At 47.6% G+C, this 72,089-nt stretch overlaps 1 long non-coding RNA gene across 1 annotated transcript; it reads right to left on the reverse strand.

Moving 5' to 3' along the window:
- Positions 1-3,814: 3,814 nt before the first annotated feature.
- Positions 3,815-41,216, reverse strand: LOC146871949 (uncharacterized). Its single transcript, XR_014981258.1, has 2 exons — positions 41,092-41,216; positions 3,815-6,084 (listed from the first exon to the last, which is right to left on the reverse strand). It is a non-coding gene; the product is annotated as an uncharacterized LOC146871949 (long non-coding RNA).
- Positions 41,217-72,089: the final 30,873 nt, after the last annotated feature.

The following is a 72,089-nucleotide window of genomic DNA, read 5'->3' on the forward strand; positions in this document are numbered from 1 at the left end:
AAGTAATTTTTTCAGCTAAATTTGAGGTTTGCAGGGGATTCTGGGTAAGAAAATGTTGAGGAATCCACACAAGCCATACCTCCCTGTAATTCCCCGGGTGTCTAGTTTTCATAAATGTATAGGTTTGCTAGGTTTCCCTAGGTGTCGGCAGAGCTAGAGTTCAAAATCTACTGCTAGGCACTATGCCAAAAAATGGTCAGTTTTCACTGTGACAATGTGGTGTGTCCACATTGCGTTTTGGGCTGTTTGCTGTCACAGGCACTAGGCCTACCCACACAGGTGAGGTACCATTTTTCTCGGAAGACTTTGGGGAGTGCGGGGTGGGTGGAATTTTGTGGATCCACGCACATTACAGAACTTTCCATCACAGAAATGTAAGGAAAATGTGTTTTTTGGACACATTTTTAGGTTTGCAAGGGATTCTGGGTAACAGAACATGGTGAGAGCCAGTCAAGTCACCCCATCCTGGGTTCCCCTGGGTATCTAGTTTTCAAAAATGTATAGGTTTGCTAGGTTTCCTTAGGTGCTGGCCGAGTTAGGGTTCAAAATCTAGAGCTAGGCACTTTGCAAAAAAAGGGTCAGTTTTCCCTGTGAAAATGTGGTGTGTCCACATTGCGCTTTGGGCCGTTTCCTGTTGCGGGTCCTAGGCCTACCCACACAAGTGAGGTAACATTTTTCCTCGGAAGACTTTGGGGAACGCGGGGTGGGGGGGAATTTTGTGGATCCACGCAGATTCCAGAACTTTCCACCACAGAAATTTGAGGAAAATGTACAACTTTTTAGGTTTGCAAGGAATTCTGGGTAATAGAACCTAGCGAGAGCCAGTCAAGCCACCCCATCCTGGATTCCCCTGGGTGTCTAGTTTTAAAAAATGTAGAGGTTTGCTATTTTCCCTAAGTGCCGGCAGAGCTAGGGTTCAAAATCTACAGCTAGGCACTCTACAAAAAAAGGGTCAGTTTTCACTGTAAAAATAAAGTGTGTCCACGCTGCATTTTGAGCCGTTTCCTGTCGCGGGCACTAGGTTTATCCACACAAGTGAGGTACCATTTTTAATCGGGAGACTTAGGGTAACACAGAATTGTAGAGCAACTGTTATTACTTATTGACTTTTGATGCATTACTGCCTTCCAAATGAAAGACAATGTGTAAAAAAGAAGTCATTTTGAAAAATGACCTATAATTCTCATGCTAGTATGGGTACTCACAATTTCGGAAATGTGCAAATATCTACTGTTTCTAAACTCTATATTTTGTTCCCATTTCAGAAATACATAGGTGTCTTTCATACCGATTTTTCCATGTATATATTTTCCAGAATTGCTTATATCCGGTACATAATAAAAAACCATTGCAAGACGCTGCTCAGTTATTGGCTCTGGGTTCATCGGGTTCTTGGTGAAGCTACAAGTCCTATATATCCCCACAACCAAAAAGATCCAGCGGATGTAACGGTATATTGTTTTCAAACAGTTGCCATAATTAAAAAAAGTTACAGGTGAAAACGTTGACACAAATGGCTGTTTTTTTTCAACTCATTTTCAATTTTTCCTATATTCAACGGTTAGTTTCTATAAAGTAACCTTGAAGGATCTACACAAATGACCCCTCGCTGAATTCAGAATTTTGTCTACGTTTCTAAAATGTATAGGTTTCCAAGATCCATTATTGCTTTTATACCCATTTCTACCATTAACTGGAAATAGGTTGAAAGCACAAAAAATAGAAACAATAGGCTATGTCCCAGAAAAATGCCAAAACTGTGTAAAAATGTTTGGTTTTCTGACCAGTCTGCTTGTCCCTGAAAGCTGGGAAGATGGTGATTTCAGCACCCCAACCCCTTTTTTATACCATTTGCAGGGTAAAAAACAGACGCTTTCATCTGTAGCCCTTTTCTCCCATTTTTCAAAAAAAAAAAAAAAGTAGCTGTATTTTGGCTAATTTCTGGGTCCCTACCAAGGGAATCCACAAACCCTGGGTACCTTTAGAATCCCCATGATGATGGAAAAAAAGGAAGCAAATTTGGTGTGGATACCTTATGTGGTCAAAAAGTTACAGGGGCCTAAGCGTGTACTACCCCAAATTGTAAAAAAAAAAAAGGCTTAGCACAGGGGGAAAAGGCCTAGCAGCGAAGGGGTTAAGACCCAGCACCTACCTAATAATTCTGTATTAGATGGAGATTAGATGGGGTGAAATTCCATACAGCAATTTTGTTCTGCCTTACTCAGAGTCTGGTCATAAAACTATTTATACAACACAAAAGCAGGCCCCACAGGGTGGGTAACTTTAGCTACTACTAGATGTCACCTTAAAGCCAAAGAGGGGCCCTACATCACCTTTGTGACCTGAACCAAACAAAAGCTTCTGACAAACCAGGGCTCATTGGTTCTGCGGGTTTTTCACCAGATGTTAATCACTTTCAGATTAATTATGGGCTTCCATTTTTTTAATACATTTTTGGGGATTACCTTTGATTTCATTTATGAATAGAGGTCTTTGTACCTCTCTACCCTCTCTTAACAGTACCCGCTACCTTTTTAATGGTATATGTGAAGAATGTAATATTGTAATATACTACTAGTTACCATTGTTGAGTGTGGGCAGGGGCCATGATTCACAAGAGGGTAGACTTCATGTGCGCCGTTATGCCAACATCTCACTCAAGAATAAGAAATGGCATCTACCCGATCGGTATGCACTGTTGAGCCTATCCTATGCTATTCTATTTTTTCATGTACAGTTGTGAAAAAAAAGTTGTTAAACCTTAACCAAAACACAGTGGGTTAAATCAGGGCAGTGAGATAAATTACTATTAATTAGGCCACAGTTGTTTCTGCTTCTGGAAGAGAATATGTGAAGTAATAATTATTGTTTTCTGAAATCAGTTTTACTTTATTGTGTTAATTACACTGTTGTACTGAAGTAATACATTTGTAAATCTGTGTTTATTAGTACACTTGTTCCAAATTATTTATTTTAACTGTTATAGGGTAAGTATTTTAATGGCATTGCAGTGAAAATAACGGAGCGCAAAATATCTGGGAGCACGAACACAACCTGACACATGATTCTCAAATCTCATTCAATCAATCCCAAATGCCTTTAAACTGCACCTGACTTACTAAAGGTTTGGCCTGGTGCTCGCCTGACGTAAAGGGACCCAAAGCAGCACAAACAGCAATGAAGGATCATCTTTTATGAAAAAAAAATATATTTTACACAGAAAGCTTACCCTCGTGCTGTGCCAAACCTCTTTGCGCCGACCCCCTGTTAATGTATGCAGGGGGGGGGGGGGGGTCAGTGCAAAAACCATTGGTTTTGGTGTGAAGTAAGAACTACTAAAATAGCATTATCTGATTTTGTCCCAATCCCTAACACCAAGTAGAAGCAGGTGCGAGCAAGAAGCAAAGCGGTAGATCACTTCATACACTTATTTGTTTCGTGCCCTTCACATTAAATTACAAATATTACTTGTCTGATCCCTGCGCTGCTGTCTACATGTAGGAATTTGTACTGGAGGGTGTACCTAGAGTGCATGTTTTGAATGTGGCTTCTCACTAATAAGCCACACCCAATCCCTGCACTCCCACCTGGGAGGCAAATATACTATACCTTTGCACTTCCTAAGGTGGGCAAACTTTCAACACTCCCCCAAAGGCAAGGCAAGAAAACAATAATTTGCGCATCACTTGTGAGGAGTAGCGCCAACTTCCTATAACACAATTACCTGCTAGAAGGGAATTCACCCATCCTTCTACAACAGAATACTTGGCCAAGAAGAGTCCACACCTCCTGCTACAAGGAAAAGACGAATTGGTATATCTGGGATGTATTTATTAGTAAATAGCATCACACAGTAAGCCAAATGCACCTAACATAGCAGACTCTAACATATCAATAATATGATTGAACATATTCAAATATATGTAGCAAACTTATAATCTAAAGGCACGAATCAATAACTGAGCAAACTATAATACTGATTAATAAACAAGCAATAACTGATATAAGATAAGGTACACTGGACGTCCTGCAAGAGATCAGAAAGATATACATATATAGAGAGCAGAGGAGTACTCTGGATGTGCACCTCCCACACCACAAAGAAAACACCTCCAATGATCAAAGAACCACACAACTCAATACATCACCTGGTGCATACACTGCCCACTTCTGACTGGGGGAATTGCAGCCGGGGATCAGAGCTCAGCAAGCCAGGGTTCAATCCGAGATAGACACGTCTGCCCTCGCTCGGAATCCAAACTCCCAGTTTCTCAGCCTGCAACCCTCAGCTATAAACACACTAGAAGATTCGTGAAAGACCTCCTCCCACCGCCAGAGGAATTTTACCAGAACTGGCCAAGTTCCAAGCAAGCATCTCCATGGCAGTAAGGAGCTCTCAAGTCTCTTCCTCCATTCGCACTTCTTCCAGCCTCTGTCTTGACGAAGCTCTCACAAGGCCTTCCACAGTACACTAAACAAAAACAATCGCTCAGGAAAACACCAAGACCTTGAATGTGAATAATCCAAACAACTTGCAAGCACGGCTGTGCACGCAGCAGCAAGGCAGAGTCAGACATGAGGCCCTGTCAAAGGCAATAGTCAGCACCTATAATTCTCATCCACACAACTTACAAACACCACTGTGTACACAGAAAAGTTTGAAGCAAGGTAAAATCAGAAGGCAGAGTGACATTAGACTACGTCGAAGCCAATAGGTCAAAGTCATAATTCACCTAACCCAAATAACATTATACACTTAATCCCTCAGTATACAACATTGAGGACATGTGTGCACCACCACCCACAAGACTGCACCTCAACATCCCATACCTTCTATTCTTGGAAAGACTATTCCACTAAAAGACAGAAGAAAAGCAGGCATATGCAAACCCATCCTACATTAAGGCTAAGGTAACATAACACACTTAAGTCAGTAAAAAATGGTGGTGGTTGAGGGTCATCATAGGGTGTCAGACCACAAAAGTGGCTCATTCACCACATTGCACCCCATGACCCTCGATCATCACCATTCACATATATCAAAAACAAAATCCTCAACTAAAGGCACAAATATGAATGAAGCACTGCATCTCCTAAATGCAAAAATTGAATCATTGCAAAGCAAATAGCAACTGTATATCATAACGAAAAAACACAACTATCACTGAAGCACTGCATATCTCAACTGAAAGCAAAATCATTTAAGACCACATTTCTAAATTGAAAGGCACAATTACTAAAAAGCACATGTTGAAACAGCAACTCGTGTGTTGAAGTGGCTACACAAAAATACATAAGTCAAAACAAATCATGACTAAAAAGCAACTATGATCGAAATGTTCCATTGCAAAACTGAATAATCACTTTAGAGCAAATAAAGTCTGAATACTCTAAATACATGTAGAAGCAATAACTCAGGTGCATCTAGAAATAGCTCATAGATATCTGGATACATGTTTAAATGAATACACAAAATAAATGAATCAAGCTTTTGAATGCTCCTAATGCCTCTAATGATTAAACTGGAAACTCTACTGCCAAACTCATATATTGTAGCAACAGCTACAGGTTATTACTGTTCACTAACTCAAAAAAAAAATATCTACGCCGATCGCAGCAAAGCGTCTCTATAGGTCTTCATTCATAAAAACAAAAACAGTCCTTCTGTGTGAAAAAACACACAGCCGGCTCCCATCGCATCTGAACTTCACGTTGATAAAACAGTTCTGGCAAAGCACATCCTGTAGTTCCTTCTTTTGTTTTGTCTTCACTGTCACACAAGCAGGTACCCTGTGTGAAAGACACACAGCCTTCATGCATGGAAAGTTGGCCTCACGTGAAGGAAACAGTTCCACACTTTGCTTATCCCTCTGTGCTTGGAAAGAAGCAGTCCATCATGCTCTCCGGTATATATCTGATCTCCTTGACAAGGGAGGACCCCATCCATTCTGGTCAGACACAGGCATCAGCCGCCACCGTCTGGTCTGGCGATCACTCCAGGCTTAGGGGGGGAGGGGGGGAGAGGGAGGGCCCCACTCACACGGGAGAAGGGAGTCCCACTCACACGCGGAGAACTGGGCGAATCTGAAAAAAGAAACAAGCATCACTCTTCTTGCAAAAAACATTTTTTCAACAGCTTGCATTTCTACATAGCCCTCCTCTAGCTCTGAGGAATTGTCTAAGAATACTACCAACGCTTTAGCCTCTGAATTCTTGGTAAAATCTCTCTTCTTCTTTACACAGCAAGAAGGGTTGGGGCAGTCTCCTTCTCTCACTTCTCTCACTGCACCCCTCACAGGTGCTGCCCCCCTTCACAAATCTCTGCGGACACCAAATGGCCCCTCAACAAGCAGAGACGTCTCTGCTGTCTCTAGCTCGCACCTTATCTCTTCAAGGTCAACGTGCTCTGAACTCCTGCTGCCAACTTTCGTCTGTACCTATCTATCTGCTCTGCCTACCGGGGAGAGGAGCTGAGATGACCCCTCCCGTAGGAATTCCTCCTCAGCCTTCACAGAAAGCCTGAGCTCTTCTCAGCGTTGCTGGAAGATCTCATTGCAAGCCTCCCAAACATCAATCTGAAAGACGCTTTCAAATGACCCACTCCCAGAACAACTCTTTACATGTCTGAGAGGAAAAACAGCTTTAACCATTCCTTACCTCCAGCAAGACTTCACATTCTTTAATCTGAAAATGCTCCCCCATTCTGTCCAACTAATTCTAGCAAATTCTTAACTGTCATTAGTCTATCACCTCATGAAAAAAAAACTAAGCTGCTCTTGACATATCAAAAAGAAAAAAGCATTGGCAATATCAAAAGTCACATATCAAGTCCCATGCTACTTCTGTAACAATATCTGGGACAGTATCAGTCAAAGAAGGTATATATTTGTTCAGGTAATAATAATCAACTGTAATGCGCCAAGTATTGTCACCACCTCAACCTGTCAAGCCCTGAATGATCTCACTGATCCCTTCACGCCCATCTGGCATTCTGTACTGTTTCAAATTAATTTCCTTTGTAACATGGGGCACCTTCACTTGGAAATCTTGTGTTTCAAACTCCACCTCAGGACTTTCTATCAAATCCTGTGCAAACTGTTTTTCTGTCTGTACATGCCACTTAATAACCATTGCAATCTCCCATAGGCAAACCACATTTTCTCTAACTCTGTTCTGTCCAGTATCTGTTGGTGCGCAAAAGCACAACATTTGTCCAGCATCTGAATTTAAAAATAACCTTTCATTTCCCTGCACTTTCCTGTAACCATTGTACACAATCTGCTGTTCACATCCAAAATCATATTGTTGCATTTCTCTTTCGAAGCAAAATGTATCATTCACTGTAATGTCTAATTTATGTCCGCAACCGGTGATCGTTAAGCCTAAAACATTAGTCTGTTTACTTTCATGCACATTCCTTTCTGAATCATTCTGGCAGGTCAAAGTAAACAGCTTCAGAGCCTGGTACACGTTTAATTCTGTCTTCAAAGATATATTTTCAAACTGGGCATCAACTAGCTCTGTTTTCAACTCACTACGTTCTTTTTGCAAATGCCCACATGTTTGATGCATATTAGCCAACACATTTGAAATAACACCGCTGTCTCTATCTAAAATGTCATAAATCTCCCGCTGATTAACATCCTTCATTGCGACTCCGGAGTCTTTAAACTCGAAGGAGTCCCACGCTTCAGAGTTATGTTCTGACATTTTACATTCACTTTGCAACTGAAAACATTTGATATGCATTTCTTAACAAACACTCTCACAGTGTTTGCTTGCTTCAAGGGGTCGGGTACCCTGGTTATTCGTCCTGTGCAGCTCTGGATGGTCCGGTTGTCCTCTCACTTGGTGGGGGGGGGGGGCAGATCTGACCCTCAGTAGCACAGGTACCTCTTCCTGGCGTGAAATAACCTTTACAATGCTGTCATTACATCGCGATACCTTTACAAAGCGGTTGTTACAACAACCGTGTTTTTAGTACGCAATGCATTTACATCGCAAGTCTTTACAACGACTTCCATTAGGGGATGTCGATGTATTGGAAATTAATTCCAATACCTTCCCTACTGTTTCACAAACTGGAGTAGTATATAATACTATCCCTAAGTCCAACGTGCCCCTCTAGTGGAAGTCGTTGTAAAGACTTGCAATGTAAATGCATTGCGCACTAACAATGCAGTCGTTGTAACAACCGCGTTGTATTAGCTTGAGATGTAATACATCGCGTAGTAAAATGCGATATTCTTTCCTGGGGGTTACGGTGTCAGGCTGACCTGTGAGCGTCAACTGTGAACCAGAATTTGCTTTTCAGTGCCTGCGGACTGCATGGGAGTAGCTCCTCTACTCCATGAGAGATTGCTGGCGATTTGCAAAGGGCTGGCAGTCTTCTGGGGATCTTGGAAGCTTCTCAGCTGCAGGATGAGTTACTGGTCACAGTCAGTCATCTGTTCTCTCTTTTCTTGCAGTTCTTCTTTGTCCTCTCTTCTTGATTCATCTAATCTAAGTTCCTGGTGTCAGGGGGCCACCTAAATACTAAATTTAGGGGCATTAAGGGGAGTGACAGGTAGTCACTCCCCTTAATGCCAATGGGCTATTTATCTTTAGGGTGTAGACCCTCTATATGACCACTTGCTGTGGGAAGTGGGAATGACCCTTACCCAGAAAGCCTAATTCCACCAAAACTAAGATGGTGGAATTCTAAAAGTTGTGTTCACTTCAGGTAGCCCACCTTTGGGGTGGTACTAGCCAGAGAGGGGAACACTCCTGGTGCCAAATAGGGCAGTGGGTGGCATTTCCCCAGTCTGGATAAGCCTTGGGTCACATATCAAAGGCGGCAGAGGCCTTTGAAGCCTCCTGCCTTGATATATTGATCACTTAACCATCCTGCTTGAAGGAGGTGACAACACCTCTGGCAAGAAAAAGGCATTGTTTCTGCCCTCAGAGAGTGTGGGCTCTCACCTGCAGGAGGTAAGAAACCTGTCTGTGGTGGCAGATTGGTCTACACCAGTCAGTCAGCGCACTAGTAGTCAGTAGGTTTTCAGGGGGCATCTCTAAGGTGCCCTCCGGGTGAATGTATTAATAAATACATCACTGGAATTAGTGTGGGTTTATTAATGTGAGATGTTTGATACCAAACATCTCTAGTTTCAGTGAAGTGTCCAGCACATTAAAATGGCTGCTCAGTTCACTGGTAATATCTAGGAATCTACTTAGACATCACAGGAACATATCTGCTCATGATAGTGCACGCTGCCTTAGGGCTCTTAAGGCCTGCTGTAGGGGTGGCTTGCCTATACTGCATGCAGTGTCTGCAGGCATGGCACATGTGTCATCGCTTTTCTCTTCACCATGGCACGCACCCTACAATGGCAGTTTGCATGATGGTGCCGAGGGGTCCCTGATGGTGACACAAAACATGATGCAGCCCTTAGGGACCGTCTTTAGCCTTCTTGCCCTAGGTACCATTTACTAGGGACTTACAGGGGGGCACTAAAAGTATTACCAATTGGGGGGTCAATTGTACAGTTTTAGGGAAAGAAATCTGGCACTGGGGCACTTCTGTAAAAATTGCATCAGATATCTGGCAACAAGTGAGGGTGACCATATTCAAAAAGGTGCACTTTTCTACAGGGTCATTTACAGGTGGGCAGAAATACGGCCTTTGCCAAAAATCATTGATCGCCACATCTGCACTCTGCCTGGTACCCCATTTTAGTTTAGAATTGGAAAAATAGATTACTACAACAGAGCCTCATGAGGTTTCTCTGTAGGAGACTCCTTGTGATAACGCAGCGAGGGCACAAGTCCTAAAAAAAGAAGTGGGGGGACTAACCTATTTAGGCAGTATGCAAGTGACATCAAGGCGCGTGACATCACTGCACAAGACATCACGGCACATGACATTACATGTGGCATCACAGGAATTGACATCATAGGAAGTGGCATCACAAGCCACGACTTTAATATGTACGTGTGATATAAAGTGCTCTGACACTCTGCTTTGGGATGAGTAGCACTTTGCAAGAAAAAATAGTGGTACTTAGATTATTTCAATGCCTCCTCAGGGGTCCTAAGCGCTATATAAATCACATTTATTTTGTGTAAATACTGGGAGAGACCAACACATCTGACGTTCTTACAGTGCATGCATATCTAATAAACAGAGCCTGAACAAAACGAAAAGCTGCCTCTCTTAAGTATGTGTGAAGTGGTAACTTTTGTTTACCCTCTGCTGCATTTGCATCTAGTTGCGAGGCTCCTGACTGCTCCCAGCCAGGAGACTCCAACAAAAGGAGGTCCGATGACCCATCAAATTCGCCCTTTGTTATGGGCCCAGCAGAAGTCTAAAATAAGGAAGGGCCGTCTCCATCTGCACGTTGTTGCTTGTTGCAGATGGAAAGCAAGCAACATGCAGGCGCTGCTGAAAGTGTCCCGGTGTTTGGAAATTACACCAGGACGAGTTCAGCACATTATTCAGTGGGGCCCAACTTCTTGGCAGGGTGGACGGCGTTCACCCTGTGATAATAGTGGGTGGACGCCGTCCACCCGCATGTACCCCAGACTCGTGCCCTGGACGCAGCTACTACAAGACTGACAGTGCTATTTGGTGAGTGGTCCACCATATAGGTTCTTTTAGGCTGTTTTTTTCTCTGTGTGGCTTGGTGGAGGAGTGCTAAATAAAACAAAAGACTGCCAGTCAAGCTGCTATGCCCACGACAGGTCGGCCAGCATTACAGTTCTGTTCCATGGCTTCTGAGCATTTCATCCTTTTCTGGGCGATTTATGATAAAGTCGTGAACAGCCACAAACAGTGGCCTCCATTAAAAAGGCTTGATAAAAAATTTCATACATACAGGTCACTATTATAAGGCTGGTATACGTGTAGACCCGATATCTGCGCACATATATCCACTTAATGAGAGTTAAACCCCACAGATTTGGAGTAGGAATAAGTGTGTGTGCCCGGCTTTACTACGCGTAACATGGCATGAAATGCCCAGTTCTGTGGTGTTTAATGTGAACATTTAGCACTTGCTTTGTGCAAGTGCTAAATGTTTGTGAGACAGCCGATGCAGGGTGAACCGGGGGGGAAGGGGAGGATGGGGCAAGGGAAGGGGGATGTTGCCTGCAGGGAGCTTCAAGTCTTGGTGAAGGGTTAGGTGGGAGTTGCAGCCAATTCTCAATGCGATTTACTGGACTGATTTTTCCGGACAGTAAAACAGGGGGGCATATTCTCAAGAACGTGTGATAACCATCGCAAAAGTAACTTAACGCAACCTCCAACATTGCAGTCGATTGAGGGAAATTTACACTGTGTTAACCAAGTATTCACAACATGGCGGTACCATGCGATAGTCACCAGATGACGCGTCAAATGGCCGTGCTAAAATCAACACCACGCCCCAAAAATGCGGAACACGAACGCCAAAAACGCTGCAATGAGGCCAATCGCGATACAAAAAGCTGCGAAAACCAGCGGCAGGCCTGCAAATCCCACGCATCTGGCGGAAAAATGCATTATAAAAGCAACAAAAACAACACACCAGAAAGAATCCAAAGTGCGTAGCAACATGGATGCGCAGAGGCCAACGCGAACCCCAAAAGCCCCCCAGACCACCAGCAAGGAACAACAGGGAAGGCCAAGGAGAAGAGGGAGAGGAAGACTGGGTGCAGTCCGCAGGAAAACAAGACCAGCGTCACGGAGGTGACAGAACACTACCAGCAACTGACCCACAATCAGACTATCTTGAATGCAGACGGAGTGTCGAGGAGGCCAAGAGGCGCTGGCATGACGTGGAAACCTAAACCAGGCCCAAAGCCGCTGCCAACAGGAAGGCAGCAATGGCGACAGGAGGTGGGTGTCCTGCGCCACAGGAGGAGCTGGAGGAAATGGAGGACAGTCATCAGTGTGGAGACTGTGCAAGGAGTTGGGAGTCCGGACACAGCTCGATAGGACCTGACAACAACAGAGTGATGTTCGAACAGGGACTGGGGGGACGAGGGGAGATGGGCACAATGGCACACATGCACAACCGCAATTACCCAGGGACATGTCCCCAATCCCCGTGACACACCGCAGCGCACACACATAGCAATCACAGCACATCCCATGACAATGTGGCACAAAGTGCAACATCGACACTGCAGAACAGGGGACACAACTGGGTCCGCCCATGTGCAGAAACAGGCCAATCACATTGGCCAGAGCAGGGAACTGTGAGATGCATATGTACGGGTACAACCTCACATCAGTCATGTAGTCCAAATGTCCACTGTCCCAACTCAAATTGCCAGCACCGCCCAAACAGTCACAATGTACATTGTCACACAGTCTGCATGTCTACAAGAACAATGCGCCAACATAAATCTCAACACAATGTCAACATGCATCTCCCCTTCATATTGCAGAGGGACAAACAACACCTCCAGCAGGTCAGACCAGACAACCCATCAGTGATGCCGGAGACGACCACCACACCTTCAACACCGACGCTCTACAACAGCCCATGGACATCCCACGCAACCCACCACCAGGACCAGGGCAGACAAGCTACTTAGAGGAGAACCCAGCTCCTGCAACAGACCACACAGCATGAAGCACCCGCAAGCACAGCTGGCTCACAACACTTCACCGACCCACGCATTGCACCCCAATGCCAGGTGTCAGAACACCAAAAGGAGGCAGCCCAACAAGTGCAGGTGTGGTCCGAGCCCATGGAAGGCGAACTAGAACACATACGTGGGTGTCCATTACCCTTCAGGGACCACCTACACCCCACAAAGGAGACCCACAATGCCATAGAGACACATGCAGATGCACATTCCCAGTACAGAACCACGCCCAGGGGCACGTACATATTAGTCACACACCCACGTTGGCTCTGCGTACGAAGGCCCAGTCCACTTCCCTTACGAATTGAGTGTGTGATGACAAAGCTACATGTCCAAGCTCTAACCCGCTGCCTGCGGTGACATGTTGGCGTCCACTGTACCCAGCACAATGTAATGTCGTAGGGCCCAGGGCACTCATGCATACAACAAGACCACAGGGACACATGCAGATATTATGTTGAACTCACTACGGGCACGTGCGCCCGGTCCCTTTATTGGCAGGGCCACATGTACAGTGACGCCTGTGCTGGATGTGTGTGGGGTGAGTGCAAGCCAGCCCTCAGGGAGTTGTTGGTGCTGGCAACAAATACAACAGTGAGCACTATGAATACGGAAACAGACAACACCAGCATTACAGGGACAACTGCGGAGCATCATGGAGGTAGCCAGAGGTCACACAATGACCAAACAGAAGTGTCCGTTAGTTGCAGTGCGCTGAGTTTGGGGCACCAGAGCTGAGCACGCTCATGTGAAGAAAATGTCTAGAATTGTGTCCCTTCGGGACATTCCTGATGCAGCTGCAGTGGGGAGGTGTCACACCTGCATCATCTTCCTCATCGTCGTCACAGGTCTCCCACACTGCCTGAGCTGACATTGAAGCGTGAACTCTCCATAGAATATACCAAAAACAGTAATGGACAATGATTCATGGTGCTTAGAGCTAGTGGCACCTGGAGTGCTGAACAGGGGACCAGGCAGAAGATGGCATCCACGACAGGTGTGAGCACCTCCGGGAGTCTGCCAGGACAACCATTTCGACACTGGCAGTTGGCGTTGGAGTTGGTCCTGGCGGTGGTGGCGTGTGCCTCCTGCAGTGATGCGATGTCTGGTCAGGACTCGATTTGATGTGTGAGCCCTGGTACGCCGCAGTTGAGGCCAGAGGCAGCGGACAGTGCAGGGCCACAGACACATGGCACTGATGTCCCCAAGGCCATCGCCTCAGAGGCCATCCACTATCTCAGAAGAAGGGGTCCCTGACCTCACCAGCACAGAGTTAGTGGCCCCAGATGGACAGCAGCCGGCACAGGCGCCCCACCACGGGACGGTGACTTGCGGTCCACTGAGGTACGGCCACGCAGACTGAGTGGGTCCTCGTCGATGTCGAGGGTGAATGGGGCGGAGGGTTGCGGGGGACAGTGGAAGGTGTCCTCCAGGGCATGATGCAGAAGGCGGAAGCTATCCGGAAGTAACAAATGGAGTGGAAAGCGACTGCCTCGATGCCACCACCAATTCAGTATCAGCTGCATGAGGATGAAAACTGCCTCCTAGTCCATAGACTCAGACGCCACCAATGTACGAACAGAGTGTGTCCATGAATGTCGGGGAACAGACTTAGTGGCACCGGGGCTGAGAGGGGATGCAGTCTGCGATGATGCCGGTACACTGATATGAACTTTGGCATTGCCAAATCAAGACTCTGACCTACTGGACCGCAGTGTAGGCCGGAGGCAGCGGTCAGCAGTGGGCCACAGCCACGTGTCGTAATCTCACGATGCACAGAATTAGTGACATCAGGGCAGTTGTCGGTAGTGTTCAATCACCTCCGTAACGATGATCCTTTTTTCCTCCCCAATGCAACGCATCACCCTCTTACGCATCTCCTTGCGTGCAAGGATTCTTACGCTGCCTTTGAATAATCGATGTTCAGTTCCAATTCTGTGACCTACTCGAGCGCAGCGTAGGCCGAGAGCAGTAGTCCTCATGGGCCCACATCCACGTGTCGATGGGATGCTATGCACATGGTTGCTGCCACCTAATCGAAGGGAGTACAGTGAGTTACAGGCTGCCATGAATATATGGCCTCGGACATCATGAAATCAAGACTCAGTTCCAAATGTGTGACCTACTTGTCCGTAGTGTAGGCCGAAGGCAGTAGTCAGCAGGGGACAACAGACATGTGTTGTAAGAATGCCACGCACAGAGTTGGTGGCACCACATCGAAGGGAGTACATTGATATAAAATCTGCAATGAACATATGTACTCTGCCATCGTGTAATTAAGACTCAGTTCCAAATGTGTGACCTACTTGACCGTAGTGTAGGCTGTTTGCAGTAGTAGAGTATGTCAACGAGAAAGGAGTAAAGCGGGCCTGTGTCGTGGAGGCCATTATGGTCTGAAGAGGCTGCCAAGGTCGCGGGCCTCGGGCTTGGAGCTTGCGCCGGCACGTGGTGGGCCCTCCTTGACACACGCCGGTGTCGGCAGGTGATCAGTGTGGCCTGGCTGCGCAGAGGTGGGCCTGACGGGTTTGGGGTCCAGCGGCCCCAGGTACGGCAGGCGCACAGGATCGCCGGCAACTCCGCTCACGAGGACGCCGTCAGCCTCGTGACGGGGTGAGAGGCGCCACCCTGGCAGAGACGTTGGGTATTCCGGAAGAGGACCACGCCCAGGGCTACGTCCTTTTATTTGCACCCCTATGCTGGTGTACGCCGGGCCATCCTACTCCGCTCATACTTACGGGACGTAACAGGCAACATTTCCGCGAACGCCCCCACTGGCTGGGGTGACTTGGTTGCGTCCACTGTCCACTACACTCCATACACCAGCAGTGTATGTCGCCATGGATATGGGTGTGTTCTGCATACAGTGCTCTGTCCATCATATCTCCGCCACTCTTGGCATTGTGTATCATGGTTCTCCTTCCTCCTTCACACATGCCTGGTTCCCACCTCTCCCCACATTCTGCTATTGTGTGGCTGAGGTGTCATGCCATTGATGGCTCATGTTCACGGCTTGCCCTGGTTACCATTGTAAGTTGTTCGGTCGTGTCTGGTGGGTGGGCATGTTTTGCATGTTGGTTGTGATTTTGTGATGTGTGCATTGCCAGAGTTGTGAGTTGCATGGTGCTGGAGTTGAGGTGTGTGGGGTGTTCATTTGGAACTTGCCAAGGGGCTGGGCATTTCCCTTGGTGCCATCCTGGGAACGCTGGTTGATGGACTGTCGGAGGATGAAGGAATCATGCACACTGGCTGGGTTTTTGGAGACGACATTGGTGGAGATTCCACGGTGTTCGGATGTTGCCTGCACATTGATGTGAGACGTGTGTTTTCTGTTGCGGTGATTGTGTACTGTGTCACCAAGGGGCACAGGTAGGACATGTGTGCTGTGGATTGCCCCCAACACATGCGTGCATTAAGCTATGGTGTATGGTCCTTGCTTGGTCTCCAGCGGATCCTGCGCATTGTGGTGGACGTATAGATACTGAGGTACCAGGCTGATGAAGGCATCCAGGACAGGTGTGAGGGACTTGGATGTGGCTGGCTGTGAGACTCCTCCGACTCTGGCGGGTGTTGGTTGGGGGGTACCAGAGGCCAACAGGTGCAGCACAGCCAGCAGCTTTGTGTGGGGTGGGATGTTGGTTGTCCGCTGTGTTGGTGCCGTCGGCCTGTTTGGCGATGATGGTCAGGATGCGTAGGATGGTTGTCCTTTTGAGCCTGTAGTGGGCAATGACATTGTCAGGTGTTGGGTCTGTGAGGCTGGTGCTTTTCCTGGGGGTCTGCGGTCTTTGTCAGCACTGCCTCTGTGGTGGTCCGGGGTGGGGGGAGCTCCAAGGGGGGGTGGGGGGGGGGGGGGGGGGAGTTAAGGTCCTGGGGGTGGTGGGTATTGTGGCCCTCATGGGTGTCCAGGCCGCATGATCAGTGGCTCCATGGCATCTGTTGCCCTTCAGGTGTAGCTCTGGGCTGGGCTCCCTTTTGTGGTGCATGCTGTTGTCCGACTTTGCACCAGGTCATAATTTCCTGCTGCTAACGCGCCATATTGCATGTTTTGTTTACTTATCGTCAATCTGGCTGGTCGTTGAGAATATTGAGGAGTGGTGTTGTTGCGGCTTTCTGCATCTCATTAGCGATAGTTGCGGGTATCATCTCTGGCGATGTTTTTGGCGGCTGCTATCGATAAATTGATCTCAACTATGGCTGCGATAAAGTGCCGTTAACTCGGCGATAGTTCCTTGAGAATATGCCCCTGGGTCCTTTATTTTTTCACCTAGATTTCCCAAATGAGTGAGCAGAGCAGAAGTCCACGTGCGCAACGAGCCCGCTCCTGAATTTGACAGTACAATACTGCTTCCTAGTATTCATTGAAATTGTAAACGAGCCGTGAAATACTGAATCATCTTGCATCTTTACTAACATTCAATAAACAGATTGGTATGCACATAAGCTGCTCCCTATTGGGTATACTAACATTACCGTGATCATATGAATTTATGTTAGATTTCATAAAATGAAAATATTTTTTTAATAGAAATATATTTTAAATATGGTAATCAATAATAATAATAACTTATTATGTAAACTTTCTCAGGTTCGGCACCCATGAAGCAGCCTTGTACTATGTTCCCTGGCTCTACCAACGAGATGTGCTATGAATGTCAATCTTTCACCAGCAGGATGTGAGGTCAGTGTCTCACCTCTTGCACACTGAGCTTCCTGGAAAAGGCAAGGGCTGACTAGGCCGTGCCGCCATTATGGCGGTCGCACCAGTCCCCGGCCACCAGAAGCGGAAGGGAGGCCGCGTCAGCAAGTGACGCTGAACCCCCCACCCCCCCCGCAGCAACCAATGATTGAAGCGGTTGTTGTGCGCCGGAGGCACTCCAGTGCTTCCGGCGCAGAAACGTCCAGCTTACGTCCAGACTGACCAGTCTCAGCCGGTCGGCCTGGGCGCCCTCTTTAAAAAGAGGTGGTGGGGAGCAGAACAGTCTCTTGTTCTTGCTCCCCACAGATAGGGTCACCGGGCCGGCTGCGGGCCCGTAATGTCTTCTTTCTTTTGTTTCTGCAGGTCTATACGTTAAGCGGAAGGAGGAAGGTCGTAGCTGCATCGTCAGTGTGAAGATCCAACTAAGGTTTTGGTGCGGTCGCAAGCTGCAACTCGTCGGCGTACCTCGCACGGCGGAGCACCAGGGATTGCAGACAGGTCTGTTTTGCGAGTGGTCGTCGATGCTCTTCCAAAGAAGGCGGTAAGCGCGGCGGTTCGCAGGGGGGGCAGGGGGGGGTGTCGGTCATCGCTGCGAGGCACCTTTGAGTTTGTCCTGTAATTAGCGCGGGAGACAGCGCGTCACCCACACACTTGGAGCAACTCGGTGTTTAAGGATACGGCACAGCATAATTAGCACGAAGACAGCGCGAGCATACGGAGCTTGTATCGGCACCGGGGGAGAGCATTGTGAGTCTGGCCTGCTTGTGATAGAACGTGGAGCAAGAAAGGGTCTTGTGTGTGCCCCTTCCAAATGGACTGGAGCCGCGCTCAGCGTTGGGCGGATAAAATACAGTATTGAGGTTGAATCCGGGGAAAGGTGAGTCTGGCCTGATGCTTAAGGTCTTAGACTCGTACTCTGGTTAGGTGTTCAATCCCTGATCTTGCACTGTTACTGTGTGCTCAGTCTAAAGTGTGGGCAATGGTATTTCCTCTGTAAGGTTGGGGGATATTTAAAAGGCGTCTGTTTTCCAAGTGGCTATTTTATTGAATATTTAGTTATAAACACGTTAAGCACCCTATGTGCAGCGGGTCTCTTCCTTAACTCGCACGGTTGATTGGAGGCACTGTCGTTCTCAGTCCCTTGGTTTCCCAGATTAGAAAGGGGGGGGGAGGGAAGAGGTACCGCATTCAGTAGACATTTTAATCCCTTAAGTTTCAAGGCACTGTTACTCAGTGTGTAAGGTGGGCTGTAGGATTTGTCTGCTGGTAAGAAAAGTTTTAATACTTTGAGATTACCTTTTGCCAGTTTACTAGTTGGACGTGCGCACTCTTAGGGTTGCTTGGGGTCTGGGGCGCAGTACATAGGAGCGCGAACACTAGGGGGAGGTTAACAAACTAGCAGGACTTCGCGCAGCGCAACTGGCTTTATTTGTGTTTCCACAGCTCCAGCATTACGGGGAGGACAAGACGGTACCAAGTTCCAAAGAATTTGCTGGTGGTAATTGAAGGGACACGTTTGGGCGGCACCGGCTAGCCAGCATCTCATTGCTTCTGGGAGCCACAGAGGGTTTGAGCGGGCGGCTCACCTGAGCTTACTGGGTTAGCCAGTAGGTCGTGGCTCTGGTTGCATGCGTGCAAAGGTTGGCTGGTGGCTGCTGCTTCCACAGGTAAGGGGTGACACAGTCACCTATCTGGGGCTACGGTTACGCGAGCAGGCAGGTCCCATATAAGTTTTACATCTGTTAGCCATGGCCCCTCCGGTCCGGCGGCACGAGAAGTGATCGCGCACGGACGTCCTGCTGGAGGCTTTAATGCAGCAAGTCCAGGTCATGGGGCAGACTCTCAACAGGTTGCAGGATAAGGTGGAAGGGCCTGAGGTGCCAGAAGGGAGGGGTAGGCGGCCTATTGTACCACCAAGACACTACTCCCCACCACCGCCAAAGAGGTACAGGCGCAAGCCAGGTGGAAAAGTGTCAGGAGTCCCACCAAGAAGTGAGCCTGCACCCGCGACAAGCCCCCAGGGTGAAGGGGGCGCAGGTGACCAAGTCCCACCAGCAGACACGCCGGGCCCTGTGGGCGAAGGGGGCCCAAGGGATGCTGTGCCAGTGGGACCTATTGTAGAACCCACTCTTCCCCCGGTGGATGGGACGGGCGGAGCAAACCTGGCAGAACCGGACATAGCCGCCAACTTGGCAGTAGTCCTGCCCTGGCCGGAGATGGTAGGGAACTGGTCTCACGCCGCAGGGGCGACAACAGGCAGGGGGGATGCCATTTAAAGGGCAAAGAAATTGATGGCTGAACAAGGAAAGGGGAGGCCAGGCGAGGTGCCGGCAGTACCGGCTGGGGGTGCAGCACCCGTTGCCACAGCACCAGTTCCCGGTGGCGTAGGTTTTCCGGGAGATAAGCAGCGACACGAAGAATACAGACGCGGGCAAGACGGCTGATACAGCAGCACCAGCAGGTAAGAGGGCAACACTACCTCCACTAGGTTTGTGGGAGCTGCGCTCCGGGAGGGAACAGTTGGGGTGGCATCTGTCAAAGGAGACTAAGGAAAGGATCTGAGGGGGGGGGGAATACGTTAGCATGTTTTCCCTCTTGATTGATGAGGCAGACAGAGAAGAGGCGAAAAGGAACAAGGAATGGACACGCTACAAGGAATGGTCCAATATAGTCCTGAAATACAGAGTTGAAGGGAATTTGGCCAATTGGATACAGGGTTTCACTATATTCATGGCTGTCACGTTAGAGCGTTTCCCAGAGGTTGGATCTGAGATGGCGTGTTATCAGAATAGGATCACAGTCGCCCATGCTACACAAGGTGGGGATGGGTGGAACGAGTATGACAAGGAGTTTAGAATGGCAAAAGCGCAGGATCCAAACCTAAGATGGAGCCAGACGGACATGTTTATTCATCTGAGACATTTGGTGCAGGGCGCAGTTGAGAATGGGCGGGGGCAGGTACCTGACGCAGTGCGGTCTCAGCCCTTTAAGACAGGCCCCACCGGTAACACGGGGAGGTTCACGGGAAAGGCAGGGAGCAATGGAAAGAAAGGCGTCTGTTTTGACTTTAACAAACGGACCTGCAGTAGAGCACCAGGCACATGTAGGTTCAAACATTCCTGTGGTTACTGTGGTAATGCATCCCATCCAGAGTCCAGGTGTCACAAAAAGTCCAGGGGCAGAGGGGAAAGAAGCAAGAATAGCAGCCTACTACTAGGGAAGGCTATTTCTCCTATTAACATTACCACTATGATCCCTTGGTTGGAGTCTTACAATTGCCCCGAGGCAGCCAGGACGATCAGAGATGGGTTTGTGGAAGGTTTCAGGATACCAGCCCTGGGTTACAACGGGGTGGCACACTGCCGGAACCAGCTGTCAGTGAGGTCCAATGTAGGCATAGCGACAGCAAAAATCCTTCAGGAAGTGAGCCTGGGTAGGGTGGCCGGGCCTTTTGATGACGTCCCAATGAAGGATTTTGTGTGTTCCCCTCTAGGGGTAGTACCTAAGAAAGCGCTAGGCGAATTCAGACTGATTCACAATCTTTCTGCACCAAGGGGCAGTTCAGTGAACGATGCCATCTCTGACACACTTTGTAGCGTGAAATATGCATCTTTCGACCAAGCTGTAGACATGCTTAGGTCTTTGGGTCAGGGGGCTTTGCTGGCAAAAGCTGACATTGAGTCTGCATTTAGATTGCTACCAGTGAACCCTGCAGATTTTCACTTACTGGGTTTCCAGTTCCAGGGGAAGTAGTATGTCATGCCAATGGGTTGCTCAGTGTCCTGCGCCTATTTTGAGAAATTTAGCTCGTTTTTGGAATGGGCATTCAGAAGGGTGTCAGGGCATCGCTGGGTGCTGCACTACCTAGACGATTTTCTGTCTCTGGGGGCGCCACAATCTGGGGAGTGCAGGTCAGCATTGTCAAAATTCTGTGCATTAATGCAGGAGTTCGGTGTGCCCTTGGCACCTGGCAAAACAGTGGGCCCAAGCACAACAATCGAATTCTTGAGGATTGAATTAGATTCTGTCCAAGGGGTCTCGAGGTTACCCGCTGACAAAGTCAATGATTTCAGGGCGGCTTTGCAACACTGCCCCAAGAAAGAGAAGGTTACATTGCACCAGCTACAGCAGGTGGTAGGGCAATTGAATTTTGCACTACGCATAATCCCAATGGCGCGCCCTTTCTCTCGCTCTATCGCGCATGCAATGTCAGGCCTCAGGGAGAAGCATCACCACACCAGGCTGTCCGGCGAGGTCAGGCAGGACATGTTGATTTGGAAGACATTTTTGCGCGATTTCAATGGGAAAGTGGTGTGGCCCAGCCCACCTAAGTCCAGCCCGGAGTTGGGCCTCATGACTGACGCTGCAGGTAGAGAGGGTTTCGGGGCCATCCTGGGGCGCGAATGGGTAGCTCAGCATTGGCCAGACTGGTGGAGGGAATCTGGAATCACCGCGAACATAAGTTTTAGAGCTTTTTCCAATTCTAGTGGCACTGACTGTGTGGGCGGAAGCTTTAAAAAAATCAGTCTGTGATATTCTGGTCCGACAACATGGCAGTAGTAGACTGCGTGAATAGCCAAACAGCTAAATGTAGCATGATGCTGCGGTTGTTGAAGGAGATTGTGTTGAAGTGCATGAAATTGAATGTCCTTTTTAAAGCTAAACACGTGCCAGGTATTCTGAGACACGCGGCTGACGCATTGTCTCGTTTTAAAATGCAGGCTTTCAGGTCACATATTCCAGAGGCAGCAGTGCACCCATCACCTTTCCCAGAACAGCTCTGGCAGCTTGGTGCCCCCGAGTATCGAACCTCGTGGCAGTGAGCCCAGCACCCAGAACCAGGAGTGCCTACGAAGGGGCGTTTGGGTCTTTTTGCTTGTTCTTGGGGGAACAGTGGGAGCACAAATGGCATGACCATGAATCAGTAGTTAAATACCTGGTGTTCATGAGGGAGCAGGGGCGCACGGTTGAAGGGGCAAGAAGGCATATCTCAGCCATATCATTTTTTGCAAAGATGAAAGGAAAGGGGGATCCCACAAAGAACTTCATAGTACGCCAGGCGCTGAAAGGGTGGCAACGCTTGCAGGGAGGGCAGCCGGATGTCAGAAGGCCCATAGGTTTAGAAACACTAGGGAAGCTATTGGGGGCTCTGCAGCGGGTTTGCACTTCCTCAGACAAAGTGATCTTGTTTCAAGCTGCATTCTGCATTGCATTTTACGGCGCTTTTAGGGTAGGCGAGCTAGTCACAAAGAATAAGGAAGATTGGCTGGGGGGGCCTGCAAATGGGACACGTTAGCATAAAGAAGGATTCAGTGCTGATTTCCATCTGGAAATCAAAAACCAATCAAGAGGGTAAAGAGAGAGCATAGTATTACACAGGGCAGGGAACACACCATGCTGCCCTGTCTACAGGCTTGAGGTTTTTATGGCCCAACAGACACGCACTCAGGGAGGGCCTCTCCTGATACATGGGGACGGGACACCACTCACGGTATTTCAGTTCAGGAAAGTCATGCTCCTAACGTTGAAGAGTGCCGGGCTAGACCCTGCCGACTTCGGGACTCATTCGTTTAGGATAGGAGCTGCCACCGAGGCAGCAGCAAGAGGGCTGGGGGACAAGCGTCTCAAAAGGATCGGTAGGTGGTCCTCTAACTGTTTCAAGAGATATGTGCGGCTGCACATGCTCTAATACGGTGTGACTGTCCAACTTTTGGGTGCACAATGGGGTTTTTGCCCTTTCTCCCTGTTACTCAGGGAAAGGGGTGTTTCAATGTCGCTATCGGATAGGCGCTAGACGCCGTTTTGTGGAATTTTGTGTGTTTCATGCCAGCATGGCAAGGCACTTACCTTTGCCCCCCCTTTTTGTTTCATCGTCATTTGCAGTTTCTTCATCCTGTGACTCAGGAGAGGAGCCTGGACTCTTCCGCACTCACAGAACGCAAGCAGTAGTACGGCGGGCACAGAGTTTCGGACAAACAACAAACATGGTGGCGCAAGTTCACTCTTCGCACCAGGAGGATCAACATGTGTGGATGATAGGGCACTCATATGTTCGCCGTTTGAAGAATTTCTTTTTGGGAGCTACCAAGAATAGGGCCACTCAGCTAGGGATAAACTTATCCTTTTTCGGTCAGGGTGGCTTGTGCGTAGGTCAATTCAGGGAGTTGGTGAACCGAGCTTTGAAAACAAGTACGGGACCACCGGCAATCTGGATCCTGCACTTGGGGGGTAACGACTTGGCCCGATTAGGCAGGAGAGTTCTAGTGGAGGATCTCCTCACAGAAGTTGGGTGGCTAGCAAGGCAGTGTCCCAGTCGATAATAGCGTGGTCACACATGATTCTCAGGTCGCAATGGAGGTGGGGGGGGCGAGTCAGTTAGAGCGTTGAATTACGCGGTAAAGTGGATCAACAACAATTTTGACAAACTATTTAGGCCCCCTAGATCAGGGTCCATAGGACACAGATACATCAAGGGGGAACAATTTTTTCTGCAGGACGGGGTGCACCTCTCACATAAAGGGAATCAGGCTTTCATGGAGGACATCCTAGCTTGGGTTGAGAGCGTAAGGCGCAGTACATGACCTTCCTAGGGAGTGAGGGGGAGACTAGGTAGTCTGGCAACTACGCTGGCCTGTGGCGGTAAGGTCATGATTGGTAAGCATAGTCTTCGGTCCTCAACGGTCAGCACCATATAACTCCAGGGGGTAGTGACAGCCGGTAGGTAGGGTGTCGGGGTGCGGGGGCCGGGGGAGTCATCCTTCCCAGTGGGCCTGGGGCCACCCCCGCACACGCATGCTCATTAAGGCGCCATTATGCAGAAGTCTGCAGCCCCCCGTAATTGAGTGTAAGGCACAGGGTGTAGGGGGGGCCCGGGGGAAGTATCCATCCGATAAGCTGTAACCCCCTGCGCAACCTTATTAGTACACGGGGACCGGGGGAGCTGCCAGTCATTGACTTTGCCATAGGCTCTAGATGGGACACGCAGAAAGTAAATACATGCATTGATAGATTTACGATAGGAGTGTCTTGTGTATTAGACTGTGTTAAGGTTAGCCGTGGAATATCTGACTATCAAAATGTATCTGTACTTTCTGCGTAAAGTTTCTGTATATAATGTTTTAATTTGTTTGTTAATGTTAATAAATACGGCCGGGGGGGTGGTTACTCCCCCCTAATCCAAAAAATTTAAACTGTGTGGTCTCCAAAGTGTTATGCTGAAGGGGAGGGAAATGCCATCCATAACCCCAGGGTCTGTAGTTAGAGTAGGGGACATGGGTAAGTACCAGATCATATGCTTCAGGCCTTGAAGCCAGGGACTTGGCTCGAGTGTGCAGTCTTCCGTCGTTCTAGCTAGAGTTTAATCAGTGTTTTGACTCATTGATACAGCGCCTTTCGTGTGCAAGGAAGTAATGAAGGAGTACAAAAGGCACTCAGGAAGCGAAACGAGAATCTACTATTCACACAACAGGAGTACCGACAAGGAACAGAGGGTAAACGGTATTTCCTGTAACAACCCCGCCCCCCTCGCTGGTGTGTACCAGACGGAATGGGAACTGAAGAAGAAAGGAATGAAAGAGCACTCGGAAAGAAGACACATGAATGGGCCGTCGGTAAAAACAGAGTTACGTCAAATGTAGAACATTACAATAAGTCACGAGGTACAGATGTACTTTGCAAGTGTGAGATATCTTTTCAACGTGTACTTTGTGACACCTTACAACTTGGAAGGTGGAGGGAACTTGAAAGGAACCCCGCCCCCCCTTCATCATTTAATTTGTAAAGCAATGTATCAATTTGTTGTCACGGCAATTACAATCACCAACCAGGGGCGCGCTGCCGACTTGTCAAAGCCAGTTCTACAGATTCGTAAAGTGCATTCTGTCCATGGCGGTCAGCTTCTACTTTGGAATCTCAGCCGACGGCTGCTCTGCCGATGCAACTCAAAGATTATCTCTTTTTCCTTTTGTTTTCACGCCCTTTTGTTTCCAGACTCTGTGGATGGATTAAAAAAGAGGCATTTTGTGAATTCAAGGATTGAGGTCTCCTGTCCTATTTACCAAGAGTCTTTAAAGGAATCCTGTCCCATACATATTAACGAAGGAGACTTTTTTTTTCAGGGGAGGGGCGGGGGCGAACACTCGCTCAACTATTGCAGCCCCCCAGAAGTCAACCCTACATAACCAGTCACTGACGGGGGGTGTGGGGAGGGGGGGGGGCGAGGGGTTTAAGACGGAACATATGTCACAGATACTCAACGTTCAGAGCACAATCCTCACCTACTATACAGATCTATATACCTCCCGGGCCACAGATAGAAGGCAATATCTGGATAAATGGATGAAATAGCTATGGTATGGCTAAGCTCCGCACATCAACAATTCCTCGGAAAACCTTTCACAGTGGAGGAAATAATCCAAGTCATAGAGGCAACGGATGGCATCAAGGTGTCTGGACTTGACAGGTACACTGGCATTTTTTTTAAAACATCCAAACACATTTTCGCCCTACATCTCCTCAAACTATACCGGGAATCACAAGAGTGCAAGATCCTCTCATCCACGCTCTGTGAAGCGGTAAATATACCGCTCCCTAAACCTGGGAAAGACCTGCAATTATGCGTATTATACCACCCACTTTCATTAATAAACTTTGATAATAAAATCCTGGCCAAAATGACTGATGCGGCTTTCGCTCCTGCTGGACCAAATTACATCTCCAGTCCAGTCAGGCTTTATACCGCATAGATCAACTGCCCTGAATCTATGCACACTATTCGCGGTCCCACACAGGATCTCATCCGAAGTGCCTGCAATAGCTGCATTGTTGGATGCTGAGAAAGCATTCAACTCGCTGGAGTGGCCGTTTTTGCTAGCCACGCTACGTAAAATGGGCATACCGTCTGGCTTTGCGTCCCTCATAACCCTGCTATACACTAAACCCACGGCGTGCATCTGTATGAATGGGATGCTGACTGCCCCATTCCCCCTGACACGGGGAACAAGACAGGGCTTGCCTCTACTATTCACAATTGCGTTAGACCCCTGATACGACATTCACAAGAGTGGCATCTCATCAGTCTACGCAGACGACTTTATCCTTTATATTCAACCTTCAAATGTAAATCTGGCACCTATACCTAGGGAGATAACTCAATATAGTGCTTTATCAGGGCTACATATAAACAGGGGCCAATGCAAGGCTTTTTACCCGACGGATGCGGTGGGTAGTATAGACTGAGTTTCCCATCTCATGGTGTAATACCTCTGTCAAATACCTAGGAATTCACATTTACAAAGAAGCAAGGCAGGTAATACGCCTAAACTACGGCCCAGCCCCGGATAAACTAACTGTTAGACTTGGGGGTCTCTAGTTGGCACAGGTATGCACTTGTGACAAATAGGGACCCTCGCCTCTAGTCAGGGTAAGGGGGGTACACTCCTAAAATAACCCCTGCTCACCCCCTTGGTAGCTTGGCACGAGCAGACAGGCTTATCTCAGAGGCAGTGTGTAAAGCATTTGTTAACACATACAGTAACCAAGTGACAACACTACAAATGGACACCACACAGGCTTTATATCAAAAATAAGTATTCGTTATATAGATTTACCACAAGAACTTTAAACGACAAAAACACACAATACTGTTACTTTAGATAGTAGAATTTTGCTTAGTTCTCTTAAGTTCTTAAATGCGACACTTTAAATCAATGTACCTTTTAGATGCGACACGCAGGGCAACAAAAGTGTTGCAACGATGTTGATGCGATGAAGTTTTTGGTGCAAAGAAATAAAGACGTGAAGATCTTCCAGATGCGGCACGCTTCTCCGATGTTGCGAGAAGACGCGACGCTTCAGCTGCAGCGGCGTCACCCTTTACGCGATGCGACAGCAGCCTTGGCAGCGACACTCTTCTCTGACGTTGCGAGATGCTTCCGCTCGATGCGATGCCGCAGCGGCGACACCCCTCTACGCGATGCAACGACAACAGCTCCGATGGCGGCACGCTTCTCTGTGGATGCAAGGCGCTTTTCTTGATGCGGTGCAATGCGTCAGCTACGATGGCTGCGATGGAGACACGCTTCTTCGGCGTTGCGAGACACTTCCTGGATGATGCGAGACGCTTCCGCTCGATGCGATGCTGCAGCGGCGACACTTTACGAGATGCGACGACAACAGCTCCTACGGCGGCGCGCTTCTCCTTCTTGAGTCGCGCTTCCAGCTCCTTGCAACACGCAGTCCCTCAGAAGGCCCAAAACAGCAGCAGGCACTTCCAAAGAACTCTGGGGAGCTGGGGGGTGAAGTCTGTTGTTCCTGAGACTTCAGCAGGAGGCAAGCTCTTTTCCAAGCCCTTGGAGATCCTTCACAAGTTGAGCAAAAGTACACACAAAGTTCCTTTCTCCTCTCTTTGGCAGTAAGGCAACCACTGCAGGCCAATCCCCCAGGTTCAGGGATAGTTTCCTCCTCAGCTTCTTCTGGTTCCTCCCTCAGCAGAGGTTCTTCTTGTTTTCCCAAAGTGATCTAAATTCTTGGGATCAGGGTCCCAATATTTATACCCCGAAATACTTTGTCCTCTGAAGGCAGAGGGGCCTTTGCCCAGTCCAAACCAGTTCCTGAGCACTCTGTTTACCAGACTTCTCCTTTCCTTTCCCAGTGCAGGGCAGACACATTAGACGCCCCACAGGAGGTGGAGCCAGCATGTGGAAGGCAAGTACAGCCCTGGAGCACTTTGTTGACAGGATTCCTTCTCTTCAGTCACTGTGAAGGGCAGAGACATCAGCCGCTCCCCAGTGGGTGGAGCCAGCATTGTGGAAGGCAGGCACAGCCCTATTCAGGTCCCAGGTGCAACTCCTCCCACACATCTAGATGCAGATCTCTATTCACCACTGGGGCACCTCACCCTGTCTCCTGGAATTTCCCAGCCCTGTCACTCAAACTCCAGACAAAGGAATACACACAGCCTAGCAGAGGCAGGTTTGAATGGTTAGACAAGAAAATGCCTACTTTCTAAAAGTGGCATTTTCAAACACAAAATGTTAAAACCAACTTCACTAAAAGATGTATTTTATCATCCTGAGTTCAGGCATACTAAATTCTAATTTCTACCATGTTCTCTGAGTCAGTTAGGATTGTAAGATGTAATAACCAAACTGCCCATTCTGGCCTATGGAGAACAGGTAGCCTTGCAATAGTGAAAAATGAAAATGGCTGTAATTCACTATTAGAACATGCCACACACACCAGGGCATGTTCTACCTTATCCTTACTATGCACCCTGCCCTTGGCCTACTATAGGGGTGTCTGATATGAAGAAAAGGAAAGGTTTAGGGACTGGCAAGTGGGTGCACTTGCCCAGTCAGCATGACAGTACCAGACTGCACGCAGGCTCTGCAATGGCAGACCTTAGACACATGTTTACAGGCTGCTTCTGTGGGTGGCACAACCAGTGCTGCATGCCCACCAGCAGTATTTGGATTACAAGCCCTGGGCACCCCTGGTGCACTGTACTAGGGTCTGACAGGTAACCCAAACCAACCAATCATGGAATCACAAATTATACATCAATTTACAATAGGGAGCACTTGCACTGTGGCACTGGACAGCAGTGGCACAGTGCCCTGAGCAACTAACACCAGCAAAAACGTATGAGGCAACAGCGAAAAATGGAAGGGAGACTCACGCCAATGTGCCAGGTCTAACACTAACCATGCAGATAGAACGATGGTGGAAAACTACAGCTTTCCCTTGCTGGGCGAGTTGCAAGTATTAAAATGGTACTACTGCCCAGATTTCTGTATATGTTTCATAACATCCCTTTCCCGCTTACCAACAATTTATTTACCACACTTCGTGCCTCCCCAACGCGCCTGATCTGGAGAGGCAAGCAACTGTGGATTAGCTGGGAGACAATGACACTTTCATACGAACAGGGCGGGGGGTGGTTTGGAGTCCTTAATTTCCACTTGCACTATCTGGTGGCCCAATGTAGTTTTGCACACCACTGGTACCACCCAATGCCTGATTTCTATACACTAAGCCAGAAGCCAACCTGACCGACCCGACCCCGCTGGCCACAATATTTCCAGTGGCGCTGCCACGAGATCCCCGTGATATCCAAACGGTATCCACAACTAACTGGGCTCGGAAGCGGTTGGTTCGTATGACTGGTGGCCATTTACAGTACTCATTGCCCCCCCCCGGCTGCCAATCCCTGGCTGCCTATCCCTCAGGAAGCACTAGTGCCCCAAATCCTTAGTAAATACTCACTTAACACCATGGGCGAACTTTTATCGGGGGACACGTGTTTGAGAATGGAAGACACTCGCTTCCAAACTGTGCCTTCGAAGGACCAGTTCATCTTACTTCAAATGCAGGGAGCACTTAGGGACCAGAGCTTTACATACCAAGCCTGGCCCTAGTTCCACCCAAGGACATGGGGGTTCGGTTGGCCTGAGAACATGACATCGGACGCCCATTGTCGGCCTCCCAGTTGTACTACTGCTGTGAACAGACACAAAGTATCCCTCAATCAACACAAATGACTCCATTTGAAATTCCTGTGGCGGGTGTGTGCTACACCGGCAAAACGAAATAAAATTGACCCTTCGCGGCCCCACACATGGCCCACATGCCACACACCGCTAGTGGACATTGCACACGTGATAAGATGGGAAGATTCTGGCGGGTCATATTTGTGGAGCTGTCACGAATTACTCATATCACCATCACACCCTCACCAGAACTTGCACTCCGGGGATATGTATGTGATAACCCCAAGTCCTTCCATTGCTTTGTAGAGATCACCCTCATGCTGGCTAAATGAGAAATAGCCATCAAGCGAGGCAGCAAGCACTATCCTTCACAAAAAGCGTTGCTTAACAGCCTAATTAACTGCAACACTTATTAACACAAATTTACAACCCATAGCATTAGACCTCATGACATATGGCAGCCCTTGCGTGAGCATCTCCTCATGGTTGAAAACACCACGAGCTCCCCACAATTGCAAAATCAGTCGCAATCGAAACCTACAGAAGATACGCCAAACACTGAACCAAATGTCGGAAATGCATAGCCCAATTTAATTTAGCGTAATTGCTTTGGAACCAGCTCCATACACGCTTGTTCCAAAGCAATTACCCTCAATAAAAGGGTATGAAAAATAGAGAAGGAAATTGTAGCAGTATTGAAAGTGGACAGAATGTCCCTGAAGTGGTTGTTCTGGTTTCTAGGTCTTTTGTCTGCATATATACAAGCTTTATTTACTACACCATTATATTACAAAGCTCCCTACTGACCAAAGACCCTTCATTTGGGAAGGGGCCTCTCGTACAAAGATACAAGGGAGGAATTGGATCTGTGGCTCTCCCAGATGGAAACATGGAATAGGAACATTTTGGCTGAGCACAATTGACATCATGTTAGAATCGGAGGGCAGCAAGGTACGGAGAAGAAATTAGAGGCGTAAGGCGGCCTCTAAAAAAGTGGCAGTGACATGAATTCTCTTTCCTAAGCAAATAGAAATTACCAGCAGACCATTTCTAGTCTAGGCTTTGTAATAACTCTTCATATGTATTGATCCAAATAGTGTTGTCTGTCAAAGGGTCTCTTAAATCTTCAGGTTTCGTCTCTACTTTAGAAGGGCCTCCCTTGAAAACAGGAGTCGGTTCACAAAGCTTTTTCCATGAGAAAGTGTGACATGCCACAAAAAGTTACACTATAGACACCATTTTCTTTCTGCTTTGACGCCACTTGTAGTACACAACCAAATAATTGCTGTCACTCAGAATCATTTTATGCATGACACCTTCAACCAGTCCTGGCTTTTCAGCCAACAGTGGTCTGTAAATTTGGGGCTGCATGCTTCTGGGTTTTACCTTTGGCCATGCAAGTCCTAGCATGCAAGTTACAGTTAACTAAAAAGCCTGGATATGCTGAGGATGTCACACATGACATAGGGCATTCTGCCAGACATTACTCTCTCTCTCTCAAAAAGGATTTTCGAACACTTGTACCTTAGTCCCTGAACTAGCTCTTTTAATTGCAAAGCTTCCCACCCAAGCCCCCGCTTGAGCGCCTCCTGGCACAAAAGAAACGCGTTGGCACCTCCCCGGCGCTTGGTACTCTGGGGATTGAAATCCCCTGATGGCGGCTGCAGGCGGTTACCACTGGCGGCACTTGCAGCAAACAGATACTGGCTCCCGCGCTGCGGGAGTCCAAGCCCCCTTTTGAACGCCTCTTGGCGCGAAATGAATGTATTGGCACCTCCCCGGTGCTTGGGACTCTGGGGATTGAAGTCCCCTGATTGCGGCTGCAGGCGGTAACCACTGGCGGCACTTGTGGCAAACAGATACCTTTTCATTTGGAGTGGATCATCACAAATCAAAAACAACTGTGGAGTGACTTTATTGAAAATGTATCACCTAGATACCAGGGGAAGCATTGACCGATTAAACAACTGCCTTTTTTTGTCAAGATCTTATAAGCAGAACAAAACAACAGCCTAGACCTGAAGCAAACATGTTTTAGGATGGTAATGAGCACAGAGTTGGTGGTAGTAGCTGCCTTGGATGTGCTGAGAATGGAGCTGGATGACTGCCAGGTCAGAGCTCTGGTTCTTTTCGACCTCTCGACAGCCTTCAACACCATTGACCGCACCCTCACCACCGTCCCCCTTAACTGTTGAGCGACTGCCGGCGGCAGATCATTCTCCCACCTCGCCACCAAGACATGGAACACCCTTCCCATCCGCCTACGGCAGACCGAAGACTTCTCAAGACCTGGCTCTTGGAACTGTAGCAGCTCCCCCCCCCGCCACCCCCCCCCCCCCACTCAGCGCCTTGAGACCCTCACGGATATGTAGTGCGCTTTACAAATGCTATGATTGATTGATTGATTGAACACTACCTCCTGATCTGTCGGCAAGTAGTAGATATCTATCCTCTTAGCAGGTCTACTCCTACACTATACTGAGTCTACATTTACAACCATCTGCAAAAAAGTGGGCAAACAGCAGGGCTCAAACCTTTCAACACTATCATTTAAACTTCATTTGGTCTTCCTGTTGATGCTGCTATGGCAGCATCATATTTACTCAAAAAGGAACATCCTTTGGGAGTAATAAATCTATCTACACAACATTCCACCAAAAGCAGAGTCCTCTTTTAACCCAATCACCAAAAACATTCAACCTGAAGGATCACTGTTAGAACCAACAGTTCATATATTGGCACAGAAACCTACAAATAATACATTGACATAATCAATTTATAAAAAATGTAATACAAGATTAAAAACTTTTTATACAGGACATAAGGAGAAGTTCCATTTTGCCAAAGAATGAAAAAAAGTTAAAAACACAACACGAGAGTTGATAAAGACATTACACTTTGTCATTAGGTACCATGACTCATATTGAAGACTATACAAAATCACCCGAAAGTTTCGTAATTCATTAACATTTAGGGTAGATTAAGAGCGATGAGTTAATGGCAGACAGGCGTCGACGCGCTTCGAAGGAAATATGGTTGAACCTTCTTTTTCAAGACTACAAAACACTGTACTCTCGCTGGTTAAAACATCTATAATACAAACACATATATTGAATAAATACTACAATACAATTATTATATTGATTAAAAACATGATTAAAAACATCAAATATGAAAAAAGCCATTATTACTTTAACTCATAATTACTAAGTCAGAAAGAGAAAACACAGAAAAAACATTTGCTGTTTATGATACCAACACCTTATTCCTCTTGATCCCAACAGTGCCCGATTGCAACCACAACAAATATTCTATCAATCCCTCACAGGTCTCTACATCCATTCATTCATACAATCATCACCATCTTGTACTCACATGGTATTGCCACTATAAAATACAGGGCTTACCTATAATGCATTGTTCCTGAAAATCAGAACACTGTTTGGCCACTGTTACGTAGGTCCAAGTTTTCTTATCTGAAGGAACCAAGGGCTGATTTTGCCCGATTTCACATCCAAAAACAAATGAATGCATCTATTAGGTTAGCGGTCAGCAGAACAGGCTTTTACTCATGCCTCTAGTTCTAACACGGCTGTAGTTATACTCATTGCAATGACCTACTTACTTCTACGCCCTTTTGTTGAACGGGAAGTCTGTTACAGATGTAACTGTAGGGATTCTTAAACCAGTTACAAGGTGCGCTGGGGTGGTCACTACCTGTATCAATCAAAATATTGCACTAATAAAATAATGTGCTTAATCATGGCGCGTTGGTTCTAATTATTGTAACCTCTATCACATGTTTCATTACACCCACCTTGGGTTAACTGGTTAGGTTTGCCACATGGCCGATTCCCCTTCTTGCACAGAGGCGGAATTACCGTAATGAGATCTAAACAGTGCGAATAAAACATAAAGATATAGTCTAACACACTATCATTTTCGAAATCACCCACACCATGAGAACAAACGGTAACTTACTTCTATTTTATGCCCGTTTTTTTAAGGATCCTTATTGTATTGTGGCCCTTTTCTTTGGATAAAAACTAAAAAACAAACAAAGTAGTATTTTTAAAAAATTTGGACAATAATCCTGGGTTCCTGTTTTGAATTAACTACAAGATTAAAGACTATTTATCGGGGGGGGGGCATGGCTAGCAGCCGACAAGTATGGCCGCCGCCTGATTGAGCTCCCGCATCCCCGCCGGTTATCCTGAAACAATCCTGGACCAGCATTACTCAAACTATCGGGTCTGAGAGTGCGGCAGGAGTAGAGACCCATTGGAGGGTGGAAAGCGAGGTAATTGAGCCCAAGCGGTGATTCCCAAGTGAAGGGCGGACAGATGACAGAGGCTCCGAACATGGCGGCATCCTGGGACCCTCAGATCGAGTCCGGCGCCTTGTAACGTGACAGAGCAGTCTGCCTGTGGAAACAGGCTGCGGAAGGCAGCGCGAGACTGCGGAGGGAACGAGAAAGGCGGCAACGGTGGTGACCGGACCAGAGCAAGGATACGGCAGCTCTAGGGTGACGAGGTGAATGACCCGAGGCGGCTCCACCTAATCGAGGCCCCGACTTCTAGAGATCATCCAGGCCCGACCGGACTACGACGGCAATACAGCCAAGGTAGGAGGCAGACAGCAGAGAAGGGGACTGGGATTCCATAAGGACACAATCGCAGGTCATAGACCCCGGCAGAGAAATACCCCGACACGCGGGATATAGTGGTGTGGACCCGGAAACGTTGGGGCGGGCGCCTCTGGGAGGCTTGTATAAATCGAGGCCCCAGTTGACGAAGGCCTACTAGGCCCCACTCACCCTAACAGTTGGCAAATCTCCAAAGGAAGACGGAGAGCGGAGGTGGGGACCTGAATTCATAAGGTGATAAAGGCCACTGGGGGAGACAACCAGGCACCTCTTCCCGCTTTGGATTGGGCAGGACATCGACTCTGGGCACCTCCGCAACCACAGGGGGCCATTGAATAAACCGGCTGCGTCATGCTTAAGTGCCATCCTGTCGCCATGGGCAATGGGTCACCCACTGGAAAATAAGTGCGCAGTGTGCTCTCTCTGGCTGTGATTGGGAGCACGGGTGTAAGCAGCAAACTGGAGAGTTGAATCCTACAACCTGGCGGCGACTCGGGGTGGGTGGTAGATTGTCATGGGGGGAGGCGGGTGTGGCAGAGTGCCATCACCTGCAGCAGCCTTAGTAGCGAATAAAAGTGGGGTCCTGCCCACCCTCTGCCCTCGCCAACAGGATCACCGGGAGACGTCTGCGGTGCACATGAGGATGGAGTGGCGGGACTGAGGATTTCGATGACACTGAAGTGCGTTCTGAAAAGTAGGTCAATATAGTACAGACGGCTGTGACCCTTCCCCAGTTATCGTACATCGCCCAACTGCAGCGGAGATTACCGGACGGAGAGAAGTCAAGATTTGGCGACGATTTGATATAAGGAACTGAGGGAAAATCGACAGGCCGACGGTGAGTCCTTTCGGCTCACTGGGTAGGCGGAGGGGAATACCTCTGGTGTTTCTGGATTATACCACTGACCAGTAAGTCGTCGAGGTGCACACATGGCATCGGGAAGGGGCCCCAAGGCCAACGCACAGAACAAACTTGCAAATTTTGCCTAGAACAGGGTGGGAGGGGACAGAGATACCCATCCCAAGGAAAAGGCAGAGGTACCAACTACCCCTACATCGGGGTAATGGCGGCAATAAACGGACTATGTACATCGCTGGACTCAGTTACCGTGGAGGTCTCATTAATCAGAGTGGACTTTCGTAAAATGGATGATAGGGTTAAAGACCTTAAAATCGTTACCACAGCGTTGCAGGCAGACACATTCCAGCTCCAACAACAGATGGCTGACTTGCAGACTACACAGCAGCGAATGGCGCAACAACTTGATGATTATGAAGGCAGGGCGCGCCGTAATACCATCAGAATCTTAGGCATCCCGGAGCGCGCTGAGGGGCCAGCAGCTGACTTGCACGTGGAAGAGTTGATAACTACACATTTGCGACCCAAAACCCTTTCGCGCTACTTCTCAATAGAAAGAGCGCATAGGGTGCCAGGGGGGAGGCCGAAGCCCAGGCGCCCCCCCCCCCCATCGCCCGTGTCTTCAACTATCGAGACAGGGATATAAAACTGCAGACGGCAAGATCCGGCCAGCCACTAAAGGTCGACAATAGCGAGATTACCTTTTTTCCGGATTTCACGGCGAAAGTACAGGCCCAGCGCCGCAGCTTCCAGGCAGTAAAGAAGGAACTCAGAGACAGAGAAGTGAAATATGCAATGCTCTTTCACGCAAAACTAAGAGTGGAATCTGATGGTAGAACGTGGTTTTTCACATCGCCGGAGGAAGCATGGGACTGGTTGGAGGGATGGAGAAGGGTTGGGGGCCAGAGGAGAAGAGCCAGTACTAATGGACCTAGACAGCAGAGGGGGACCATGGACAAAGCACCGGTGAGTGGCTCAGCAGATAAAAATGAGAATACAACGGAACCTGAATAGACTTTAGAAATGCGGAAGATTGACCTGCGCCTCCAATCAACCATAGCTGCGTATAAGTCCTGATAACATATTTCCCCCCTCAGCAATACTTATTGCTGAGGGGGGAAATATGTTATCAGGACTTATACGCAGCTATGGTTGATTGGCAATTTGATTACTGTATGCTTATCGATTTTGCACCTCCCTGTGTGAGACCCTCTTGGGACACTCAATAGTTACTGACAAAGGTTGAAATGTGACGGGTAAGATGTAAAGTGCAACTTGCTGGGATGGGGACTGGCTAAGCCTGCGCTCTTTCAGCATGCTGGGGGGGTGGGGGGGAGGAGAAAGGCACTCTGCCTAGTTGGGGAGTGGGTAGTTTTAGATCCACGGGCAGGGAGGCAGGGCAGGGGGGTGGAGAAGGGAGGGGTGTTCATGTATTCATTGTTTTGTTGATTTGAAAGGTATTCACTGTGAGTTGGTATATGCCGATTCGTGCACTGGTCTCAGAAGCGGGGAAAACACGCCGAGAGAAAGTACTCATGCTCAACTGATATTATGTGACAAGTATCCTCTACCATTAATCTACCGCATTGTGTCTTATAACATGTTATGCGATGGGGGCTGATAGGGACCGAGTATTATCGGTCCTATCTTGGAATGTAAATGGGATGGGCGATAAGATAAAGAGGGGAATTGTCCAAAAATACCTGAAAAGGCATTATCCAGACATTGTACTCCTTCAAGAAACTCACTTGGTGGGTCGTAAAAGTAAATCCCTCACTCGGTGGGGCTACAAACTCCTCGTACATGCAGATTACACCACTGGTTCTAGGGGTACAGGGATCTTGGTGAAAAAAAGTGCGCCCCTTATTGTATTCAAGACATGGGCGGACCCTGGAGGATGATTTGCCGTTGTGGAAGCCCAGTGGGAGCGGAGAGCACTTAATGTTATCTCACTATACTTGCCGCCAGCACTAGGTAAGACAGCCCTGGTAGACCTTGGCAACGTTTTGACCGGCCTCCCGGAAGGCACTTTAATTATGGGTGGGGATTATAACATGACAATGGACGATAGGACGGTTAGGCACCCACAGTGACCTGGAGCCAGACCGAATGAACTTATGGCAGAATTCACCAAGGCACTAGGGCTTACAGATGTGGGGCAGGAAATACAACTGACCGATGCACAGTACACGTATTTCTCTAGCATTCACAACAGTTTATCCCGCATCGACTACTTTCTAACGTACACAGCCTTGGTAGGCAATTTTAGGAACTTCCAGGTCTTGCCCAGAGGTATCTCAGATCACTCCCCAGTCAGGATCAAGTTCACACACTGGGAACAACAGACATGCAACACCATAGTCCTTAGCCCATGGTTGCTGACCATACCTGATATTAAAGAGGAACTACACACACAAACGGGGAACTACTTTAAAGAAAATGTAGGATCGGTGGAATCTGCTCAAACGCAATGGGAAGCATATAAAGTGGTCTTAAAGGGACAGGCCTTGTCCTTAAAAACTGGGTATATCAAAAAGCGGCGACAGCTATTAGTTCAGATAGAAGCAGACCTCCAAAAGCTGGCGGAGGATGAAGCACGCAACCCCTCGATCGAAACACATCAAAGATTGACCCTAAAACAAGACGAGTACAGAATTAAAGCTCAAGAACACATGATGGCCAAATATGGCAACACCCAACACAGATTGTATGAACTGGGTGACAGGGCTGGCAAGACCCTGGCGTGGTTGGAAAAGAGAGAACAGGGCATGAGTTGGGTACCCAGAGTGCAACAACCGGAGGGTAAGATACTAACACACCCTACGGACATTGCGGAGGCATTCGCAGACCATCGAGAGAAGATATATTCCCCTTCCACCACTTACACGACGGAAGTCTCACGTCAGCTCCTCGCGGACAGTGATGTACCGACTCTCTCGGACTCTGACAGAGATTCCCTGGATAGAGACTTGGCAGATTAGGAGATTCAACGGGCCATTGGTCAAATTCTTTCAGATAAGGCGATGGGGCCGAATGGCACCCCAATCGAATTTTTAAAAGTTGGGACCTCCCATGTAACCCCGCATCTGCGAGCCATGTACGAGGAGAGCTATGAGAAGGGATTGTTGCCAGCGGATCAACGTCTAGCTGCCATTGCTGTTATCTGTAAACCCAGAAAACCGGCAGACAGATGTGGCTCGTATGGGCCAATTTCACTCATCAACGTCGAAGCTAAAATCCTAGCGAAGGTTCTCGCCGTACGGCTCCTGACAGTGATCTCATCCCTAGTGCACTATGATCAATCGGGATTTATGCGGGAGAAATACGTCTCTTAACATATGCCGTCTCCATAATGTACTGGCACGCAGAGACTTTCTGGAGGAAGACGCAGTTATATTATCCCTGGATGCCTCTATGGCATTTGATTCCATAGAATGGCCCTACTTATTTGAGGTCCTTAAAAGAGCAGGACTGGGTCCCAAATTTATCGGTTGGGTGAAACTGTTATATACGGATTTCCAGGGACAAGTCAGAGTGAACAACTATATGTCTCACGCGTTCACGTTAAAGAGGGGCACTCGACAGGGGGTGTCCTCTGTCCCCACTGATATTCTCTCTGATGTTGGAACCCCTGGCGGCGTGGATACGTCGGGACGCAATGATACGAGGCTTGCGCTGGACGAGGGATCATGAGGATCGAATATCCCTGTATGCCGATGACATACTATTATATCTCGCCTCCCCCTATAAATCAATACATGCGGTTCTGAACATATTTACGAACTTTGGGAAATACTCTGGGTACGCGATCAATTGAGGCAATGTTGTTCGTGCTCCAAGGACAGCTCCCCCGTCTTCCTGCAGACTGCCCGATAGAAATAGCTGGGGAGGGATTCTGGTATTTGGGAGTTTATTACGTCGGACCCCGCCCTTTTTTATAATCTTAACTTGGCACCCCCGTTGGCTAAACTGCGTTCCGATGTTAAACACTGGCTGACATTGCTTTTGTCCTTGGTGGGCCGAGCTGCCCTTTTTAAAATGCTGGCGCTTCCGCGTTTTTTATATATTCTTCAAAACTGCCCGAACCGTGTTCCGGATACTTATTTCGCAGCCGTGGAGTTTGAGGTCCGTGCGTTGTTATGGGATGGTAAGGCCCCTAGAGTGGCATTGAAAAAACTGACTAAAAGTTGGTATGACGGAGGCTTTAGCCTTACCGGACCTCAAGCTTTATTACTGTGCCTCGCAACTAGTGACGGTGAATCACTGGATATACCACCCACCCACAGACCCGGCTTATGCCCTAGACAGATATCAGACAGATCGTTCGGGCTACTTGGGGGGCCTTGAACTTGCATATTAGGAAAAAAAAGAGATAAGTTGGACCCACCTCGCACACAATAGTGATTTGGAGCCAGGCGAATTCCAGGCTGGGTTGGAATAACACCCTTACTAAAATGACGCCACTATGGTACACCCCAAAATTAGGCATGCGGTGTTATCAACCAGGGTTTGACAAGTGGGACACGATTGGGATTCCCGGTAGTAAAGGATCTGGTTAAAAAGGGCTCGATTGTCAAATTTGAGGAACTCCAGAGGCACCACCAAATGGCCAGAGGGGAAATATTCCGCTACATGCAAATAAGACATGCCTTGCAAGCGGCATTCCCTAATTTCGAGGACATTCCGGAATCATCACTGCTAGAAGATTGCTTAATAGATAGACCACTATATTCCAAAGCCATATCTTTAATATATAAAAAACTTAAAAACAATTTGCCAGATAGCTGTGGTAAACTCAGGGAACAATGGGAGAGAGAGAGACGTGGGTTCAATGGATGAGGAAGATTGGCGATCGGCTCTTATGTCCCCTAGAGAAGCCGCCATCACACTCCGATTTAGATTAATACAATTTAGTATTGTTCACAGGTCTTATATAACAGGGATAACCTTGGCTAAAATAGGCGCAAGATCAGACAACCTATGGTTGAAGGGTTGCCGGCAGCCAGCCACTTTTTATCATACTATCTGGGATTGCCCGACAATTCAACATATCTGGGAGGAAGCCACCAATTATATACAGACTGTACTGGGTAAGGAGATGATACTGACACCGAAACTGGGATTACTGAACATATGGGCCGCAACTGACCTTACAGATATTGAACAGCTTGCGACGTTAGGATACACATTGGTAAAAAGGGAACCGGCGAAGGGATGGGGGGAGTGACTCCACCTTCCACTGCTCAGTGGGCGAAAGAACTAGACAAATGCATGATAACTGAGAAAGAAATTTTCATATCCAGCGGATGCCCCAAAAAATGGGATGGGAAATGGTCCAAATGGAATGCTTATCGTGCTGACATTTGTATATCCCCAATGGTAGAGTTGGAACTGCGTAGAGATATGAACAGAGATGTACCCATTTAACATAGTTGTTTTGATGACCCCTGTAAAATGTATTACTGATATGAGTAACCAGTCAACTTATTAATCGGCAATGTTTGTATGATGGTTTTTAATTTCAATAAAAATATTATAATAAAAAAAAAGAAAAAGACTATTTATCTGCCTTGCTATGTGTTAGCCACGTAATAAAATTGGCTGTGCTAAATATCATTGTTAGCCCGGCACTTACATTTGTAAGTCAATAACTTCTAAAAAAGGAGCCGTTAACAGCACTTCACATATAGTCAACCAGCAGTCTCTGGCACCCGTACTACTTCACTCTCCCTATCTAAGTCTCTGATTTATAAGTTCTACCCCATGCCTACATTCCTGAATTAATACCTACCGTTTGCTGGGGCTCGGCGGTGCCCAAGATCTTCCGTTTCTGTTTTTCGTGCGATAAAACGCCGTACCGCTTTGTTGGCGCCTTAAAAAGCTTCCTCATTCCTCCTACGTAATTACGTAACTTTCAGGGTCATGTGACCTGCGCCTCCGTATCTTGCGGATTATTAACTGTTGCAACTCCAGTTTGACAACGAAAACTTTATTAAGGGCTACATTGGATGCCTTCACTGCGCCTACCCTTATCAACTCGAAAATGTTTTACTTTGTTAAAGTCAAAGTGCAAATGTTTAATGATTAAACCATAATATCTGGGAAAATACTATAAACAACACGATATTCCAGTACAATAATAACATTTTATTAAAGATTGTAATAATAAAACTGTATATTCCTTTTTTAAGCGTATGATATACCATGGGCCATTTTGTTACTTAAGGTACTTAGGTTTTCGATTAGAGATATATCCCTGTTAGAAATAAGATACAGCATTCTGAATAATAAGGGGCACTTATGCTTAAAAAAGGAATATACTATTTTATAATTACAATCTTTACTAAAATGTTATTATTGTACTGGAATATCGTGTTGTGCTTTTAACGGCTCCTTTTAGAAATTATTGACTTACAAATATAAGTGCCGGGCTAACAATGATATTTAGCACAGCCAATTTTATTACGTGGCTAACACATAGCAAGGCAGGTAAATAGTCCTTTTAATCTTGTAGTTAATACAAAACAGGAACCCAGGATTATTGTCCAAATTTTAAAAAATACTACTCTGTTTGTTTTTTCGTTTTTATCCAAAGAAAAGGGCCATAATACAAAAAGGATCCTTAAAAAAACGGGCATAAAATAGAAGTAAGTTACCGTTTATTCTCATGGTGTGGGTGATATCGAAAATGATAGTGTGTTAGACTATATCCTTATGTTTTATTCACCCTGATTAGATCTAATTACGGTAATTCCGCCTCTGTGCAAGAAGGGGAATCAGCCATGTGGCAAACCTAACCAGTTAACCCAAGGTGGGTGTAATGAAACATGTGATAGAGGTTACAATAATTAGAACCAACGCGCCATGATTAAGCACATTATTTTATTAGTGCAATATTTTGATTGATACAGGTAGTGACCACCCCAGCGCACCTTGTAACTGGTTTAAGAATCCCTACAGTTACATCTGTAACAGACTTCCCGTTCAACAAAAGGGCGTAGAAGTAAGTAGGTCATTGCAATGAGTATAACTACAGCCGTGTTAGAACTAGAGGCATGAGTAAAAGCCTGTTCTGCTGACCGCTAACCTAATAGATGCATTCATTTGTTTTTGGATGTGAAATCGGGCAAAATCAGCCCTTGGTTCCTTCAGATAAGAAAACTTGGACCTACGTAACAGTGGCCAAACAGTGTTCTGATTTTCAGGAACAATGCATTATAGGTAAGCCCTGTATTTTATAGTGGCAATACCATGTGAGTACAAGATGGTGATGATTGTATGAATGAATGGATGTAGAGACCTGTGAGGGATTGATAGAATATTTGTTGTGGTTGCAATCGGGCACTGTTGGGATCAAGAGGAATAAGGTGTTGGTATCATAAACAGCAAATGTTTTTTCTGTGTTTTCTCTTTCTGACTTAGTAATTATGAGTTAAAGTAATAATGGCTTTTTTCATATTTGATGTTTTTAATCATGTTTTTAATCAATATAATAATTGTATTGTAGTATTTATTCAATATATGTGTTTGTATTATAGATGTTTTAACCAGCGAGAGTACAGTGTTTTGTAGTCTTGAAAAAGAAGGTTCAACCATATTTCCTTCGAAACGCGTCGACGCCTGTCTGCCATTAACTCATCGCTCTTAATCTACCCTAAATGTTAATGAATTACGAGACATTCGGGTGATTTTGTATAGTTTTCAATATGAGTCATTGTACCTAATGAAAAAGTGTAATGTCTTTATCAACTCTCGTGTTGGGTTTTTAGCTTTCTTTCTTTGTGATATTTTTGTTTACATTGCTGCTTTTTGGGTAAAGGGAACTTCTCCTTATGTCCTGTATAAAAAGTTTTTAATCTTGTATTCAATTTTTAATAAATTGATTATGTCAATGTATTATTTGTAGGTTTGTGTGCCAATATATGAACTGTTGGTTCTAACAGTGATCCTTCAGGTTGAATGCTTTTTGGTGATTGGGTTAAAAGAGGACTCTGCTTGTGGTGGAATGTTGTGTAGATAGATTTATTACTCCCAAAGGACGTTCCTTTTTGAGTTTCTGCTTGAATCCTAGTCCTTTGGGTTCCAAAGGGTCCCTCTCTTTTTTTAAGAAGCATTATATTTACCCTGATGATACCCATCATATGGCTAGTCTTAGAACTTTAAAACTGCTTGGCCAATGCTTATCCTCAATGAAAACCTGAATTTCAGAAAGCTACTTGAAAATGAAAACTGGATCCATCTAAAACAAACATCTCTGTGTCACTAACTTCAAACCCGCCTTCGTGAATGCTCGATCTTCTTCTGCAGAAGTTGTGAAAAATGTAAGGATCCTCCTGGACAGAAAGGGGTAGCTATCAGTAGTGCAGCAGGTGCAGTAACACCAGGCCTAGGGGACTGAGGTTCCACTGAAGTCAAATCATGACTGTATTTTAAGATCCATCAAACGGACAGAGGGGCCCATTGCCCTTGCTTGCACAATGGCGAATGGCGCCCTTGCCACACCACTGTTCCTGGGTAAGGACTTTTCCATGGAAAATAATAACTTGGTGAGAAAAACTGTTCTATGTACTTACACTGCCTTAGAAAGATCTTTCCTTGCGTCAGTCCAGGCAGATTGTCCATTTATTCAAGCTCGCCTGCACTATTCGAGAGGTGGGCATCGTGAGACTTCCACATTTTTAGGTCGAGCCTAGCGCAGCGCGCATGTGCTGCTCCAGAAGAGGGCCTCTTAAAAACACCCCACACTTTCTTAACCCCTTCCATGCTCATGACGGAATGGTTCCGTCATGAGCACAAGTTCTAGTGTGCTCATGACGGAACCATTCCGTCATGAGCAGATGCTCAGGAAATCCTTCTGCTGCAGACAGCAGAGGGATTTCCCTTTGTTTTTTGCCTGCGGAGGTGGGGAAGAGCTCCCCCAACCTCCCCAGGCCTATTTGTGAATTTCTTTGCAATGACGATCGCGCGCATGGTGCACGATCATCATTGCAACAAAATCTAAACTGAAACTTAGTTTCAGTTTCTCAGTTTCAGTGCTTGTGGGGCTATCTCAGCCCCCCGAGCACCGAAAAAGATGGGAGAAGTATTGTTGGAAAGGGGATAATCTCCCCTTTCCAATGGTACCCTTCCCTAGTGGATCCCTACTTGGGTATCACCCCAAGAGGACGATCCCCAAGCAGGGATCCACCCACTAGCACCATGGAGGGGGGAGCAGCCCCTTGGGCAAGATCCTCTGCTCCCCCATACTTGTTTGGTCGCAACACACTTTCTGACCCCCCCGGGGGGTGGAAAGCCCACTAGAAACCAGGGATTCTTTTTTTATTGACGTTGGGGTGGGGGCTGCCCAAAAAGGGCATATCAATGCCCCGACCCCCTCAGAGAAATGTAAGTCTTTCTGCCCCCCAGGGGGGCAGATGGGGCAGTAGCCCCCAATCTGCCCCCCCAGGGGGGCGGAAAGCCCACAAGAAACCAGGGATACATTTTTTTATTGACATTGGGGTTACCCAAAAAGGGCATGGCAGTGCCCCCCCGAGAAATGTATGTCTTTACACCCCCCAGGGGGGCAGACAGGGGCAGTAGCCCCCAATCTGCCCCCCCAGGAGGCAGAAAGCCCACTAGAAACCAAGTATTTTTTATTATTGACATTGGTGTGGGGGCTGCCCCAAAAGGGCATGGCAATGCCCCCACCACCCCCAAAAAAAGTGCAACAGTCTCTCTGCTCCCCCCAGGGGCAGATGGGGGCAATAGCTCCTAATTTGCCCCCTCAGTGGCAGAAAGCCCATTAGGCACCAGGGATTTTTTTTATAATGTAGGGGTGGAGGCTGACCAGAATGGGCATGATAATGCCCCCACCCCAAAAACAATTACCACAGTATTTCTGCCCCTCCCCGGAGGCATATTGGGCAATAGCCCATTATCTGCCCCCTGAGGGGTGGGGGAGGGGGGGTAGAAAGTCCTCTAGACCTTAAGATTTTTTTTAATTTTTATTCAGGGTTGAGGTCAGCCCAGAACTAGACACCTCCCCAAAAAAATGCCACAGTCTTTCTGCCCCCCCTGCCGAGGGGCGGATGGGGACAGTGGCCCCTGATCTGCCCCCGGAGGGAGCAGATAGCCCACTAGGCGCCAGCGATTACGCTGGCTTTTTTTATGCGTGGGAGTAGGGGCTGCCCAGAATGGGCATACCAATTCCTCCACCCCCCAAAAACATAGTTACAGTCTTTTTGACCCCTTGGGGGCATATCGGGGCATCCCAACCCCAGATACCCCCCAAAAAGCCCACTAGGCACAGATTTGTTTTTAGCAATGTGCCTACCTGTGGATTTTGGGCCCTAGCACAGCCGGCACGTAGGGAAACCTAGCAAACCTGTAAATGTTTTTAAACTAGACACCAAGGAGAATCCAGGATGGGGTAACTTGTGTGCCTCTCACCAGGTTCTGTTCCTCAGAATCCCTTGCAAACCTCAAACGTAGTTTAAAAAACACACATTTTCCTCACATTTCTGTGATGGAAAGTTCTGGGGTCTGCGTGGATCTACAAAATTCCACCCACCCCGCATTCCCCAAAGTCTTCTGAGAAAAATAGTACCTCACTTGTGTGGGTAGGCCTAGTGCCCACGACAGGAAACGGCCCAAAACGCAACATGGACACACCACATTTTCACAGTGAAAACCGACCCTTTTTTTGCAAGATGCCTAGCTGTAGATTTTGAACCCTAACTCTGCCGGCACCTAGGGAAAGCTAGCAAACCTATATATTTTTGAAAACTAGACACCCAGGGGAATCCAGGATGGGGTGACTTAACTGGCTCTCACCAGGTTCTGTTACACAGAATCCCTTGCAAACCTCAAAATGTGTAAAAAAAAAAAAAACACATTTTCCTCACATTTCTGTGGTGGCAAGTTCTGGAATCTGCGTGGATCTACAAAATTCCACCCAGCCCGCATTCCCCAAAGTCTTCTGAGAAAAATGGTACCTCACTTGTGTGGGTATGCCTCGTTCCCGCAATAGGAAATGGCCCAAAACACAACGTGGACACCACATTTTCACAGTGAAAACTGACCCTTATTTTGCAACGTGCCTAGCTGTAGATTTTGAACCCTAGCTCTGCCGGCACCTAGGGAAACCTAGCAAATCTATTTTACATTTTGGTACATAATAAAAAACCATTGCAAGTCTCTGCCCAGTTTTTGGCTCTGGGTTCGTCGGGTTCTTGGTGAACTTACAAGTCCTATATATCCCCGCAACCAGTAAGGTCCAGCGGATGTAACGGTATATTGCTTTCGAAGAGCTGTCATAATTAGAAGAAGTTACAGGTGAAAATGTTGACACAAATGGCTGTTTTTTTCAACTAATTTTCAATTTTTGCTATATTTAATTGTTAGTTTCTATAAAGAAACCTTGAAGGATCTGCACAAATGACCCCTTGCTGAATTCAGAATGTTGTCTACTTTTCTAAAATGTATAGCTTTCCAGGATCTATTATTGCTTTCATACCCATTTCTTCCATTAACTGGAAGGAGGTTGAAAGCACAAAAAATAGCAACAATAGGATATGTCCCAGAAAAATGCCAAAACAGTCTGTCATTCCCTAAAAGCTGGGAAAATCGTGATTTCAGCCCCACAAACCCTTTTTTGATACCATTTGCAGGGGAGAAAATCAGACGCTTTTATTTGCAGCACTTTTTTCCCATTTCCCCCCCCCAAAAAACAAAATGTAGCTGTATTTTGGCTATGTTCTGGGTCCCCTCCAGGGAAATCCACAAACCCTGGGTACCTTTGGAATCCCCAAGATGTTGGAAGAAAAGGGCGCAAATTTGGCATGGATACCTTATGTGGTCAAAAAGTTACAGGGGCCTAAGCGCGAACTACCCCTAATAGCCCAAAAAAGGCTTAGCACAGGGGGTGGGGATGGGGAAGAGTCCTAGCAGCGAAAGGTGTTAAAGCTCGTGCGTGTGGTTGTCACATTTTCTTGGCCTTTGCCTGTGGCAAATGGCCAAACAAGGGTGCATGTCCAGCCTTTTCTGTAAACATTCACTCCCAGTTCACTTCCATGGCCTTTGGGTCTCCAGACCGTGAGACAACCTCTCATCCTATTTCCTTTCAGCCTGTCCGTTTAAAAAAACAAAACAGTCCGCTTCTTCTCTCCCCTGTACGTAACGGGCCCCTTTCCCTACCCTCTTCTTTCCTTTGCGTGCACCCCCTGTTTCCACGCCCTGAGACACCAGCTCTTCCTATTTCCTTTCAGCCTGTCTGTTTTTAAAAAAAACAGTCTGCTTCTTCTCTCCCTTGTACGTAATGGGCTCTTTTCTCTGCCCTCTCCTTCCCTTCGCATGCACCCCCTGTCTCCACGCCGTGAGACCGCTTCTCTTCCTATTTCCTTTCAGCCTGTCCGTTTAAAAAAACAAAACAGTCCGCTTCTTCTATCCCCTCTACGTAACGGGCCCCCTTCTCTGCCCTCTTCTTTCCTTCTCATGCACCCCCTGTATCCACGCCCTGGGACACCCTCTCTTCCTATTTCCTTTCAGCCTGTCTGTTTTTTTAAAAAACAGTCGGCTTCTTCTTTCCCTTGTACGTAATGGGCTCTTTTCTCTGCCCTCTCCTTCCCTTCGCATGCACCCCCTGTCTCCACGCCGTGAGACCGCTTCTCTTCCTATTTCCTTTCAGCCTGTCCGTTTTTTTTAAGCAGTCCGCTTCTTCTCTCCCCTCTACGTAATTAGCCCCTTTCTCTGCCCTCTTCTTTACTTTGCATGCACCCCCTGTCTCCACGCCGTGAGAAACCCTCACTTCCTATTTCCTTTCAGCCTGTCCGTTTGTTTTTTTAAAACAGTCCGCTTCTGTTTTCCCCTCTTCGCAATGGGCCCCTTTCTCTGCCCCCTTCTTTCCTCCACATGCACCCCCCGTCTCCACGCCGTGAGACACCCTCTCTTCCTATTTCCTTTCAGCCTGTCCGTTTAAAAAAAAAAAAAACAGTCCGCTTCTTCTCTCCCCTCTACATAATTGGCTCCTTTCTCTGCCCTCTTCTTTCCTTCGCATCCATCCCCTGTCTCCACGCAGAGACACCCTCTCTTCCTATTTCCTTTCAGCCTGTCATTTTTTTCTGTTTTTTAAACAGTGCCCTTCTTCTCTCCCCTCTACGTAATTGGCCCCTTTCTCTGCCCTCTTCTTTCCTTTGCATCCACCCCCTGTCTCCACACCGTGAGACACCCTCTCTTCCTATTTTCTGTCTGCCTGTCCGTTTATTTTTTAAACAGTCTGCTTCTTCTCTCCCCTCTACATAATAGGCCCCTTTCTCTGTCCTCTTCTTTCCTTCGCATGCACTCCCTGACTCCATGCCGTGAGACACCCTCTCTATTACTATTTCCTGTCAGCCTGTCCGTTTTTTTTTCAAAACAGTCCGCTTCTTCTCTCCTCTCTACGTAATGGGCCCCTTTCTCTGCCCTCTTCTTTCCTTCGCATGCACCTCCGTCTCCACGCTGTGAGACACCCTCTCTTCCTATTTCCTTTCAGCCTGTCCGTTTTTAAAAAAAAACAGTCCGCTTCTTCTCTCCCCTCTACGTAACGGGCCCCTTTATCTGCCCTCTTCTTTCCTTCACATGCACCCCCTATCTCCACGCCCTGAGACACCCTCTGTTCCAATTTCCTATCAGCCTGTCCGTTTTTTTAAAAAACAGTCTGTTCTTCTCTCCCTGTTGAACTATGCTTAAAATGGCCACTGAGACTCCATTTTGTGTTGCCATGCTCTCGGCAACCTGGTGAAGGATTGCTTTCTACGTCCCTGTTAGAACTTGCTTAACCCTCCTCGCTCCTTGTGGTTGAGCCGATTTCAGAAGCTGCTTGTGTACCTCGCCCCCCCCCCCATGCCCCCGGTTGTGCCAGAGACTTAGCCACATCCTGTCCACTGCTGGTAACTCAGCCTCTTACACCATCAGCTGTGCTCCGTGACCACGCCATCTGGGCGCTGAAACAAGAGGCTGTGTACATTGTGCAATCAGAGACCGACGCTCTCTGGCCACTATTACACCACCTGAGACTGATGAGGAACTTGTTGGATGTGTAAAGGGTGTGGCTAGTGCTATAATTATGTGTGCGCTGCGGAGTGAAGCAGCAGTCCCCGTAGAATTGTCTTTGTACCATTCTGGGACCCTGTCATTAGCTCGAGCTAATAAATTAAATTTACTTTCCTCCACAGCTAAGTTGTCCTGGTCTCTTTGGTAACGCATGAGTAATCAAGGTGAACCTGTAGATTCTAGGTGTCCCCTGCACCGCTGGCTTTGACCCTCCAGTAAGGAGGGGTCTCTAAAAGCCAGTTCTACATCCCCTCTGTGCAAAAGGCCCCTTTCTCTGGCCTCTTCTTTACTTCACATGCACCCCGTCTCCATGCCGTGAGACACCCTCTCTTCCTATTTCCTTTCAGCCTCTCTGTTTTTTTAAAAAAACAGTCTGTTTTTTCTCTCCCCTTTACGTAATGGGCCCCTTTATCTGCCCTCTTCTTTCCTTTGCATGAACCCCCTGTCTCCACGCCCTGAGACACACACTCTTCCTATTTCCTTTCAGCCTGTCCGTTTTTTTTTTTTAAACAGTCCGCTTCTTCTCTACTCTCTGTGCTATGGGACCTTTTTTCTGCCATCTACTTTCCTTCGCATGCACCCCCTGTCTCCACGCTGTGAGACACCCTCTCTTCCTTTTTCCTTTCAGCCTGTCCGTTTTTATAAAAACAGTCCGCTTCTTCTCTCCCCTGTATGTAATGGGCTCATTTCTCGGCCCTCTTCTTTCCTTCTCATGCACCCCCTATCTCCAGGCCGTGACACAACCTCTCTTCCTATTTCCTTTCAGCCGGTCCGTTTTATTTTAAAACAGTCCGCTTCTTCTCTCTACTCTACGTATTGGGCCCCTTTCTCCGCCCTCTTCTTTCTTTCGCATGCACCCTCTGTTCCAGGCCGTGAGACACCCTCTCAACCTATATCCTTTCAGCCTGTCCGTTTAAAAAAAAAAAGTCTGCTTCTTCTATCCCCTCTACGTAAGGGGCCCCTTTCTCTGCCCTCTTCTTTCGTTCGCATCCACCCCCTGTCTCCATGCCGTGAGACACCTCCTCTTCCTATTTCCTTTCAGCCAGTCTGGTTTTTTTTTCAACAGTCCGCTAGTTCTCTCTTCTCTACGTAATGGGCCCATTTCTCTGCCCTCTTCTTTTCTTCGCATCCACCCCCTGTCTCCAAGCCGTGAGATTCCTTCTCTTCCTATTTCCTTTCAGCCTGTCCGTTTTTTTAAATCAGTCCGCTTCTTCTCTCTCCTCTATGTAATGGGCACCTTTCTCCGCCCTCTTCTTTCCTTCTCATGCATCCCCTGTCACCGCGCCGTGAGACACCCTCTCTTCCTATTTCCTTTATGCCTGTCCGTTCTTTTTTTTAAAAAACAGTCCGCTTCTTCTCTCCCCTCCACATAATGGGCCCCTTTCTCTGCCCTCTTCTTTCCTTCGCATGCACCGACGTCTCCACGCTGTGAGACACCCTCTCTTCCTATTTCCTTTCAGCCTGTCCGTTTTTTTTTTTAAACACTCAACTTCTTCTCTCTCCTCTACGTAATGGGCCCCTTTCTCCGCCCTCTCCTTTCCTTCTCATACACCCCGTCTCCATGCCTTGAGACACCCACTCCTCGTATTTTCTTTCTGCCTGTCTGTAGTTTTTTTTTAAAAAACAGTCTGCTTTTTCTCTCCCCTTTACGTAATAGGCCCCTTTATCTGCCCTCTTCTTTCCTTCGCATTCACCCCTTGTCTCCACGCCGTGAGACACCCTCTCATCCTATCTCCTTTCAGCCTGTCCTTTTATAAAAAAAAAAAAAACAGTCCGCTTCTTCTCTCCCCTTTACGTAATGGGCCCCTTTCTCTGCCCTCTCCTTCCCTTCGCATGCACCCCCTGTCTCCACGCCGTGAGACCGCTTCTCTTCCTATTTCCTTTCAGCCTGTCCGTTTTTTTTAAGCAGTCCGCTTCTTCTCTCCCCTCTACGTAATTAGCCCCTTTCTCTGCCCTCTTCTTTACTTTGCATGCACCCCCTGTCTCCACGCCGTGAGAAACCCTCACTTCCTATTTCCTTTCAGCCTGTCCGTTTGTTTTTTTAAAACAGTCCGCTTCTGTTTTCCCCTCTTCGCAATGGGCCCCTTTCTCTGCCCCCTTCTTTCCTCCACATGCACCCCCCGTCTCCACGCCGTGAGACACCCTCTCTTCCTATTTCCTTTCAGCCTGTCCGTTTAAAAAAAAAAAAAACAGTCCGCTTCTTCTCTCCCCTCTACATAATTGGCTCCTTTCTCTGCCCTCTTCTTTCCTTCGCATCCATCCCCTGTCTCCACGCAGAGACACCCTCTCTTCCTATTTCCTTTCAGCCTGTCATTTTTTTCTGTTTTTTAAACAGTGCCCTTCTTCTCTCCCCTCTACGTAATTGGCCCCTTTCTCTGCCCTCTTCTTTCCTTTGCATCCACCCCCTGTCTCCACACCGTGAGACACCCTCTCTTCCTATTTTCTGTCTGCCTGTCCGTTTATTTTTTAAACAGTCTGCTTCTTCTCTCCCCTCTACATAATAGGCCCCTTTCTCTGTCCTCTTCTTTCCTTCGCATGCACTCCCTGACTCCATGCCGTGAGACACCCTCTCTATTACTATTTCCTGTCAGCCTGTCCGTTTTTTTTTTTCAAAACAGTCCGCTTCTTCTCTCCTCTCTACGTAATGGGCCCCTTTCTCTGCCCTCTTCTTTCCTTCGCATGCACCTCCGTCTCCACGCTGTGAGACACCCTCTCTTCCTATTTCCTTTCAGCCTGTCCGTTTTTAAAAAAAAACAGTCCGCTTCTTCTCTCCCCTCTACGTAACGGGCCCCTTTATCTGCCCTCTTCTTTCCTTCACATGCACCCCCTATCTCCACGCCCTGAGACACCCTCTGTTCCAATTTCCTATCAGCCTGTCCGTTTTTTTAAAAAACAGTCTGTTCTTCTCTCCCTGTTGAACTATGCTTAAAATGGCCACTGAGACTCCATTTTGTGTTGCCATGCTCTCGGCAACCTGGTGAAGGATTGCTTTCTATGTCCCTGTTAGAACTTGCTTAACCCTCCTCGCTCCTTGTGGTTGAGCCGATTTCAGAAGCTGCTTGTGTACCTCGCCCCCCCCCCATGCCCCCGGTTGTGCCAGAGACTTAGCCACATTCTGTCCACTGCTGGTAACTCAGCCTCTTACACCATCAGCTGTGCTCCGTGACCACGCCATCTGGGCGCTGAAACAAGAGGCTGTGTACATTGTGCAATCAGAGACCGACGCTCTCTGGCCACTATTACACCACCTGAGACTGATGAGGAACTTGTTGGATGTGTAAAGGGTGTGGCTAGTGCTATAATTATGTGTGCGCTGCGGAGTGAAGCAGCAGTCCCCGTAGAATTGTCTTTGTACCATTCTGGGACCCTGTCATTAGCTCGAGCTAATAAATTAAATTTACTTTCCTCCACAGCTAAGTTGTCCTGGTCTCTTTGGTAATGCATGAGTAATCAAGGTGAACCTGTAGATTCTAGGTGTCCCCTGCACCGCTGGCTTTGACCCTCCAGTAAGGAGGGGTCTCTAAAAGCCAGTTCTACATCCCCTCTGTGCAAAAGGCCCCTTTCTCTGGCCTCTTCTTTACTTCACATGCACCCCGTCTCCATGCCGTGAGACACCCTCTCTTCCTATTTCCTTTCAGCCTCTCTGTTTTTTTAAAAAAACAGTCTGTTTTTTCTCTCCCCTTTACGTAATGGGCCCCTTTATCTGCCCTCTTCTTTCCTTTGCATGAACCCCCTGTCTCCACGCCCTGAGACACACACTCTTCCTATTTCCTTTCAGCCTTTTTTTTTTTTTTTTAAACAGTCCGCTTCTTCTCTACTCTCTGTGCTATGGGACCTTTTTTCTGCCATCTACTTTCCTTCGCATGCACCCCCTGTCTCCACGCTGTGAGACACCCTCTCTTCCTTTTTCCTTTCAGCCTGTCCGTTTTTATAAAAACAGTCCGCTTCTTGTCTCCCCTGTATGTAATGGGCTCATTTCTCGGCCCTCTTCTTTCCTTCTCATGCACCCCCTATCTCCAGGCCGTGACACAACCTCTCTTCCTATTTCCTTTCAGCCTGTCCGTTTTATTTTAAAACAGTCCGCTTCTTCTCTCTACTCTACGTAATGGGCCCCTTTCTCCGCCCTCTTCTTTCTTTCGCATGCACCCTCTGTTCCAGGCCGTGAGACACCCTCTCAACCTATATCCTTTCAGCCTGTCCGTTTAAAAAAAAAAAAGTCTGCTTCTTCTATCCCCTCTACGTAAGGGGCCCCTTTCTCTGCCCTCTTCTTTCGTTCGCATCCACCCCCTGTCTCCATGCCGTGAGACACCTCCTCTTCCTATTTCCTTTCAGCCAGTCTGGTTTTTTTTTCAACAGTCCGCTAGTTCTCTCTTCTCTACGTAATGGGCCCATTTCTCTGCCCTCTTCTTTTCTTCGCATCCACCCCCTGTCTCCAAGCCGTGAGATTCCTTCTCTTCCTATTTCCTTTCAGCCTGTCCGTTTTTTTAAATCAGTCCGCTTCTTCTCTCTCCTCTATGTAATGGGCACCTTTCTGCGCCCTCTTCTTTCCTTCTCATGCATCCCCTGTCACCGCGCCGTGAGACACCCTCTCTTCCTATTTCCTTTATGCCTGTCCGTTCTTTTTTTTAAAAAACAGTCCGCTTCTTCTCTCCCCTCCACATAATGGGCCCCTTTCTCTGCCCTCTTCTTTCCTTCGCATGCACCTCCGTCTCCACGCTGTGAGACACCCTCTCTTCCTATTTCCTTTCAGCCTGTCCGTTTTTTTTTTTAAACAGTCAACTTCTTCTCTCTCCTCTACGTAATGGGCCCCTTTCTCCGCCCTCTCCTTTCCTTCTCATACACCCCGTCTCCATGCCTTGAGACACCCTCTCCTCGTATTTTCTTTCTGCCTGTCTGTAGTTTTTTTTAAAAAAACAGTCTGCTTTTTCTCTCCCCTTTACGTAATAGGCCCCTTTATCTGCCCTCTTCTTTCCTTCGCATTCACCCCTTGTCTCCACGCCGTGAGACACCCTCTCATCCTATCTCCTTTCAGCCTGTCCTTTTATAAAAAAAACCAAAACAGTCCGCTTCTTCTCTCCCCTTTACGTAATGGGCCCCTTTCTCTGCCCTCTTCTTTCCTTCGCATGCACCCCCTAACTCCACGCCGCGAGAGACCCTCTCTTCCTATTTCCTTTCAGCCTGTCGTGTTTTTTTTTTTATAACAGTCTGCTTTTTCTCTCCCGTCTACGTAATGGGCCCCTTTATCTGCCCTCTTCTTTCCTTCGCATGCTCCCCTTGTCTCCACGCCGTGAGACACCCTTTCATCCTATTTCCTTTCAGCCTGTCCGTTTTTAAGAAAAAACAGTCCGCTTCTTCTCTCCCCTTTACGTAATGGGCCCCTTTCTCTGCCCTCTTCTTTCCTTTGCATGCACCCCCTGACTCCACTCCACGCCGCGAGAGACCCTCTCTTCCTATTTCCTTTCAGCGTGTCCATTTTATTTTTATAACAGTCTGCTTCTTTTCTCCCCTCTACGTAATGGGCCCATTTCTCTGCCCTCTTCCTCCTTTCACGTGCACCCCGTCTCCATGCCGTGAGACACCCTCTCTTCCTATTTCTTTACAGCCAGTCCGTTTAAAAAAAAAAAAAACGAAAAGTCAGCTTCTTCTCTCCTCTCTACGTAATGGACCCCTTTCTCTGCCCTCTTCTGCCCTTCGCTTGCACCCTCTGTCTCAACGCCGTGAGACACCCTCTCTTCCTATTTCCTTTCAGCCTGTCCGTTTAAAAAAAAAAAAAGTCTTCTTCTTCTATCCCCTCTACGTAACGGGCCCCTTTCTCTGCCCTCTTCTTTCGTTCGCATCCACCCCGTCTCCATGCCGAGAGACACCTTCTCTTCCTATTTCCTTTCAGCCTGTCTGGTTTTTTTTTCAACAGTCCGCTTCTTCTCTCTTCTCTACGTAATGGGCCCATTTCTCTGCCCTCTTCTTTTCTTCGCATCCACCCCCTGTCTCCACACCGTGAGATACCTTCTCTTCCTATTTCCTTTCAGCCTGTCCGTTTTTTTTAATCAGTCCGCTTCTTCTCTCCCCTCTAAGTAATAAACCCCTGTCTCTGCCCTCTTCTTTCCTTCGCATGCACCCCCTGACTCCATGCCGTGAGCCACCTTCTCCTACTCTTTCCTTTTAGCCTGTCCGTTTTTGTTTTTAAACAGTCCGCTTCTTTTCTCTCCTCTATCTAATGGGCACCTTTCTCCGCCCTCATCTTTCCTTCTCATGCATCCCCTGTCACCGCGCCGTGAGACACCCTCTCTTCCTATTTCCTTTCTGCCTGTCCGTTCTTGTCTTTAAAAACAGTCCGCTTCTTCTCTCCCCTCTACGTAATGGGCCCCTTTCTCTGCCCTCTTCTTTCCTTCGCATGCACCCCGTGTCTCCACGCCGTGAGACACCCTCTCTTCCTATTTACTTTCAGCCTGTCCGTTTTCTTTTTTTTTTAAACAGTCCGCTTCTTCTCTCCCCTCCACATAATGGGCCCCTTTCTCTGCCCTCTTCTTTCCTTCGCATGCACCTCCGTCTCCACGCTGTGAGACACCCTCTCTTCCTATTTCCTTTCAGCATGTCCATTTAATTTTTTTTTAACAGTCCACTTCTTCTCTCTCCTCTACGTAATGGGCCCCTTTCTCCGCCCTCTCCTTTCCTTCTCATGCACCCCGTCTCCATGCCTTGAGACACCCTCTCTTCGTATTTTCTTTCTGCCTGTCCGTATTTTTTTTTTTTTTAAACAGTCTGCTTTTTCTCTCCCCTTTACGTAATAGGCCCCTTTATCTGCCCTCTTCTTTCCTTTGCATTCACCCCTTGTCTCCACGCCGTGAGACACCCTCTCATCCTATTTCCTTTCAGCCTGTCCTTTTTTTGTTTTTTTAAAACAGTCCGCTTCTTCTCTCCCCTTTACGTAATGGGCCCCTTTCTCTGCCCTCTTCTTTCCTTCGCATGCACCCCCCGACTCCACGCCGCGAGAGACCCTCTCCTCCTATTTCTTTTCAGCCTGTTGTGTTTTTTTTTTTTATAACAGTCTGCTTTTTCTCTCCCGTCTACTTAATGGGCCCCTTTATCTGCCCTCTTCTTTCCTTTGCATGCACCCCTTGTCTCCACGCCGTGAGACACCCTCTCATCCTATTTCTTTTCAGCCTGTCCGTTTAAAAAAAAAACAGTCCGCTTCTTCTCTCCCCTCTACATAATGGACCCCTTTCTCTGCCCTCTTCTTTCCTTCGCATGCACCTCCTGTCTCCACGCCGTGAGACACCCTCTCATCCTATTTCCTTTCAGCCTGTCCGTTTAAAAAAAAAAAAAACAGTCCGCTTCTTCTCTCCCCTTTACGTAATGGGCCCCTTTCTCTGCCCTCTTCTTTCCTTCGCATGCACCCCCTGACTCCACTCCACGCCGCGAGAGACCCTCTCTTCCTATTTCCTTTCAGCGTGTCCATTTTATTTTTATAACAGTCTGCTTCTTTTCTCCCCTCTACGTAATGGGCCCATTTCTCTGCCCTCTTCCTCCTTTCACGTGCACCCCGTCTCCATGCCGTGAGACACCCTCTCTTCCTAATTCTTTACAGCCAGTCCGTTTAAAAACAAAAAAAAAAAAGTCAGCTTCTTCTCTCCTCTCTACGTAATGGACCCCTTTCTCTGCCCTCTTCTGCCCTTCGCTTGCACCCTCTGTCTCAACGCCGTGAGACACCCTCTCTTCCTATTTCCTTTCAGCCTGTCCGTTTAAAAAAAAAAAAAGTCTGCTTCTTCTATCCCCTCTACGTAACGGGCCCCTTTCTCTGCCCTCTTCTTTCGTTCGCATCCACCCCGTCTCCATGCCGAGAGACACCTTCTCTTCCTATTTCCTTTCAGCCTGTCTGTTTTTTTTTTCAACAGTCCGCTTCTTCTCTCTTCTCTACGTAATGGGCCCATTTCTCTGCCCTCTTCTTTTCTTCGCATCCACCCCCTGTCTCCACGCCGTGAGATACCTTCTCTTCCTATTTCCTTTCAGCCTGTCCGTTTTTTTAATCAGTCCGCTTCTTCTCTCCCCTCTAAGTAATAAACCCCTGTCTCTGCCCTCTTCTTTCCTTCGCATGCACCCCCTGACTCCATGCCGTGAGCCACCTTCTCCTACTCTTTCCTTTTAGCCTGTCCGTTTTTGTTTTTAAACAGTCCGCTTCTTTTCTCTCCTCTATCTAATGGGCACCTTTCTCCGCCCTCTTCTTTCCTTCTCATGCATCCCCTGTCACCGCGCCGTGAGACACCCTCTCTTCCTATTTCCTTTCTGCCTGTCCGTTCTTGTCTTTAAAAACAGTCCGCTTCTTCTCTCCCCTCTACGTAATGGGCCCCTTTCTCTGCCCTCTTCTTTCCTTCGCATGCACCCCGTGTCTCCACGCCGTGAGACACCCTCTCTTCCTATTTCCTTTCAGCCTGTCCGTTTTCTTTTTTTTTTTAAACAGTCCGCTTCTTCTCTCCCCTCCACATAATGGGCCCTTTTCTCTGCCCTCTTTTTTCCTTCGCATGCACCTCCGTCTCCACGCTGTGAGACACCCTCTCTTCCTATTTCCTTTCAGCATGTCCATTTTGTTTTTTTTAACAGTCCACTTCTTCTCTCTCCTCTACGTAATGGGCCCCTTTCTCCGCCCTCTCCTTTCCTTCTCATGCACCCCGTCTCCATGCCTTGAGACACCCTCTCTTCGTATTTTCTTTCTGCCTGTCCGTATTTTTTTTTTTTTAAAACAGTCTGCTTTTTCTCTCCCCTTTACGTAATAGGCCCCTTTATCTGCCTTCTTCTTTCCTTTGCATTCACCCCTTGTCTCCACGCCGTGAGACACCCTCTCATCCTATTTCCTTTCAGCCTGTCCTTTTTTTTTTTTTTAAAACAGTCCGCTTCTTCTCTCCCCTTTACGTAATGGGCCCCTTTCTCTGCCCTCTTCTTTCCTTCGCATGCACCCCCCGACTCCACGCCACGAGAGACCCTCTCCTCCTATTTCTTTTCAGCCTGTTGTGTTTTTTTTTTTTATAACAGTCTGCTTTTTCTCTCCCGTCTACTTAATGGGCCCCTTTATCTGCCCTCTTCTTTCCTTCGCATGCACCCCTTGTCTCCACGCCGTGAGACACCCTCTCATCCTATTTCTTTTCAGCCTGTCCGTTTTTTAAAAAAAACAGTCCGCTTCTTCTCTCCCCTCTACATAATGGACCCCTTTCTCTGCCCTCTTCTTTCCTTCGCATGCACCTCCTGTCTCCACGCCGTGAGACACCCTCTCTTCCTATTTCCATTCAGCCTGTCAGTTGTTTTTTTTAAATAGTCTGCTTCTTCTGTCCTCTCTACGTAATGGGCCCCTTTCTCTGCCCTCTTCTTTCCTTCGCATGCACCCCTTGTCCCTTGTCTCCACGCCGTGAGACACCCTCTCTTCCTATTTCCTTTCAGCCTGTCCGTTTTTTTTTTTTAAACAGTCCACTTCTTGTCTCTCCTCTACGTAATGGGCCCCTTTCTCCGCCCTCTTCTTTCCTTTGCATCCACCCCATGTCGCCACACCGTGAGACACCCTCTCTGCCTATTTTCTGTCTGCCTGTCCGTTTATTTTTTAAACAGTCTGCTTCTTCTCTCCCCGCTACATAATAGGCCCCTTTCTCTGGCCTCTTCATTCCTTCGCATGCACTCCCTGACTCCATGCCGTGAGACACCCTCTCTATTACTATTTCCTGTCAGCCTGTTCGTTTTTTTTTCCCAAAACAGTCCGCTTCTTCTCTCCCCTCTACGTAATGGGCCCCTTTCTCTGCCCTCTTCTTTCCTTCGCATGCACCTCCGTCTCCACGCTGTGAGACACCCTCTCTTCCTATTTCCTTTCAGCCTGTCAGTTTTTTTAAAAAACAGTCCGCTTCTTCTCTCCCCTCTACGTAATGGGCCCCTTTATCTGCCCTCTTCTTTCCTTCACATGCACCCCCTGTCTCCATCTGTCTCCATGCCCTGAGACACCCTCTGTTCCAATTTCCTATCAGCCTGTCCGTTTTTTTAAAAAACAGTCTGTTCTTCTCTCCCTGTTAAACTATGCTTAAAATGGCCACTGAGACTCCATTTCGTGTTGCCATGCTCTCGGCAACCTGGTGAAGGATTGCTTTCTATGTCTCTGTTAGAACTTGCTTAACCCTCCCTGCTCCCTGCGGTTGAGCCGATTCCAGAAGCTGCCTGTGTACCTCGCCCCCCCGGTTGTGCCAGAGACTTAGCCACATCCTGTCCACTGTTGGTAACTCAGCCTCTTACACCATCAGCTGTGCTCCGTGACCACGCCATCTGGGCGCTGAAGCAAGAGGCTGTGTATATTGTGCAATCAGAGACCGACGCTCTCTGGCCACGGTTACGCCACCTGAGACTGATGAGGAACTTGTTGGATGTGTAAAGGGTGTGGCTAGTGCTATAATTATGTGTGCGCTGCGGAATGAAGCAGCAGTCTCCGTAGAATTGTCTTTGTACCATTCTGGGACCCTGTCCTTAGCTCGAGCTAATAAATTAAATTTACTTTCCTCTACAGAAAATTTGTCCTGGTCTATTTGGTAATGCATGAGTAATCAAGGTGAATCCATAGATTTTTGGTGTCCCCTGCAGCGCTGGCTTTGACCCTCCAGTCGGGAGGGGTCTCTAAAAGCTGGTTCTACAATTGGCGCCCAAACGTGGGGTGTCTTCGGTGGTCGTCATCGAGCCTGGTTGTCGTGAGGGGTCCGTGATCGAATTCCAAGGGAGGCACGCCACTACATCGACTGAAAATTGTCCTTGTGGGCCCGAGGTCTCCGACTGCGTGATTCCTCCCTCCTAGGGGCTATCCGACTGCGACCCCGACTGACGCCCCAGTTCCGGTTCCTAATTTTTGGAGATCGAGACCTTTGTGACACTTGACATGGTGTTGTTGTTGTTGTGCACAGGACTCCACTTTGGAGGAATCTTGTTTGATTCCTCCCTTGGGGACCCCTAATCACGAAGTCTATGTTAAACATGGTATTGACCCGATTGTGTTGTCCTCACTCTGGCACAAGTATACAAAGGGTAATGCTGAGTTACAATGGCCAATGTATGGTAGTTTTGAACGTCCTGTATTTGACAATCTGTAAGGAGAAATTGTTTCAAAGAAAAGTTAGACCTGCGATGTTTGATTCCTTTCGGGTTTGGCACAAGGAGTCCAAGCAGAAGGAAATCAAACTCAAAAAGAGCGAAGCTAAAACAATGCGTATGAGAGTGATTCAGAAGGCCCAGAATCATGATGATCAGAAAATAGAAGAGGGTATAGTGATACATGATAGATTACATCGAATGCAGAAAGACCGATGTTACGTTACTAAGAAGGTCCCCGAAAAGGCCCGGGACAAGGAGGATGACCCTCTCATGTCCTCCATGTTGGACACCCCTCCACCTTATGCTCCCACCATGTACCCGGCCCTTGATCCCGCACAATTGGTCCTCGCTGCCGCTCCAGTTGTTGCCCCTGCCCATGCCCTAGTTCGTCCTATTCCTCAGCCACTCGTTCCCGATGCCCCGACTGTTCAGGCCACTGTACCGGTGCAGGTCCACCCTTCCACTTCCCTTGTTGCTCCTTCCACTGGTCCTATGCCTGTCCAACCCAAATTGCCTTTAACTCCCGTCCCAACTAATCCGTTTCTTATTGACAGTCATCTGACACCTTCCCCCAGTGCAGGGCTAATAGCAAATGCTTGGTCAGTGGTCCGTGATTATATCCCTTATGTAACTCCGCATAGACCACCCACTCCCAGACAACGTACTTTGCGCTGACAGATAGGTAATACACAGGAACAACTCGCTACGAGTCAACAGGCTCGTATGTGGATGGGAAATGGCACTATGTACACCGCTCAGGATATATGGATGACCATGGATCAGTGGACGCTCATCCAACAGATTGACACTTTTTGTGATCTGTGTAACATACTGACCCAAATGTGGGTAGATTTGGTAGAATCAGGTCCACCCCCAGATCTGTCTGACCTTAGCAATAAGGTTGCGAAGGGGGACATTCAGGGCCTCGCACTATTCTGCGATCTGATCACGTTAGTAGCTTTTAGGGACTCTTTATCTGATGCCATGCTGAATAAGGGTTTTCCAATGAGGGAGGTACAGCCTGTTTGAAGGGACCGCGTTGCTGGCGTGGGTGACCGGCCTGACATACCGGCGGGTTTTAGGCAAATATGGGTCCATGTCCCTTGGAAAAGGTCTGATGTCCTCCAGCTTAAAAGCCAATTGCCTGACCCGCGTAAAAATCCAGAGGGTTATTACAAGGAATTGACTCAGACCCTCCAGTCTTGCGTGATGACTTTAGCAGATATCGATATGTTAATGGGACAGGTAGTACCGACTGAAGTATGGTCTAAAATACGTCATAATAATCAGGCAGAATTTGGCCACACTTGGCAACAACTTGGGGAGGCCGACAGAGCTCGAACTGGCAGTGAGAAACCTGATCCCATGATCATGGCCCTTCCGGCCCAGATACTTACCGTCATGAAAAAGATGTTGACACCTCACCATATTAATTGGGATAAATTAGCTGCTTGCAGGCGAAAGAAAGATGAAAGTGTCTCATACTTTTTCACACGATTTGAAAACACGTTCACCGACAATAGTGGACAGAATATGACTTCAGAGGGGGGACAGCGACTGTTTGTGGATAAATTTGTGTCCAATTTGTTACCAGAACTTGGGACTAAGCTCAAAATGTCGGAAAGTGTCTGGCCCATTTCCACCCCGTCTGGCATTTTGACAATGACCCAGTATTATGAGAATAGGGAGAATGAAGAGCGAGACAAAACAGATACGAAGACTAAAGATCTAAAAACAAAGGTATTACTCCAACAGGCATACCCGACCCAGAAGCAAAACAGGGGTGCCCCGAAGTTTCAACGAGTTGCTCAGAAACCTGCCCCCATGACTCCTCGCCCACCGCTGGGGTCCAATCAGTGCGCTTATTGTCGCCAGGAGGGTCATTGGCGCGATGAGTGTCCCTTGTTGGTCCGGAACCACTCTGCTCCTGCTAACCGCTTCACAGGGCAACGGCCCCAGAGAGGACGAGGCGGACTTAGAACACAGTTACAGGACAGGCGCCCCCTCATGCATGAGAATAGATTTGATACAGCCAATTATGAAGATCGCAATTATTTTACTGAGGATTATGAGCTCAAAGAAGGGACGGGGTTTCTGTCCCACTAGGATTGCCAAGGACAAGGAAAGGGACCCGTGCCTATTCCTGTTGACCAGAAGGGACCGTATGTTCACGTTACAACACTGGGTTCTACGGAACCATTCTTGGTCGACACTGGTGCAACCAAAAGTTATATTGCTAGGTCTAAAGTTTCTGGGGCCCCCTTGTCTGGCACAAATAACGTTTCAGTGGGGTTCTCTGGTACCCCAGTGCTTAGCCCCGTCTCACAACCACTGGAACTAACGATAGGACCCTACACGGTTGATTCCCCTTTGGTTTTGACTTCCACATGTGGAGAAAATTTGTTGGGTTTAGATCTATTGAAAAGATTACATGCCACCATATACTGTTCTCCTGATGGTGTTTACATCACTATGGGACCCCCTACCACACACCCAGTATATTTAGCCTCCTGAGATCCCCTTCCCCAGGAACTTCAAAATGTCCCTCCCACCCTTTGGGCCAAAGATGACACTGATGTAGGCCTTTTGTCCATACCCCCCTTTTCTGTTACCCTAAAGGAAAATGCTCGCCTTCCCCGACTTCCCCAATACAAAATACCAAAGGAAGGGGAGAGGGCATTGCTCCAGATCATTTCTGAACTTATTGACAAGGGCGTGGTTGAAGAGACAAGAGGCAATGTGTGTAACAGCCCAATTTTGCCTGTCCTCAAACGAACCGACCCTTCCAAGCCCCCCGTTTTTCTTTTTTTTTCATTGATTTACGCGAAATAAATAAAATAGTAGTTCCCCAGTTTCCTGTGGTCCCAGATATCACTGCCGTACTCCCTATGATCCCCCCGTCGTCATGTTTCTTTTCTGTCATTGATTTGAAGAATGCCTTCTTTAGTATACCCGCTGATGAACAGAGTAGGGATCTTTTCGGATTCTCATTGGCAGGTCGTAGTTTCCGGTTCTGTAGAGCTCCTCAAGGATATACAGAGAGCCCTTCCATTTATAGTCAGGCCCTCAAGGGCCAACTTGATTCCCTGTCCCTACCTCAAGGTACCGCATTACTCCAGTACGTTGATGATTTGCTCATAGCAGCAGACACCGAGGCATTATGTAAAGAAGCTATGATTAAATTGCTCCTGCATTTAGCACAGTTCAATCACAAAGTTTCCCTCTCCAAGCTCCAATATTGTCGACATGAAGTTACCTACTTAGGTCATCTCCTGTCGAAGGAGGGACGCCGCCTCACCCCTGAACGAATACAGACTATCAGTAAAATGCCCCCACCAAAAACGCAGAAATAGGTCTGTGCTTTCATTGGTATCACCTCCTACTGCCGCTAATGGATACCCAATTTTTCTCTACTCATTAAACCTTTGTTGGCCCTCACACTTAAAGATGTTCCTCACCCGCTTCCTTGGACAAATGAGTGCCAGCGTGCATTTGAAGAACTGAAAACCGCCTTGTGTTCGGCCCCGGTGCTAGGCACCCCTAGTTTCAGAAACCCTTCACTCTTTTCATACATGAGCGTGATGGTTGCGCATTGTCAGTATTAACACAGCATTTCGGTGACAGACAACGCCCCTGTGCATATTTTTCTGCAGTTCTGGATCCCGTGGCATGCGCGTTGCCCAGTTGCTTGAGAGCAGCAGCCGCAGCTGCCATATCCATTCGCCAATCTGCTGGTCTGGTTCTTGATACTGCGCTTACAGTTATGGTTCCTCACGCAGTTGATACTTTATTGAATAGGACAAAAAACACCTTACTAGTGCACATTTGTCCGGATATGAGTTGACTCTCTTAGCCAGTCATATCACCATCCGCCGCTGCACTACACTGAATCCAGCCACATTGTTACCCTTTGTTGATGGTAACACTAGTTCTGACCCGCATGATTGTGTCCTCCGGACGGAGGAAGTGACTATAAGCCGTGTAGACTTGAATGACATACCCCTCACTGATCCTGATGGTACCCTGTATGTGGATGGTTCTGGTTTCAAACTTCCTGATGGTAGCACAACTGCCGCCTCGCTATCACCACGTTACAGACAGTGGTGGAGAGTGAGAAGATACCTTACCAATCAGCACAGGCCGCTGAGTTAGTGGCGCTAATAAGAGCAGGGGAATTGAGTACGGGGATGGCCGTCAACATCTACACCGACAGCCAGTATGCTTTCGGAGTCGCCCATAATTTTCGGCGAATGTGGGCTGAGAGGGGATTTTTAACTTCTCACGGTACTAAGATACAACATGGTCAACTGGTCAGCAGACTGTTAGAAGCATTGACCCTTCCTTCCAAGATAGCTGTGATTAAATGTAGCGCCCACAAGAAAGTAACAGATGACATAGGAAGAGGTAATGCATTTGCTGACCAGACTGCAAAGCAAACAGCAAAAAATGTCTCCACCCGTATGTATGTAGCTGGCCCCTCAAATTGGGTACCGGAGGGAGGGATGCATGAGGACACTCTTGAAAATGTGAAGGAAATACAGCCAGAGGCAATTAGAAAGGAAAAGACTCTCTGGGAAGAGCAAACAGGCCTATTAAATGAGAATGGCTGTTGGACGGATCTGTCTGAACAACAGCGGTGGTTGTTACCCGATGCCTGTGTTTTTCCAGTGGTCACTATGGCTCATGGCCCAGCTCATATTAGTGCAAAAGGTATCTGCAAATTGCTAGCTCCGGTATGGCAAAACAAGCACATCCCAAAATATGCTGAGAGGTTAGTCAGGAATTGCATGATTTGTTTGATGCATAACCCAGGTAAGGGCACACCAACACCTGCTGGGAATTTTACGCCCCCGTCTTTCCTTTCGAGGTGCTCCAAATAGATTATATTCAGATGGAAAGATGCAACAACCTCCGATATGTCCTGGTGGTTGTGTGTGCCTTTAGTAAGTGGATTGAGGCATACTCCCTTAAGGACAACACTGCTATCAGCATTGCTAAGATCCTGATGAAGGAATTCTTTCCCAGATTCGGAATGCCCGGAATTATCTGGAGCGACAACGGAAGTCACTTTACAGGAGAAATAATGAAGAAAGTGTGTGTAGGGATAGGGATCAAACAGAAGTTCCATGCCGCCAATCACCCCCAGTCAGCGGGTCTGGTTGAATGCCACAATGGAACATTGAAATTTAAATTGGCTAAAATACAGGCTGACACAGGACTGTCTTGGCCGGACTCCATGCCCCTTGCCCTTTTATCCACTAGAGCCACGGCACATTCCAGAACCGGACTATCTCCTTATGAAATAGTGTTTGGTCAACCAGCTAATGTTTGGGAAGTGCCCCGCCCAAAGAAATATTCTGATATCGAATACCCATTGTTGATTGATTACTTACATGAATTGACCACTAACCTGCGTCTTATTCATCGTCAGGTACAGGACATCCTGCCACCCAAACCCGAGGGCCTCTGCCACACCATCCAGCCAGGTGATTGGGTCTGCATCCGCAACTTCCAGAGGACCAAGAACCTGGAGCCGAGGTGGAAAGCGCCCCAGCAAGTGTTGTTGGCTTCCAGGTCTGCAGTGAAAGTGTCAGGAAGAAAGAATTGGGTACACACGATGCACTGCAAACGAGTGCCTCTGCCACTGCCATACGACCAGTGGGTCAAATCCCACGCTTTGTACCCTTCAGTGATGCTAACGTTGCCTGGGCTTCATCTGAGCGAGAGGACGACGACATCCTACAAGCTGCTGTTCCTCCGCGTTTGAGGCTGCAGGACACAACAGCCGGAGCCTTTGTTTCCTGATCAAACAACGCCCGGGTCCACCAGGTACAGCCTTCGACCCAGAAAAAAGGACTGAAGAGACAAAGGTCTCTGCCCTCTACCTCACCTGGCCTGACGTTCGCTGCAGGGCTGTGATATTTGCCGGTGGATATATCCGACCGGTACCGGTGCAGCGGACCAGAGTGTGTCAATAGGACTGCTGGAATCACTGTTCGGTGAAGCAACCAACAATCACAGGCAGCAACTAGGGAAGACAGGGTGAGGCATGACGATGACAAAAATAAACGCTGAAAGCTTAAAGGACAGGAAAATGAAGAAGAGAAAGTACATAAAGATAATACATGGCCGGTACACAATCTGTCTACTTGTACTCATAATTATTTTACTTGTACTGGCCTGCCTTGGGTGGATAACACACGCTGCCCTTGCAGCACCTGAGTCTCCTACCTCTACAGAATCGCCTCATCAGCATGTGTCATTGCCCCCCCATGTGCAAACAAGAAGGGCAGAATTTTATAACAATACTTTCATTCAGATGTTACACCAGCACCAGTTTGTGGTGAATACAACGAACTGTTAGGTATGTGGGTTGCTGCCCCATACTGCGGGCACAGGGATCCCTGATTCCCGCTCCCTTTTCTCGAGCCTGTTCAGCCTACGGATGGTTTACGGTATTCTTTGACGCCTTCTATTCAGGTAAACCATCTACGCGATCCCCAGGGAAAAATAGTAGCAAGCAAGCATTCACCCACATTTTGGCTACGGAGTGGCCAAATATTAATAGGACTTCACCCGAAAAGGATGAATATGAGAACAACCACGGGTCTTTCTATCCGCTGAGCCTCACCGGCAGTGGAGGGAGACGACGGCTGCCGCCCCTCAGGGACCTCCCTGTCTACCCACATTCTGGACGATACTGCATCGAGAGCAGTGGAACAGTATGGGTGGGGGAGAGTGACTGCGCCTACACGCTCCAGCTTAAGGGCTCGACTCGCACAGCTCTGGTGGCTTCGCTCAATACCTATTTTGTGTGCGGGAGCAAGGCCTACACCTGGCTGCCCAAGTCATGGGCTGGCACCTGTTATATCGCTTGGTTGCTTCCCCCAACATACACAGCCGATGCCACACACCACATCCAGAAGAGAGGTGTAATTGACGCTGAAGACACGGCTGGCCAAGAATTTGGAGACTTTGCTAAAGGGTTCCTCCCCTTTTGGGGCCCTGTGGTCAATAGTCGCAATATTAAAAACCTTACAAGAGTGGTAGAGACCACCATCAACGTGACTGCCGGTGCTCTCAGTAACATCACTGCTGAATTTCAAGCGGACCGCCTCATGACTTTGCAGAACCGGATGGTTCTTGACATAATCCTAGCAGACCGTGGAGGAGTCTGTATATTGATCAGAACCAACTGCTGTGTATATATACCTGATAATGCGCCGACAGTTTATCAAGCAATCCAGAAGCTCCATAAGATTGTTTCCGACATCCATCAAGATGAGGGTTCATGGTCCCTAACCGGTTGGTTTTGGGGCATGGTCTCTCAGTGGGGATGGAAGATATTGATTTTTGTTGCCATCATTGCAGCCACATTCTTTTCTTGCTGCCTCTGTGTTCAATGTATGCCCGCGCTATGGGGCCTCTGTGCCACCTCTTTAACACCCAAGCCAGTAAATTCACACCACCAGAATGCCATGATGATGCTTGAGAAGGAGGTCCAGAATATGATGGACATTGACCTAGGAGATAACTGAAAGTTGCCTCTTCATGGCAAAAGGAGGGACTGTTGAACTATGCTTAAAATGGCCACTGAGACTCCATTTCGTGTTGCCATGTTCTCGGCAACCTGGTGAAGGATTGCTTTCTATGTCCCTGTTAGAACTTGCTTAACCCTCCTCGCTCCTTGCGTTTGAGCTGATTTCAGAAGCTGCTTGTGTACCTCGCCCCCCCATGCCCCCGGTTGTGCCAGAGACTTAGCCACATCCTGTCCACTGCTGGTAACTCAGCCTCTTACACCATCAGCTGTGCTCCGTGACCACGCGATCTGGGCGCTGAAACAAGAGGCTGTGTACATTGTGCAATCAGAGACCGACGCTCTCTGGCCACAATTACACCACCTGAGACTGATGAGGAACTTGTTGGATGTGTAAAGGGTGTGGCTAGTGCTATAATTATGTGTGCGCTGCGGAGTGAAGTAGCAGTCTCCGTAGAATTGTCTTTGTACCATTCTGGGACCCTGTCATTAGCTCGAGCTAATAAATTAAATTTACTTTCCTCCACAGCTAAGTTGTCCTGGTCTCTTTGGTAATGCATGAGTAATCAAGGTGAACCCGTAGATTCTAGGTGTCCCCTGCACCGCTGGCTTTGACCCTCCAGTAAGGAGGGGTCTCTAAAAGCCAGTTCTACATCCCCTCTGTGCAAAGGGCCCCTTTCTCTGCCCTCTTCTTTCCTTCGCATGCACCCCCTGTCTCCCCGCTGTGAGACACCCTCTCTTCCTATTTCCTTTCAGCCTGTCCGTTAAAAAAAAAAAGTGTTTCCCGTCTCTCCCTTCTATGTAATTGGCCCCTTTCTCTGCCCTCTTCTTTCCTTCGCATGAACCCCCTGTCTCCACGCCCTGAGACACACTCTCTTCCTATTTCCCTTCAGCCTGTCCGTTTTTTTCTTCTAAACAGTCCGCTTCTTCTCTACTCTCCATGCTATGGGCCCCTTTTTCTGCCATCTACTTTCCTTCGCATGCACCCCCTGTCTCCACGCTGTGAGACACCCTCTCTTCCTTTTTCCTTTCAGCCTGTCCGTTTTTTAAAAAACAGTCCGTTTCTTCTCTCCCCTGTATGTAATGGGCTCATTTCTCGGCCCTCTTCTTTCCTTCTCATGCACCCCCTGTCTCCAGGCCGTGACACAACCTCTCTTCCTATTTCCTTTCAGCCTGTCCGTTTTATTTTAAAACAGTCCGCTTCTTCTCTCTACTCTACGTAATGGGCCCCTTTCTCCGCCCTCTTCTTTCTTTCGCATGCACCCTCTGTTCCAGGCCGTGAGACACCCTCTCAACCTATTTCCTTTCAGCCTGTCCGTTTAAAAAAAAAAATAAGTCTGCTTCTTCTATCCCCTCTACGTAAGGGGCCCCTTTCTCAGCCCTCTTCTTTCGTTCGCATCCACCCCCTGTCTCCATGCCGTGAGACACCTCCTCTTCCTATTTCCTTTCAGCCCGTCTGTTTTTTTTTTCAACAGTCCGCTTCTTTTCTCCCCTCTAAGTAATAGGCCCCTTTCTCTGCCCTCTTCTTTCCTTCGCATGCACCCCCTGACTCCTTTTAGCCTGTCTGTTTTTTTTTAAACATTCCGCTTCTTCTCTCTCCCCTTTATGTAATGGGCACCTTTCTCCGCCCTCTTCTTTCCTTCTCATGCATCCCCTGTCACCGCGCCGTGAGACACCCTCTCTTCCTATTTCCTTCCTGCCTGTCCGTTCTTTTTAAAAAAAAACAGTTCGCTTCTTCTCTCCCCTCCACATAATGGGCCCCTTTCTCTGCCCTCTTCTTTCCTTCGCATGCACCTCCGTCTCCACGCTGTGAGACACCCTCTCTTCCTATTTCCTTTCAGACTGTCAGTTTTTTTTTAAACAGTCCACTTCTTCTCTCTCCTCTACGTAATGGGCCCCTTTCTCCGCCCTCTCCTTTCCTTCTCATGCACCCCGTCTCCATGCCTTGAGACACCCTCTCCTCGTATTTTCTTTCTGCCTGTCCGTAGTTTTTTTTTTTTATTTCAAAATATCTTTATTGAATTTTTTTTGTAAAAGAACAGACAGGAGCAGGGAACCAGACTGGCATCCCGGTGTACAGGAGATGGAATGCAAATGGGCCAAAAGGCGAATGCCAGCATTAGTCGCATGTGTTAACATTGAAGTAATCAATTATTCCCCGTCTCCAGAAAGGAAGGAAGAAAGAAAGAGAAAGGAGGAGAAGAGGAAAGGAATCCTGAAAGAAGAGAAGAAGAGAAGGAGAGAATGTCTAGCACCCCAATCCCGAAGTACAGTATAATATAGTAGACAAAATACGAGACCATACACTTCCATAACTGTGAGGACACATATGGATGATCATACCACAAAGTAAAGTCAAGGTGGTTTATGAGTAGCAAAGTACGCATCTAGGGTAGACCATATACTCCTGGTGGGTGATTTCCAAGGCGATTGTTGCAAGACAATGTTATCTGCCCCCCTAAGGTGTATGACCCAGTTCATCCAGCAGTTGTATGAGGCTTTAGTAGTATCCTTCCAGTTGGAGAGTACCGTTTTGACTGCAGAAATCAACAGTAGATCAAGGAGAGCTCGATCATCCTCCGACTGCAAATCAACCTGTAAAAAAGCAGAAACTACAGACGGAAGAGTCCTAGGAATTACACAGTTAAACAGCATAGATAAAAATAGGTAGACTCTATCCCAGAAGGGTTTCACTGCAGAACAGTGTAAAATGAGATGTGCTAAATCACCCCTGTCCTGATTACAATTCCAACATTTGTCATCTTCCCGGATCCCCATGGAAAACAACCTAGCTGGTATCCAGAAAGCCTTATGTAGTAGCCAGAATTTCGTTTGTGAAAGAACTGGGGAAATTTTATTGCGTGAAACTGACTTCCATAAGGGGGGCCACGAATCATCGGTTAGCTGATTAACCGAGAGAACGCTCCAATACTCAACAATCTTAGAATTAAGCCTGGAGGATTTGGGGCGCAAGAGTTGGTAAATCTGGGAAACCTGATGGCCAAGTCTATTAAGTTTTGAAGCAAATGAGGGTAACGATGGAGAACCAGGGGACAGTCTGGATTTCGCAATGGCAGCCCTCACTTTCAGAAGATTATAAAATTCAATATCAGCTAGTTGGAATCTAGACTGTAGTTCCGTGAACGACAGTGGGTAAGCATTATTTTCTAATTGTTGAGGGAAGAAAATACCGGATTTGCACCAGGAAGCAAGAGACAATGGTTTACCCTTGTAGAGGAATTTGGAGTTTAGCCAAATTGATTCCATATTGGAACCCCTCACCCTAACATCCATGGTCTTGTCTAACCTCAAGAGAGCCAATTTAGTGTTCTTAAAGATGGATCTCGAGTGTGTGGCGATGAGGCGGTTGGCCGTGAGAAATGATAAGTGGTGTATGTTATTGAGGAGGGCCCCTTCCACTTCCAACCACACTGGTATGTAATTATCAGGAGGAGAAATCCAGAGGAGGCCTTGCTTTGCCAAAAAGGCGTATTGATAGAGACGAAAGTCCGCCAGATTCACGCCCCCCAGCGTCTTATCAAGCCTTAATTTACGAATGCTAATTCGGGCTTTTTTGCCGCGCCAAAGAAAAGATGTTAGGAGAGTATCTAGTTTATGGTGAAAGGAATCAGTTAAAATGAGTGGTAGCATACTTATGAGATAATTAACTAAAGGAGTGACCATCATCTTGATAGTTTCGATTCTCCCCCACCACGTTATAAATTTTGGGGACCAGGAATCAAAAAGTTTCTTAATTTTCTGCAGGAGTACCTTTTCGTTTTGATGCAGGGTATCTAAAATGTTATTTCCAAATTCAATCCCCAAGTATTTTATGAAGCCTGGTTACCAAATCAACCCAGAGTCTCCCAACATATCATTGGTACAAAACACGTTTAATGGCTTGACTTCCGATTTATCTCTATTGAGTTTATACCCGGAGTGTAAGGAATACGCTGCAATCGTTTCCATTAGGGCTGTGATGGAAGAATCCGGGCATTCCGTAACTATCAAAATATCGTCCGCATACGCGGCCAATTTGACTCGCACCCCATTGATATCAATACCTGTAATATCTGTGTTGA

The sequence above is a fragment of the Triturus cristatus genome, chromosome 1_1, assembly GCF_964204655.1.
Source record: "Triturus cristatus chromosome 1_1, aTriCri1.1, whole genome shotgun sequence".
NCBI lineage: Eukaryota > Metazoa > Chordata > Amphibia > Caudata > Salamandridae > Triturus > Triturus cristatus.